We start from the raw sequence: 71,903 nt of genomic DNA, 5'->3' as shown, positions 1-71,903 counted from the left end.
AGCCAGAACCACCCAGCTAAATTACTCCTGGATTCCTAACCCTCTGAAACTGTGTAAGATAACAAATGCCTGTTGTTCTAAACCATTAAGATTTGGGGTAATTTATTATGTAGTGATATATAACTAATACAGGGTTACTCCATATCTTTTCCCTGAGCTTCACATGCCACATTTCATTAGGCTCTGAATCCTATAGACTCTACTCCCTAGTGATCACTCCAGCTGTGCCCATGCCTATTGCAATGGTCTTCTAGCTACTTCAGGACCATTGCACCTACTGCCCGCATTGCTGAGAACAGTCCCATTGGATCTTTCCATATCTCTCCTCTTCTCATCCTTTCTATCATCTAGAGGGTCATTCTCTGACCATCGCATTTCATATTTCCATTGCAGACTTCTGACCCCAAGAACTGTAAGATAATAAACTTGTATTGTTTTAAGCCACAAGTTTCCATTAATTTGTTGCAGCAGCAATAAGAAACCCATACCATGTAGGCACTCAATAAATACCTTTGGAATCGAATGAATGAAAGGTCTCCCTGCTCCAATCCACTCCTTGCTTTATTTCAGTGTATTTTTCTAATGAAGATTTGATCGCATCATCCCTAGGCCCATGTGCCTTTAACTGTCTCTCTTTGGCTATAGGATGAATCAAAGGCTCCTCAAGACTTTCACAACCTTCAGCTTGCTGTCTCCAGCCCCATCTGCAACCCCCACTCGTGTAAGAACCCATTTGGATGTCTTGCTTCACCCCAACTTGGCCATGCCCTTCTGCGCTTTAAATTGCTGTTCCCTCTTCCTGGACTCTCACCCCCCACACCTAGTGAATGCCTCCTCACCCTTCAAGATTTGACTCAAATGTCACCTCTAGAAGACCTTCTCTAGAGACTCAGGTCAGTATTAGCACCTGCCATAATGTTCTGTGCTCCCCTGCATCCTGACACTGATCACCCTGTGCTGTATTTAGCTTCCTGTCCTTCTGCCTCCAATACCACCTAGAGTAGACAGTGAGCCAGGTAGGTCAGTCATCCTTCATCACTTGGAGTAAGGAAGTAGGGGAGGGAATGTCACTGTCAAAGATTAAGGATTAGCCCAAACATCCTGATTTTATCCTTCCTTGATCTCTCCTCCAGATATTTATTTAAATTTCTTAGTAACCTCTTTAAAAAAAAAAAAGATATTTTAAATAACACTTTCTTTATTATAACACTAAGATCTGATCATTGTATAATATTGGGAAAACGCAGAAATTTATACAGAAGGAAATCAACTCCCACCAGACCACCACCACCATCCACAAACCTTTCACCCATCGTAATCAATGGCTAACACTTCTTTAGCTCTTACCACCTGCCAGGCACCAGGCTAAGCACTCTAAAGGGATGGTTCCACCATTAGCCTCATTTATAGATGGAGAGAGGAATCCCTGGGTGGTGCAAATGGTTAAGCGCCCAACTACAAGCCAAAAGGTTGGGGATTCATACCTACCCGGAGGCGCCTTAGAAGATAAGCCTGGTGATCTGCTTCCGAAAGGTCACAGCCTTGAAAAGCCTAGGCAGTAGTTTACCTCTGTACACATGGGGTCGCCATGAGTCAGAATCAACTTGATGGCAATTGAACAACAACAACAACAAATGGAGAAATTGAGGCCTAGTGGGAGAGCCCCAGTTTATGCACTTAATCCTTCTGAGTCCAAAGCTTGATGTCATTAACAGTCAGCGGAGGTATTTCTCTTTGACATCTATATGCTATGTCTGGAGTTTTTCATCCTTAATTGTCATGAACTCTCCTCTCTCTCCTATTAAAAGCCTGAGTAGCAAAGATAAGGACTTGAAAGGAAGATATATACCATAGGATACAAACTCAGAAGCCTCCAGGGGCCAGACAGTTCAGTAATTAGGTGAAGGGGCCACCGGAGTTCTGTGACGAATATTTTTTCCCATTTTACAACTTATCTTTTAATTGCTTGTTTATGATATCTTTTACCATACATTAGGTTGAATTTTTATCTCATTAAATCTAGCACTTTTTATCCTTTCTAATGTCTGGGTTTCCTGCCAGGCTTTGCAAGGCTTTCTCCCCCATTACCACCCCACCCCACCCCACCCCACCCCCACATCATAAGAATTTTCTCCTCCATTTTTTTCTAGCTCTTCCATGTTTGTATTTTTTTATTTATTTTTTTTTTTTTTTAATATTTTATTGTACTTCAGGTGAAGGCTTACAGAACAGATAGTTTCTCATGTAACAGTAACACACATGCTGTTTTATGACATTGGTTAACAACCCCACAACATTTTAACCCTCTGAATACTCAACTTTTTTTTTTTTTTTTTTTTTTGGTGAAAATACACATAGCCAAAGATACGCCATTTCATGTATTTATTTATTTTTAAGGAAAAAAAACAGTCTAACCTAACAAGTCTTTTAAAATATGTGAGGATATGATCTTTTTTTTTCCGAAACAAAAAGTCAAATGCCTCTAAACTTTTTTTAGCATTTCACTGATTTGAAAAGCCATTTTATATTCTGATACACTTATCGATATAGACAGGTCTGGTTCCATTCATCTATTTGTTTAATACTAGACTACCACTACCCTGCTTTGTTTATTTTTAAATTATCATACAGGAAAATTGACTTCTTTTGCTATACAGCTGTATGAATTTTAACGCATGTATATATTTGTGTAACCACTCTCACAACCAGGATATAGAACAATTCCATTGCCTCAAAAACTTCCTGCTGCCCCTTCATAGTCACACCTCCTCTCATCCATAACCCTACAATCACTGCTCTGTTCTCTATCAACATAGTTCTGTCTTTTCCAGAATATTATGTAAGTGGAATCATACGGTATGTAACCTTTGAGACTGACTCTTTCTTCTTTCATAATGTCTTTGCAATTCAACCAAATTGTTGCATGGATCAATAATTCCCTTTTATTGCTGAGTAGTGTTCTATCATATGGATGCACTACTAAGTGAATGAATATAGGACACTGAACAAATAATTGTAGATTTATAGTATATTTTGATATTTGGTATGCTAAGTTCCTTGCCCACCAACATTGCTCCCATTATATTTGTTTTCCAAAATCGTCTTGGCTATTCTAGTGCACGCATCCCTAAGTATTTTGTAGCTTTGGTTGCTATTGTGAGTGATTCCTTCATCCACTCAATGATCCAGGCTAGAAAATCCAAAGCTATCCCAAGAACCAGCTTAACAAAAACTGTGCAAGATCCTTCTGAAGGACTATACGGAAGGACCTAAAGAAAAACTTTAGCACATGATAAGACACGTTCCTAGAAGGGAAGACTCAGTATTGTAAAGATAACTGTTCTCTCTAAATTCGTTGCGACATTTTGTGGATTTAATTGATTTTAATTTTTTTTCATCTATATTTTCCAATTAATGGCATACAATGATAAGTGCTCTTTAAAAATGGTGCTAAGCTCTTCTACGTCACCACTCATCATATCTCTTCTCTTTTCTAAGAGCTGTGTTTGTATTTCCTTCTCTTTAGCTTGCCTCAACTGTAATGTAAATGTACTTGGAGGCCAATAAGGCTGGTCCTGGAGCAGCTTCACATTCACATTTCAGAGGCACAGCATGGCAGTGAAAAGGAATTGGAAAAGACTATGCCACTCTTTCTTCCCATCTTGTGTAATAATCTGAGGAGGCAAGACAGGGATTTTAATCATGCTGCTAAGGCCTCTTTACTTGGCTTCGCCACCACCTGACTGGCTCCTATGTCTCTCCCTTCAAAAGCCCCTCCAAACTCCACCTTTGGTCCGATTCTACAGAGCTTGTTACCCACATCATCTTTTCTCTCAGCATTTCATTATTAGATTGATTATAATAGTTAACTATCATATTAGTATAATAACATATTATTATATTAATTTTTTCTTCAGTAAGAAAGACTTCTTTAAAATGGGGGAGGGAAGAAATTAGATGGAAAATACATAAACACAGGGTTTTTTCAAGTGGGTTAGAAAGAAAGGGGGAGTTTATGAACACATACATATGACAGACTAGGAAGAAAGGCCTGACGATCTACTTCTGAAAATTAGCAAATGAAAACCTTACGGATCACAATAGAACATTGTCCGACTCACTTGCTTTGGAGACATCATTGGAAGGGATCAATTGCTGGAAGAGAACTTCATGTTTAGTGAAGTAAAGGGTCAATGAGGGCGAGGGAGACCTTTGGTGAGATGGATTGGCACAGTAGCCACAACAATGGACTTGAACATGCTGGTGATCAGAAGGACGATGCGGGACTGGGCAACGTTTCGTTTTGTTGTACAGGTAGTCCTGACTCACAATGGGGTTCCGTTCTAACAACTCTGCCATAAGTTGATTCTGACATAAGTCGAATACTTTGGTTTTTTTTTTTAGTTTTCATTACTATTGCCTTTTATTATCAGTATCTTTATAAATCTGATCTTTATTTGTCTTTGGGGGTTGGAAACATTACATATAAATTTACAGATTTTTTTAGCATGTAAAAAATACACAAATCATAAAAATTTACTCCGACTATGAAGAAGAGTTGGACAACATCGGCATTTTGTCAGTTGTGGTAATAACTCTACTTGTGGAAGGTTCTGGATCATCTGGGTTATCCCTGGGAATGGGGATGGTGTTTCTAGTCAGAAAATTAGGGAGAGTTGTCTGTAGGAGCCTTTTCTTTTTTCTTCATATATTATGCAGTAACATCTCACTGCTTCCCAAATCTGCTTATCAATTTTAGCAAAGCGATCAGCGTTTGGGTACGTATTTTCAAGCAACTGAAGCCCCTGATTTAGTTTAGAAAAAACGCCAGCTAATTCTTTCACTGTAAAATTTTTTTGACAACTTCTCTCCTTCCTCTCTCTCATTATTTCATTCTTCTTCAGCATTTCTTCCCTTTTCAAAATCCATCAAGTCCTGATCTGCCAGTTCCCCTTCTTCATGATCTATTATGAGCTGTTCTGCATCGGTGATATCAAGTTCTAAATTCAGTGTTTTACTATATGGACTATTTTCCCGAAATCTCTTCCATCATATTATCCTGATCAAATGCTTGGAAAGTGTTCACATAACTCAGCAATTTTTTTCCATATGCCCTGCACGTATTTTGCCATAACTTCCTCCCAGGAAGATACAATAAATATTCCAGATGCACTGGCAGGTCATAAGTGCTGTTTGTCATAACTCAAATATGTTGTAAATCTTGGTCACCAAGAGTTAGAGTCAACTTGACCATCACCTGTCTATCTAAATACAGTTTTATTGGCTAGCCCTTTCCAATAAACAGCTCTTGGTTTTATTTATCAATTCTGCCCTTTTTTTAACCTTTCTTATCCATCCATTTGTAATTTTATACATTTTCTCCTGCTTTCTTTTGATTTATTTCATTAATTTATTTCTTGAGTTGAATGCCTAGTTCATTTATTTTAGTATTTCTTGTTTATTAATAAAAAGCATTTAAGGCTAGGCATTTTCCTCTGAATACCACCTTGGCAGCATTCTCCAAAGCAGTTGGTGGCTTTATGGGTGCTTGGATGGCCAAGTCCCCTTTACAGGTAGCCCCCAACTTGCGACGTATTTGAGTTACAATGAACGACACTTAGAACCGACTGTCCTTTTTTGTTTTTATGATTTGTGTATTTTTTATGTATGTACGTATGTATGTATGAGGAGCCCTGGTGGTGCAGTGGTCAAGAGTTCAGCTCCTAACCAAAAGGTTGGCGGTTCAAATCCACCAGCTGCTCCTCGGAAACTCTTTGGGGCAGTTTTACTCTGTCCTATGGGGTCGCTATGAGTCAGAATCGCCTCGATGGCAACAGATTTGTTTTTTGTTTATATGTATGTATTAAAATATATGTGTAAGTTTATATGTAATGTTTCCAACCCCTAAAGACAAATAAAGGTTGGATTTATAAAGATACTGATAATAAAGGGCAATAATAATGAAAACGAAAAAACACACACAAAACAGATGACGTATTCAACTTACGTCAAACCGACTTATGATGGAGTCGTTGGGATGGAGCCCCCTGTACTTAGAAAACCACCTGCTGCACGTGCATTCTGGGAGCAATTAGGGTCCTGTAGGCTGAGTTATGCCCTCGAAGCTCCTAGGGTGTGCTCTGCCCCTCCTCAGGTGAGATACGGTAGAGGGGACATGTCCCACTTTGTCGGGGCTTTCTCTTCTAACCCAAATACCACTGGTAAATTTCAGTAGGGAGCAGGTATTGAATGGCACATTTCCTGTTCTTCCAACACCTGTCTGTGCTTCCAGCCCTCTCCCCAGCCAGCGTAGGGACACTATCAGGTCTCTTCATGATTAATTTCTTTTATTTGGAGCTCAGGGACTGGACATGTGTGTTGTACTGGACATTCTCTTTCAACTTGGTCCATATTGTCTGGTATTTTTCAGAGTTTTGTAGCATGATGTTGAGGGCTTTTTCAAGTTCAACATAGATGTGGTTTTCTTCTCTATTATGAAGTTCTTTTTGTTGCTTATCTGGGAGAGTTTTTTGCTTGTTCACAGTTTAGTTTTGATAAATACGTTCTATATTAGTGGAGACTTTTCATGTAAGGTGACAAAAACCCGACTCAAATAGGCTTAAACCAGAAAAAGGAAATTTCCTGATATTCCTAACCCACACATCTGGCTGCATCCAGATGTCCTCAGAAACCCTTGTCTATGTCTCCATCTCCTGGCTCTTTGTGCCAGCCTGGGGCAGCTCCAGGAGTGTATTCCACTCTGCATGCAGCCCTAGCAAACCTCTTCCCCATCAGCTTAGCCCCAGACCACAGTCTCATTGGTCCAAGTTGGCCACGTGCCAGTACCTGCACCAATCATTGTGGCTAAAGTCTCTATAAGTTGGAATTGACTCGACAGCAACCGGGTTTAAAGCAGCAGAATGCTCTGCTGGGGGTCCTGGACGCTGGGCTGGCAAAACACCAGGCTTCCAGGTCAGGCTTTATATGGCCATCTTCCTCCTAAAATATCTCGCCAACCATGGCCAAAACCCCACTGCCCTCAAGTGGACTCAGATCATAGTGACCCTAAAGGACAGAGTAGAACTGCCCCAGAGAGTTTCCAAGGCTGTAAATCTTTACCAGAGCAGATTGCCACATCTTTCTCCCCCAGAGCGGCTGGTGGGTTTGAACGGGATCTTTGGGTTAGTAGCCGAGCGCTTTAACCATTGCAAAACCAGGAATCCTCTTAACACTGGCCAGACACATCTTAAAATTTTACTGTCTCCTCTGCAGGGCATAAAAGACTCTTCCCCATCGCACCCTAGTCTCCCTTTACAACCTCAGCTCCCAGCTCTTGTCCTTTCCCGACACCCTGTGTTCCAGCCACAGCAAACTACTCCCCATTTCTAAACAAATGTGTACTTCTGTTCCTCTGCCTTTGTACATGCTGTTCCTTTTGCTAGGAATATCCCTTCCCCTTACTCATTCTTTAAGATCCTACGTCATGTCCCAGAATCACTTGAGCAGAGTTTGTCCATTTCCTTTCTGGGCTCCTGCCTACTGGGTTATTGTACTTTTCATCCTGGACAGTATTTAATCATGTCTGATTGTGGTCATCACCCCTACAAGACACCACGACTGGACCCTGGAAGGCAAAGCTATGCCTCAGAATTTCCATGTAGTATCAGTGATGCAATAGGTACTCAATAAATGTCTGTTGATGTTGAAAGAATGTGTAGATGCTGTCAGCTCTCTCATATCCTTTTGGTTATCTCCCCGTTTTTCGTGTATGCAGACTCCAGGGGGTTTTCAGTTCCAGCCCCAGCACCTTCATGTCTTTGTTAAAGGGCTGCCCTCGGGCTGCCAGAACCTGCTTTTCTGCAGCCCCAAGAGAGCCAAAAAAGGGTAAAAGTTTTCATGCCTCAGGGACAGACCTTAAGCAATGGTTGAGGTGTACAGGTATAAACACTTTAGCCCCTTTGCCCTAATGGGACAACTCTGAGGGGTAATGCACTCTGTCCCCAAAGCTCCCCTGGGGGGCTTGAGCCACAGTTACCCTCTGTGTGACTTTACTTGATAACACAGACTTGCTTGACTGCATTCCCTTCCCCGCCCTAATTTTCCACTTTCCTACCTGTTTTCCCTGGGAACACATCCTAAGAAATCACTTTCACACTTATCCTGTCTCAGATCTGCAGATTTGCTTCCGGGGAGCCCAGCCTAAGACGGAATGGATGATTAGATGAACTCAGGAATAGAATAGTGAATTCAGCAATCGATAGATATTTATTTATCACCAATTGTATGGAAGACTTCACAGTGGAGGTGAGACTTGATCTGGGGCAGGAAGGAAGGATAAGATAGAGCAGGCAAAAGCCCAGTGAACAGAGCAGCGTGCATAGAGTGAAATGAGGAGTTTAAGGCCAGGACATGAAGACTTGGAATCCATTCAAATGAGGTTAGACTTTATCTCATAAGGTGATGGGCTGGGGTGGGGGTGGGGGGTCAACATTGATTTATTCCTTCAACAAACATTTATTGAGTGCTTGTAACCTGTGGCACACCCAGACAGGAACGAGCTGTACTCTAGAAGGCGTGTTCCTTAATGGAACGGCCTGTTCCGACCAACAGAATTTTGACTATATTTGTTAGCTGGATTCACCTTTAATTCCGGAAAGATTTTTTTTTTAATATATGGTTTTATCGCGTGTGTGTTTCTGATGATAAAACAAAACATTATCATTATAAAAATTTAAACATTTAGAGAACTGTGCGCAGTAGGAAAAGAAAATGTCTTCTATTGAAGAGAGAGGACTGGAGACCCTCTTGAATGTGGTAGAACTGGCCCTCACCCAGTAGAAACCCGTGGGGAAGTAGGAAGTCCCTCGGGTTGGGTTCGGGCTTGTGGTCCCAAGAACAATTACTTGGAGGAGAAGTGTTAGTCAACTTTTGTGCTGTATCTCTGTTTTCCCCCAACCATTCAGATAAGTTTGGTTAAACACCACAGCCCAGCATTCATTACGCTCTGAAAGTGAGTTAAGGGAAAGCTTTTGTCTGCGATTGGAACGGTGTGGGGACTGCAAATTGGATAGCTTGAGATGAACTCCAAAGTCCTGAACAGCAGTAATTCAGAACAAGTTGGATTGGTGGAAGTGATAAGTGATGTGGGGATTATTATGGATTGAATTGTGTCTCTCCAAAAATATGTGTTGTAAATTCTAACCCCTATATCCTAACCGGAGCCCTGGTGGCAGAGTGTTAACAGCTACAGCTGCTAACCAAAAGGTCAGCAGTTCAAATCCACCAGCCACTCCTTGGAAACCCTATGGGGCAGTTCTACTCTGTCCTATAGGGTCGCTATGCATTGGAATTGACTCAATGGCAATAAGTTTGATTATTTTTGGTTTTCATATCCTATCCACTGTGCTGTCTCCTGCTGGTCTCCTGGTTATGCTGCTGCTGGTTCCCTGCTGCACTTGCCACTACTTCTTGCTATCTTATGCTGTCTCCGAGGTCTAGGAGGTTCTCAGCACAGGAACCCCAGGTCCAAAGGATGCACTCTGCTCCCATCTTTTCTTCTTGGTGGTAGTGAGATCCCCTCTTTCCACCTCTGGGATGGCTCATTTTAAGCCTAATGGGATGGCAAAATTGACCAATCCCCTTGTTAGGGTTCCGTACACCTTATTTGCATGATCTCAACCCCACAAAGATGCTATGCACTTCATTTGTATAGTCCAACCCAATCTTTTGGTGGGAGTTACAAAACTATGGCTAAAAAGGCCATATAAAAGTGATCCATTGCACTGAAGCATGCCTGCACCTCTACCTTCTTGTGAACACTGGGTATTATGAAATTTTATTCTTTACCAATCCTATAGGTGAAAATTAGGGAGCCCTGGTGGTGCAGTGGTTAAAGCAATCAACTGCTAACCAAAAGGTCGGCAGTTCAAAACCACTAGTGGCTCCATGGGAGAAAGATGTGGCACTCTGCTGCTGTAGAGATTTACAGCCTTAAAAACCCTATGGGGTGGCTATGAGTTGGAATCAACTCAACAACAGTGGGTTGGTGGGTTATAGGTGAAAATTAACATAAAACATTGTTTATTTTAACTTGAATATTTAATCATGAGTAAGTTTGAGCATCTTTTGTTGCATTTTTTAGTTTGTTTCTGCTTCTGGAATTGGCTGGTCATGTCTTTGACAGTCTTTGTCCTCATTAGCTTCTACTTTTCTCACTGACTTGTAAGCTCTTTATGTATAAACAATATTATGTATTTTGTTTGACATATCCTGCAAGAGATGTTCTGAGTTGAGTGTAATTAAACAATTATCATGAATTTATTTCTTTCAATATTTATAGCAATTACAGCACATTCTTTTTTGTATCTATAGTTATTAAGTCCTTATCTTAATTCTATTTAGACCTAGTTCTCTGTTTATTGAGGTATAGTTTTTTTCACACCAGACATTCTCCATGCATCCAGTTTTCATTTTGGTTCATCTTTCAGTTGGCTGCATTATGTCTTCAAGTAAATTTATTTCAGAACAAGTCATAGTGTTCCAATATCTAAGTTCTTCTACATTTGAGAATGTCTTTCAGTTCTCTTTATACATGAACAATATTCCAACTGGATGTAGAATTCAACACTCTGTTTGCTATTGCTCTTGCATTCCCAGTGGGAAAAGAAGTGAGATTGAGTGAGGAGAATAAGGAATAGATGCAGTGAATTGTGTGAATCAGAAATGAATGAAAAACAGAGTTGGAGACAGAGGCTGTGGTCAACTTTTGGAGGCCCTTGAAGGCCAGGATAGGGGGAGGTGAAGATATCTGGCCAGAGGGAGGACATACACGCAGCCAGATTTTAGGAAGATTAGTCTGGAAAAGGTAATGGGAAGGATTGGAGGGGGAAAACAGGGGGCTTTGTTATCAGTTAGGAATGAATTTGGCTAAAAGTAACAGCAAACAGATTAATTTATATCACACAACAAAAAGTCCAGAAAAAACAGATACTGGCCTTGGTTTAGCTGCTCATTGATGTTGGAGCTGATGACATTGTGGTTTTCTTGGCCTTTCCCTCTTGTATGCAAGATGGCTGCTGCAGCTTCACACGTCCCATCTGGCAGAAGATGGAGGGAAGGGGAGAAATAGCCATAGCTGTTTCATTTTATTAGGAAAGCAAAAAATTTCCTAGAACCCTTCAGCAGGCTTCTATTTATATCTCATTAGCCAGAGCTCTGTCATATGGCTGTCCCATCTGCAAGGGAAGCTGGGAAGGCAAGTTATTTAGTTAAGCACATTACCTCTTCAGAGGAAAAATGGGAAATGGATATTTACAGGCAACTGAAAGTGTTTGCCAGAACACAAAAAGCACCACCACCAAAGGAACAAAAAGATATATTGGACTATATTAAAACTAAGAATTTTTGTTAATCAAATACTACCATAAGTAGAGTGAAAAGACAAATCACATTGGAGAAAAATATGCTAACAAAGGAATTGCATTTGGAATATACACAGATCTGCAGACCAATGAGAAAAAGGCAGACAGCCCAATAGAAAACAAACAAACATAGCCCTACAAACAACCAAATCGAATAAAACAAACAAAACCCATGAACAGTTAATTCACAAATGAGAGTATCCAAATGGTCTATAAACATTAGTCATCATTAGTCATCAGAGAAATAGCCATTAAAAGCACAACGAGTTATCATTATATACCCACCAGAATGGCTAAAATGAAAGGTGAAAATTTCAGTGTGTTGATGAGTCTATGGAGCAACTGGAGCTCTCAAACTCTGCTGGTGGGAGTGAATATTGGTGCAATCACTGCAGAAAACCAATAGCATCCACTAAAGCTGGACTTATGCATACCCTATGACCCAGGAAATTGTGGTATATCCATACAAGGGAATATTATGCAACAAGGAGAATGAACACTCTACAACCACATACAATGACATGAATGAATCTTAAACGTAATGTTGAGAAAAAGAAGACAGATCCAAGAGTATACAGTGTATGATTATGCTTCTACAAAAATTAGAAACGGAAGATATATGTTGTTATAATATTTGCTATTCCACCTAATACATGCCGTTAGAAGTCAGGATGGTGGTTGCCCTTGGTGGTGGTGGAGATGTTGGTGACTGAAAAGAAACATAAGGAGGAACTTCTGGAGGGGGCACTGGTGGTGTTCTCTTTCTTGATCTGAGTGTTGGTTATACAGTTGTATTCAATTTGTGACAATTTATTATGCTGAACATTTACGATATGTACACTTTTCTGTATGTATGCGACATTTCAATTTAAAAAAATTTAAAAATAATGACTGTCACACCAAATGTGAGATTAGGAAAACAAGTCCTCCTCCTCATCTCCTCTAATCAGGCTCTGCCCACCGTACCTGTGTTCTTCAGGTGTATCTTCCTGATGTAGGTATCCAGCAGTACCACCCCGTCCCTACTTCAGCTCACCAAATTGACTCCTAGTTCAATCATCAGTTACTCAATAATTATTATTTATTGCAGAGGTCCTACAGTCAAATGCCTACCGGGGCCAGACAGGTGACATAAAGGAATGAGACAGTCAGCTATCACAATAAGGAGTAATGGGGATTGTGGTAAACTGGCTTCTATAGGGGACAGTTGTATGTTGTTACAGCTGATTAGTGCCACACTGGAATGCAAGCCCAGTGAAGGCAGATTTTCCTATTTTTTAAAAAGGAGCAGAAATCCAGATTGCTCTATGAAGCCTTCCAGTTTTCAAATTCGGCAACTCATTCAAATGCAGGGAGCCAATCAAAACATGCCCCTGGGACAGATTTGGCCAGCAGGCTTCCTGTTTGCAACCTCTACCTCTGGATTGATAGTGGAGTGAATGACTCCCACAGACCGGTGGGAACATCATCTATTGGAGCTGTAATAATAAAAAATAATCGCTACTCCTCGTTGGGCACTTACTGCGACATTTCCCTACCATATTATCTCAGTTCTAAGATGCCATCCACACCATTTATATAATGATAGCTGTCCAGGAAAGAAAGGAAAAGAAACTACTATAATAAACATAGTCATCTGTGAAGAAACACCTGGATTTGAGGAACATTAAAACCAAACCAAACCAAACCAAACCAAACCCATTGCCGTCGAGTTGATTCTGACTCATAATAACCCTATAGAACAGAGTAGAACTGCCCCATAAGGTTTCCAAGGAGCATCTGGTGGATTCGAACTGCCAACCTTTTGGTTAGCAGCCGAGCTCTTAACCACTGCACCACCAAGGCTCCTCAGGAACATTAAACTGTAAAAATAAAAGAAGTATACCTTAGAAATGAAGTGAATAGGGGACACTTCTTATTAATTCTTACAAAAACCCTAAGAGGTAGGTAGGGTTGCTAGGCCCATTTTACAGGGTGAGCTTCAGTGAGGTTAACCAACTGTCCCAGGTGTGTTGTTGTGGTTGTTAGCTACCCTTGAGTCAGCCACCGACCTCATGCACAATGAGATTGGACTGTTGTGATCCATAGGTTTTCATGGTCTGATTTTTCAGAGGCGGATCACCAGGACTTTCTTCCTAATCTGTCTTAATCTGGAAGCTCTGCTGAAACCTCTTCAGCGTGATAGCAACACGCAAGTGGCTTACAGACAAGTAGTGGCTGTACTCTAGGTGTAGTGGCTGGGGATGGAACCCAGGTCTCTTGCATGGAAATGAGAATTCTACCACTGAATCATCACTGCCCTTGTCCCTAGTTTACGTGTCTAGTAAGTGGCAGGGCCAGGACGTAAACCCATATCCACTCCACACCCAAGCCCATGCTCTTAATCATTGCAATACAGTGTTCCCTAAGGTGTGCAATAAATGTCATTGAGAGCAAAGGATGTAGGTTTTGGTGAGTATTAGGGTAGGTTAACCTGCTGTGACAAATAGACCCAGATGTGTAATGATGCAAATAGAATAAAAATGTATTTCTGGCTCATATAATAGTCCTTGGTAGGTGTTCAGGGATAGGAGGGAGCTCTCTTCCATGTAGTCCTTCAGGGTGGTGACTCTGCCATCATTAACACGTGGAAGGAGGAGAAAGCGTGAAGAAGGCACCTACTGTTTTGGAAGCCTTAGTTTGGAAGTGGCATACACCACTTCCCCTCACATCCTACTCAGGAGAACCCAGACTACACTAAACCACAAGGGGGACTAAGAAATGAGGTCCCTGCTAGGTCAGCCACTACTCTATTACCATGGCAGGTGAGGAAGAATTTTGGTGAAAAGTTAGTGGTCTCTTTCACATAGTGACTTACAGGCATCGAATAATACGAGAAAGTATCAACTTGATGCTAGGAGGTCTTTAACACATGCCTACTTTTGCCCTGGTGGCGCAGTGGTTAAGAGCTCGGCTGCTAACCAAAATGTTGGTGATTCGATTCTACCAGCTGCTCCTTGGAAAACCTCTGGGGCAGTTCTACTCTGTCTTATAGGCTCTGTATGAGTCAGAATTGACTCCTGGTAATGGGTTTACTTTTGTTAGGCTTTTTTTTTTTTTTTAACAAAGAGCATGTCTCTAATAGAGTTTACTAACATTGTTTATTTATTTATTTTGATGGTAAAAATATGTATATAACAAAATATGTACCAGTTCATCATTTTTTATGTGTACAGTTCAGTGACATTAAATATGTTCATCATTTTGTGCAACCATCACCACTATCCGTTTGCAACTTTTTCCATCACCCTTAACAGAAAGTCTGTGCCCCCTAAGTAGTGTGTTTATTCTTATTATATTCTACAGTTGCCTTTTATTTTTGGTGACTGATACTGGGTAGAGTTATAAGGTTTTCTTTTACAATTGTTGTTGATTGCCTTTGAGTTGATTCTGCCTCATGGCGACTCAATGTGTGTCAGGGTAGAATTGCTCCATAGGGCTTTCAAGGCTGTGACGTTTCAGAAGCAGATCACCAGGCTTGTCTTCAGAGTCGTCTCTGGGTGTGTTTGAACTACCAACCTTTGGGCTAGTAGTTGAGCGCTTAACCGTTTGCGCCACCTGGAGACTCCTGTTTTACAATTAATGTAACTAAATTGAAAAGATCAGTGCTGTTGTGTGTCGATGAGTCGATTTCGACTCATAGCGGTAGATGTTTTAAAATGTTAAATAATTGTCCCATGGTATGCAGCTATGACAAAAATTACGAAGGTACTTTGCAGATAACTGAATTTTGATAAAGAGTTCATCATACTGCATGACTAGATGCCAGGTATGTCCCTGAAGCGGGGGCAGCAACCAGGATGGCGGGGGGCCAGCTTGTCAGCTAGTGTTGTGTGATTCAGGTTGAGAGCAGACAGGCCTGCTTGAGGCCTGGCTAGTCCTCGGAGTCTGTGAGTACAGCCCAGCTCAGAGGGAAATTCGAAGCCATGCTTTGTTCCTGTGTCCCACTGGCCTGTCTCAGGGCACGGCAGGGCCATGTGGGCCCAGTCTAGTGCCTGAAGCTCAAACTGGGAAGTTTGCTGAGGTCTTCTCCATTCCCATTCCCCTTTGCCCCATTGGGCCACCCTCCAGAGGGCAGAATTCTTGGGTGCTTTTTCCGGAATATTCTGTACTCTGGCCCAGCACCTGGCTGGCTGTTGCCCCTTGCCTCCAGCTGCCACATTTCCTGAGAGGGAGGAAGGGAATGGAGCCAGCCCCCAGACCTTGAACATGATGAGTCCAGACTGCAGTCAGAAGTCTGCATACTTCCTAGAAAGAGCTGGCCAGCGCGGCATTTCCAGGTATTCCATCATGCAGTTGACCGAGAACAGTTTTCCCTAGGGGCTGTTTCCATAGAGGGTCATGGGAAACCTCTTGAGAGATAAGGGTCCCCAGCAGTGACCTAATAGCTTTATGTCCAGTATGTGAGGGCTTGACCCCAAGTGTGCTTCCTGAGTCCCGGGAGAGGATGGCCAGGTGGTGTGAGTCTCTGAGTAAGGATGTTCACTAGTTATCAGGGTAATGCAAATTAAAGCAATGAGATTCTTCTAATCTTTCCAAGTTGCAAAAACTTTGCAATTCTGACAACATCAGTACTATCAGGGATGTGGGGGAAATGATACTCTGAAAACAATCCTGATGGGAGACTGTCTTGTGATACTTACCTTGCAGAGTAAGTTGGCACTATCCAGTTGGCAACCTCTAGAAAACCTAGTGTGTGTTGGCTAAGATGCAGCCATGTGTATCCCTCACACGTGCGAAGCTTTTGCACATGTGCACAAGGAAGCACACACAAGTTTGTTTGTTGCAGCATGGTTTGTAATAGAATAGCAATAAGGGGGTGGATTAATAAAATGTGGTTTGTAGCAGTTAAAATAAATAAACCAGATCTATATATATATCAGTGAAGGCAGTGGTGGTTGAGTGGTAGAATTTTTGCCTTCCATGTGGGAGACCTGAGTTCAATACCTGGCCAATGCACTTCATTCATAGCCACCACTCATCTGTCATTGGAGGCTTGCATGTTGCTATGATGCTGAACAGGTTTCATCGGAGCTTCTAGACTAAGACAGACTAGGAAGAAAGGTCTGGCAATCTACTTCCAAAAATCAGGCAGTGAAACCGTATGGATCACAATGGTCCGAACCGCAACTGATCATGGGAATGGCACTGGACTGGGCAGCTTTTCGTTCCATTGTGTGTGGAGCCACCATGAGTCAGGGGCCACCATGAGTTGGAAGCTGATTTGATGGCAGCTAGAGCTAAAAACACAACAATGAATGAAAAAGCATGTGTACTAGTTATCTATAGGCATGTAAGAAATACCCCAAAACTTAGTGGCTTTAAGCAACAATAAACATTTATTATCTTCATATTTCTGTAAGTCCTGAACTTGGGAATAGCTTAGCTGGAGGGTCTCTCATAAAGTTACAGTCAAGATGTTGGCTGGGGCCCCAATCATCTGAAGACTTGACCGGGGCTAGAGGCGCCATTTCTAAGATGACTCACTCATATGGCTGCTGAGTTGGTGCTGATTGTTTGTGGGAGGCCTGTGTCCCTCACCATGTGGGCCTCTTTATGGGGCTGCTTGAGTATCCTCCTGACATGGCAGCTGGCTACCTCTAGAGCAAACAATCCAAGAGAGAGTGAGGCAGAAGTGGCAATATCTTTTATGATCTAACACCATCACTTCCACCACATTCTATTTATTAGGAACGAGTCACTAAGTTTGGTCCACATTTAAAGGAAGACGAATTAGGGTCTACGTTTCGAAGGAAGAAGTGTCAAAGAATTTGTGGACATATTTTAAAACCAGCATACGTATAGTTTCATATCACTTATATAGTGGAAAATGATACATTTTACACAGAGACCAGGCAAATGATAGTGTCCTACCACCCTGGCTATGGTGATTGCCTTCAGAATGGACATTTGAAACAACTTAGGCCAATCAGACTTCTCCCCAGCACTTGGGTGCTAGAGAGTCTCTCTTTTTTTCTGGGATTACTGAGCTGTTAGGATATGAGTCTTGGGCTGCTGGAGGCCACCTTGCCCACCAGAATTGAGAGAAGCCTTTCTGAAGGACTGAGAGAGACAGATGCAGCCCTAATGAGATCATCTGAGCCCCTGGATCAAGACATGCCTGAAGCCTGCATGATCTAGCTCTGGACTTTTCAGTTACATAAAACAATATATTCTGTTTTAAGTTTAAGCTGATTTGAATTGGGTTTCTGTCCCTTGCCACCACAACACTCTTGGTGAATACAATAGGTATGGTGGTGGTGTTTGAGTTTGGGTTAAGGTTAGGGTTAGGTTTGAGGTACGGAAGAGGCTTCAGATGAGAATTAACACTCAGTTTTTGCTTTGGTTTCTGTTTGACTCTCCCTTAGAAATGTCTCTTGAAGGTATCACTGCCTCTTGACTCCTACTGTCACTGACTAGTTCAGACACTTATCAACTCTTGCTTGGATCATTGCACCCATCTCCTAACTGATCGCCTGCTGCCCCTCTCTTCCTTCATCAGCTAATGTGTCACACTGTGTCTTAGTTATCTAGTGCCACTGTAACACAAATACTGGAAGTGGATGGCATTAACAAACAGAAATTGATTCTCTCACAGTCTAGAAGGCTATAAGACCAAATTCAGTGTGCCAACTCCAGGGGAAGGCTTTCTATCTCTGGCTGATGGTCCTTGTCATCAATCTTCCCCTGGTCTAGGAGCTTCTCAGCACAGGGACCCTGAGTCCAAAGGACACACTCTGCTCCTGGCTCTTCTTTCTTGGTGGTATGAGGTCCCACTCCTCTCTACTCGCTTCTCTCTTTTATGTCTCAAAAGAGATTGACTCAGGATACAACCTAATCCTGTACACTGGGTCCTGCCTCATTAGCATAACTGCCTCTACTCCTGCCTCATTAACATCATAGAGGTTAGGATTTATAACACATAGAATAATCACATCAGATGACAAACTGGTAGACAAACACACAATACTGGGAATCACGGCCTAGCTAAGTTGACACACATTTTTGGAAGACACAATTCAATTCATAACACACTGTCACTAGATTATGGGTTTAAAACAGATATGATCATATTGCTCCCAAGCTAGAAACCTTCAATGATCCTGATTGTCTGGAGAATCAAGTCCAAATGCCTGAGTCTGGCATTCCAAGGTATCCACTCTTTGGCCTCAACCTTCTTGTCCAGTGCCATGTTCCAATGCACCTCACCCACTTTATGCCGTCCTCCCCACACTTCCTACTTAGCTTTAGGTTTGAGGGATTAGGCTTGGCATGGGAGTTAGGGTTAAGGCTAAGTTTGGGTTTGTGGTGGTCAGCCTCCAAGATGGTCTCCAATGATTCTTGCCTTCTAGTATTCATGCCCTTGTGTAGTCCTCTCTCAGATAAATAGGGCTGATGTATATAACAATCGGATATGTGGAAATGACGAAGTGTGACTTTCAAGGTTTAGTCATTAAAAAAAAAAAAAAAAAAAGACTCTGTCTTGTATCACTAGCTTGAGGGAAGCCAGCTACCATGTCCTCAGGTCACTCAGGCAGCAGTTCCATCTGGCAAGAAACTAAGGCCTCCTGACAACACACATAGGAGCGAGCCATTTGGGAGCTGCTCCTCCAGCCACAACCAAGCTTTCAGATGACTGCAGCCCTTGAATGACATCTTGACAGCAACATTATAAGAGAACAGCTCCTGAATTCTTGACCCACAAAATCTACTTTCGGTAATAAATGTTTATTGTTGCTTTAAATCACTAAGTTTGGGGGTAATTTGTTATATGACAACAGATAATAAAGATTTAAGGTGATGACTGATATTATTAAAATAATCTGATATTTTAGATCTGGATTAATATAGTTTATATTTCCTTTCAAGATTTATTTTTAACATTATTTTTTTTATGTTTCAACAATTATGCTTATCTGTCATTTGCTGATGTTTTTGTTCATTGTCATTCTTGCCAATTGTCATTGGGATCTGTATTTGGAATTGTTTCTTAGGCTAATTATTTATGAAATTTGTTTTGGAAAGGTACGTAGCAGTTATCTTTTCTGAACTCTTGCATGCCAGGGGATGTTCGAAAATCTATTTCACTTGCATGTAAATGGATCACATCTTTCCCACTAAAAACCCTGCAAATGTATCTCTAGTATTATGTCTAAATCTGAAAAGTTTGCTGAAAATCAATTCTTTGTCTTTTGTATGCAACCTGGTTTTTCTATTTGTATTCTTGTAGGAATTGATCTGAATTTTTGAAATTCAGAAATTTTCACTAGGCAATATACAGATGGTGGAGTTTTTAAAACTAATTTCGGCCAGACAACCGAGGAATTATTTTACTGCATGGATTCAAGGATTTTTTTCCTCTCAGTGGCAATTTCTTCTGTTATTTATTTGAACCTTTCTTCTCTGCTCTGTTCTGTTCTTTTGATCCAATTATATGCACATTGTATCCTTTGAATTTCTAATCTCTTCCTCAAGAGAATATGTTTCCCCCCCGCCCTCATTATTTCTCTCTAAATTTCAGGAGACCATTTTAATCTTATCTTCAGATTCACTGATTCCATTTTATGCAACATCCAATCCTCTGTTCGCTACCTCTAGTCCCTTTTTAAACTCAGTAGATACATTGTTCACCTCCAGAAGTTTTTTTACATTCTGAGATTTTTTTTTTATTTTGAAAAATTTTTATTGTGATGAAATCTATGTAACAATCCATTTCAATCACTTTGACGTGTACCATTCAGTGACATTAACTACATTTACCAAGTTGAGCAGCAAGCACCACTGTTTCCAAACTTTTTCATCACAAAACTGTACTGCTTAAGCAATATCACCCCCCTCCACACACACACTTCCCCTCCCACCCATCCCAGATAACCACTAACGAACTTTGGTCTCTATGCATTTGCATATTCTGGATGTTTTGTGTGAGTGGGATCATGCGTTTTTTAAATTAATAATTGCTAGGTTCAATAACTTCTAATTTTGTTAAGATCACAAATGAGCATTTTTCCCCCTTATGTTAAGTCCTCTGAGCAGTAAGAGTGATTTATCTGGGGACATTTGTTCTAATTCCTCATATCAGTATCCTTTTGACCTGGTAGATCTTTGTATACGTCCAGTCATTATTCTGTATTTGCTCATTCCTACAGAAGGAGGCCTATGTTTGTTCAGCACTGGGTGTTAAGATGGGTTAAACAATCTGTTTAAATATTTTTGGCCCAGACAAAGTGAGGAGGGAAAAGTTTATATTTACTGTACTTTTACTTTACCCTATTAAAGAGTCAGCAACCTGTGGAGATAGGGCGCGAGCTTCAGCCCAGGGCAGATTCAGTGGGAACTTCACCTTTGTGCTAAATGGCCTCTTTTTTTCTTCGTGTTTGTTGTAGAAGTCAGATTTAACTGGAGCAGTGATCCCTTCTTTGGCTAGCCTAGCTGGCTTTGTTGGGAGCCAGGCTTGGGGGCGACCTCGTTTAACTGAGCACATCTCGTTTGAAGAGGCATTGGTGGACACTTCAGCAGGATCAAGGTTTGACCCCACAGACTGCACCCATGGCACACTCTTGCCTCCAGCTGGTTTACTCTGAGCCTGCAGGGAATCAATGGGGCTCTTCTGATCCTTCCCACTTCCTTGCCTGGAGTAAATCATGATTTGGCAGCTGAGTTGGAGTTGACTCGATGGCAGCAACAGGTTTGGTTTGGTTTTTACCCTCTGGCACAGTGGTTAAGAGCTCGACTGCTAACCAGAAAGGTCAGCAGTTCGAATCCATCAGCCGCTCCTTGGAAACCCTATGGGGCAATTCTACTCCGTCCTGTAGGGTCACTATGAGTCGACCTCAATTTGACAGCGATAGGTTAGGTTTTGATTTGGTACCCTCAGTCTAAGGAACCCTGGTTGCACAGTGGTTAAGCACTCAGCTGCTAACTGACAGGTTGGTGGTTTGAACCCACCTGGGGCAGCGTGGAAGAAAGGCCTGGAGATCTGCTTTTGCAAAGATTACAGCCAAGAAAACCCTACAGAGCAGTTCTACTGTGTAACACATGGGGTCACCGTGAGTTAAAATTGACTCAGCAGCAACAGGTTTGATTTTTGGTTTACCTTCAATTTGGAGATCCCTGGGTGGTGCCAACGGTTTGAGCTTGGTTACTAACCAAAAGGTTGGAGATTCTAATTCATCCAGCAGTGCTGCTGAAGAAATGCCTGGCAATATACTTCTGTTGACTACCCCCCCCCCCCACCAAGTCTGGTTTAAATTCAATGTATCTTTGAGAAATTCCTTAATGTTTCTGGCATGTGAGTGGCACTCTTCCTTATTTTCCATCTGTGGGGTGAAGCTTTTCCTGTTATGATAAACCTCATTCTCCTCTTCCCTCATTCTCCGTCACTTGGTGAACCAAGCATGCCTCAGACCTCAGCTTAAACTCATTTCCTCCAGGAAGTACTCCGAGAAGTCCCCCCCAAGTAGATATGCTGCTCTTCGAAGCTCCTGTGTTCCGCCTCTTAGGGAACTCTGTTGTTGTGTGATGTCAAGTTGATTCTGACTCATAATGACCCCGTGTGACAGATTAGAACCGCCCCCTAGGGTTTCCTAGGCTGTAATCTTTATGGAAGCAACTGTCGCATCTTTCTCCCGCACAGCTGCTGGTGGGTTCCAACTGCTGACCTATCAGTTAGCAACCGAGCACTTAGCCTCTGCGACACCAGGGATCCATCTCAGAGAACTTACCACCTGGAATTCTAACTCTTTGTCTACCCATCTTTCTTCCCCTGTAGACTGCAGTCTACAGAGCAGGGGCAGTGCCTACTGATTCTTTCAAAAAATATTTACGGAAAGCCAAATATGTGCGAGGCACAGTGCTGGCTGCTATTTTCATCTCTTGCCCAGTGGTTATCACAGACTATTTAATAAATATTCATTGAAAGAATCAATAGCCAGTTTCAGGGAACAAGGTGTGAGGCACCAGCCTGTGACCAGAAAAAAAATGTTGGAATACTGGCATTGCCCCAGGGCTGGGAGAAAGGTAAGTCGTAGGATAGAGGGATAGCAGCTCTCCTCACCTGGGCTGGTGCTCAGGTCGGCCCTCAGTGGGAACAGCCTGACAAAAAACAGAAACCAAAACCAAACTAGTTGCTGTGGAGTTGATTCCGACTTATGGCTGCCCCATGTGTTGCAGGGTTGAACTGTGCTCCATAGAGTTTTCAAGGCTGTGAACTTTTGGTAGCAGATTGCCAGGCCTTTCTTCCGAGGCACCTCTGTGTGGACTCAAACCACCAACCTTTCAGCTGGTACTGGAATGCTTAACGATTTGTGCCACCCAGGGACTCCTTAGCAGTAAGCTAGAACTGGGAATTGGGCAGACCGTCTGATGTTATGCTAAGACATCCCACAGGACCCAAGGAAAGCAGTGTGTCTGTTGCTGGTTTTTCCATGGCTACAGTTTGCATCTACGAGCCATTATGCTGAAGTACCACGGACTGCCAGAAGAACGAGCAAATCAGCCTTGGAAGAAATACTACCAGAATGTTCCTTAGACGTGAGGATGGTGAGACTCTGGCTTGCTTACTTTGGACATGTTATCGGGAAAGACCAATCACGAGAGCAGGACATCATAGTTGGTAAAGTAGAGGGTCCGTGAAAACAGGGAAACCCTCAATGGGATGGACTGCCACAACAGCCACAAGGATGAATTCAAACACACCAACTCTTGTGGAGATGGTGTGGGACCAGGCCACATTTCATTCTGTTCCATGTAAGGTCACCATGAGATGGAGCCGACTGGAGGGCAACTAAAACAACAACAGTAACAGTGAAGTACTGTGAAGAAATGAGTTCCTTTATGTGGATTTTTGCCTTGGTTCTTTGGAAAACCAGCTTGAGAGATTTTTCCCCTAAGCTTTGAGGAGTTACCTTTGTCCTAGTTTTCTACCCCAGAGGGTTTGTTACTTTTGTCCAGGTTGATTGACATTTCCTGGAGAAGCTGTAAACAACTTGATGGTTTGATACTTTTTGTCTGGCCCTGGACTGCAGCCTGCCCTGTGATTAGTCCATTTCATGAAACTTGCAGGGATCGGTCAATACACTTATGCAAATAAAGTGACTATAGCCTACTATGCAAATGAGGTGACTGTGGCCTACCGAGAGGGGATTGGTCAGTTTGTGACTTTGGTGGGCGGGCCAAACCTTGAAATTGATGAGGAGTTTGTGTATTTAAGCTGCCAGCCTCACAGAGGTTAACAAATAGAAATAGGAAGAAAAGTAGCAGAAGGAAGAAAGAAGAGAAGAAGCACAGAGAGAGGAGGCAAGGACTCTCTGAAAAGAGCTGTAACACTGAAGACAGTGAGAGGCCTAGAAGGGGCCCAGCAGCAGAGCCATTAGAAAACAGATGGCAAGGCCGAGAGGAGCTTGTCCTGAGGGGGCTGAAAGGAAACCTGCACGGTGAAGAGGAGCTGAGAGAGCTGTCTTGCATTAAGGAGGGAGACTTTGCCTGCATGCTTCCTGATCCCAAGTTGCAGCCTGTTGATCCTGATCCTAAGATGCACCCTATTTCTTAATAAACCACTTAACTGTAAGTATGGTTTGTGAGTTCTGTGTGGCCATTGCAACAAATTATCAAATCCAGAAGAGAGGTAGAGAGTGCCGTGGGAGTAAGGAAGACTGAAGAAGAATTGATGCCTTTGAATTACGGTGTTGGCAAAGAATATTGACTATACCGTGCATTTACAGAAGAAAAAACCAATCTGTCTTGGAAAAAGTACAGACAGACTGTCCTTAGAAGCAAGGAGGGCAAGCCTTTGTCTCATGGAGAATGACAACGTGCTTGATAAAGCAGAGGGCCATTAAAAAAGGGGAAGCCCGTCAATGAGATGGGCTGACACAGTGGCTGCAACAGTGGAATCAAACATAGCAACGGTTGTGGGGATGGCACAGGACCAGGCAGTGTGTTGTTCTGTTGTATATAGATAGGGTCGCTATGAACTGGAACTGACTCGAGGGCACCCAACAACAACAGCAAGTGATAAAAGGGTTTTCCTGGGGGCCAAGCAGAGAGGAATGTAGCCCAGAGATCTGAAGGAGCCACTGACAAGAGACCTCTTTCCCTTAAATTTGCTGCCTGAAATGACTATTTTCCACTCCATTTGAGCAGCCAATTTTGAAGCCTGCTCAACATTTAGATCATGTTGACCAATTGGATCCAGGGTGGGAGCAGAACGACTTCCAGGTTTTTTGCTTGACCAGCTGAGCAGATACAGGTGCTACCAGCTGATGTTTTGGGAAGATGAACGGATTTGAACGGGGGAGGAAAACAAGTCCAGATTGAACATAGGGCTTTTTGGAGGTTCCTAAAGGGTGTTGAAGAAGAAATGTCCAGAAGGCAATTAAAAATGTGAACCTGGAGCTCCCAAAGAGTTATATAAACAATTTAAATTAGGAATTGTAAATAAAAAGGGAGTAATGGAAACTGTGGGCAAGGCCAAGATGTCGCAGAGGCATAATGTAGCCTGAGAAGATAACCAAGGAGGAAACTTTGGAGAACTGTCATTTGGGGAGGGAAAATGGAGGAAGGAAAGACAGCAAAGGAGAGCGAGAAGGAAAAAGTCAGAGAGGTAAGAGCAAAATCAAGAGTTGGACTGAGAAACCAAACCCGTTGCTGTCGAGTCGATTCCGACTCATAGCGACCCTATAGGACAGAGTAGAACTGCCCCACAGGGTTTCCAGGGGTGGCAGGTGGGTTTGAACTGCTGACCTTTTGATTAGCAACTGAGCTCTTAACCACTTCGACACCAGGGCTCCATTAGGCTGATAGTACCTGGCATTTTAAAAAGGGAGATTTTAATTTACCTGAAAAGCAATACAGTTGCGTGCAATGCATGGAAACATACTCAGCCTCACCCGTATTAGACAAAATGCATAATAAAGCAATGAAGAAGTACTGTTTTTTTCAACCTATCTGGTTGGCAAGGATGAAAAAGTTTAACACTGTTGGAGAGAACATGATGAAACAAGCACTCTCTGAAATAGTAAAAGCACACACCCTTTGGATCAGTAATTTCCATTCTAGGAAACTACTGGATGGATATAGTGAGAAGTGTATGCAGAGAGATTTGTACGAGGATGTTCACTACAGCGTGGTTTGTTGTAGCAAAGGGCTGGAAACAACCTAAATGTCCATCAGTAGGGAACTTGCCAAATAAATGATGGCTCATTCCTTCAGTGGAATATGTGGGATTGTTAAAACGAAGGAGATCAGTAAGTACTGATGTGGAACAATATTTAAGATATCTGCCATGAAAAAAATTAAGAAGCAGAACAGGGTGTATTATCATTTGTGTAAAAAGAGATAAGGGTGTGACTTTGGAGACACATGAAACCCATTGCAGTGGCATCAATTCTGATTCATAGCAACCCTATAGGACAGAATAGAACTGCCCCCTAGGGCTTCCAATGCTGTAATTTTTATGAAAGCAGGTTGCCATATCTTTCTCCCATGGAGCAGCAGCTGGTGGGTTCGAACCGCCGATCTGTTGGTTAGCACCTGAGCTCTTAACCCATTCCACTACCGGGGCTCCTTGGAACCATACTGCCTGCGTTTAAATCCCAGGTCCACCACTTTCTAGCTATGTGACACATGGAAAGTTACTTGTGCCTCAGTTTTCTCAGCTGTAACCCTCATAGTGTTATCAGGGATATGAAAGTGGTTTACTTTTCCCTTTCGTGCTGTTTGCGTTTTTTAAAACTATGGACACCTATTGCCCTAATTTTTTAATTAAAAATTCTAACCACAGAAGATACATGAATAGCAAGTAAGCACAAGGAAAAAATGCTCAACACTATTAGTCATTAGGGAAATGCACATTAAAACCACAACGAGATACCACTTCATATCTGTCAGCATGCTAAAATTATAAAGACTGGGGCAATGCTGGTGAAGATGTGGAGCAGAGGAATGCTCAAACGCTGCTGGTGGGAATGCGAAATGGTACAGCCACTTTGGAAAACAGGTTGTCGGTTTCTTATAAAATTAAACATACAGCTGCGCAATGACCCAGCAATCCCACTCCTGGGAATTTACTCACTAGAAATGAAAACACATCCACAGAAAAGCCTGTACTTGAATGTTCTTAACATCTTTACTCAAAATAGCCAAAAACTAGAAACAACCCAAAAGTTCATCAACTGAGAAAGGGATAAACACAATGGAATTAAAAGGAATGAACTACTAATACCATGACATTGATAAATCTTAAAGGCATTATGATAAGTGAAAGAATCTAGAAACAAAAACCAAATACTGTATGATACTATTTATATAAAATTCTAGAAAAGGCAAAACTATAGTGAGAGTAAGCAGATGAGTGGTTGCCAGGGTCTAGGAGCAGGGAGGGATTGACAGCAAAGAGGCACAAGGAAACTCTTTGGGGTGATGGAAATATTCTGTATTCTGATGGTGAAGGTGGTTGCATGATAATATATTTGTCCAAACTAGAATTGAATATTTAGAATTGTGACTTCTATGAATAAAAACCAAACCTGTGGCTGTCAGGTTGATTCCGACTCATAGCGACAGTATAGGACAGGGGAGAACTGCCCTATAGGGTTTCCAAGGCTGAAATCTTTACAGAAGCAGACTGCCACATCTTTCTTCTGGGGAGCAGCTGGTGGGTTCGAACTGCCACTGAGTGCTTTAACCACAGCACTGCCAAGGCTCCTTATAAACAAAGCTGAATTAAAAAATAAATAGAAACAGACTCAATCTAACAACCAAAATATTTTTTTGAAAAGGAGGACCTGGTCTATAATGTTCAGTGAAAGAGGGAAGTTAAATAAGATGAGGATGGAAAGGCCCATCTGACTGGATGCTTATGAGGCTACATGTTATGTAGGCTCTGGAACACTCCACTCTGCATTCATGAGAAGGTGCAAGTGAAACAGGCGCATAACGTCTCGGTATTATTATGAAAATTGTTTTTGACCTTGTGAATGCACTAAAAGGGTCTGAGGGGCCTCCACATTCCCCCAAACCACACTCTAGCCTGTGCTGGAGCGTCTTAGGGGATGTGGAGGAAGTTGGATTCCAGATGTAAGGGGTTGAAGAGTCAATGGGGAATGAAGAAATGGAGTCAGCAATCTGAGTTCATCTTCCAAGAAATTTGTGGGTACACGGATGCCAAATAAATGTGACCCACCTTCTCTGGTAACAAAAGAAATGCAAATTAAAACACCACCAGTGGCCCATCCAATTGGTATAATCTGATAGCCTGGGTGAGCCTGGGTATGGGGAAGTGATGTATAATCTTTGTAGAAAGCAAGTTGAAAATCAAGATTCCCTGAAGCGTAAACTCTTTCAGGCACCTGGATGATGCAAGCAGTTTGTGATCAGCTGCTAACCCAAAGGTTGTTGCTTCGTACCAACCCAGTGGGGCCTCGGAAGAAAGGCCTGGTCAACTACTGTTGTAAAGCTAACAGCCAAGGAAACCCTACAGAACAGTTCTACTCTGTAACACTTGGGAACCCCATGAGTTGGGGCAAACTTGATGGCAGCTAACAACGATAACAACTCTACTAGGGATTTATCCTAAGGAAATAATTTGACCACTGGCCCAAAGCGGAGTGGATAAGATTGTTAAATCAAAGTCATTTATAATGTTAACAAGTAGAAACAACCTAAGTATCCAGTAATAGGGGACTGACTGGGTGAAATAACGGTTTAGTCGTTCACCCAATAATATGCTTTCATCCATTACCATATTTTGATCTACACAATAATTTGGGAGGGGAGGGGATTGGGTGACTGGGAAATAGGGATGAGAGGGAGGTTTTTGCTGAATACCCTTTTCTACCTTTTGAATTTTGAACTGCTACTTATCAAAAAGTTAAAATAAAATTTTAATACAGTAAATATGATTTGAAGCTGTAATTGTTAACACAGAAGGCCCTTTACAATGTAGTATTTAGAGGGAAAAGCAGATTGCAAGGCATTGTGAAAATATTTTTGTAAAAAATATATATTTATAAGGTAAAAACATTTTTAAAAAACATTTATAAGGGAAAAGTCTCTAGTTCAGTTGATAGTAACGTACCAACGTTAATTTTTTAGTTTTGACGAATCTGCTCTTGACTACTAACCTAAAGGTTGGGGGTTTGTATCCACTCAGCAGCACCATGGAAGAAAGGCCTGGTGATCTTTTTCCATACAGATTATAGCCAAGAAAACCTTATGGAGAAGTTCTACTCTGTGATAATGGGGTCACCATAGTCGGAATCAACTGGATGGCAACAGGTTTGGGTTTTGTTTGTTTGTTTTACCATGGTTCTGATATGAAGGCTATGATAGGGAGGGAAATCTGTACTATTTCTGCAACTCACCTGTAAATCTAAAATTATTTAAAAATTAAAAAAGTTTGAAAATAGGTTTACTGACATAAACATCGCTTTTTAAATGGTAGCATTGTAAGGTATAGGTAGACATGACAAAGAAAAACAACTTGGTGGTGAAGGGGAGGAGGAAGATGGGATATGAGTAGAGAGGGATGATTTATTTATTTATTGTTTTGAGGTTTTAGAAAATTTCTACATTTTTATTTTTTTATTATACTTTAGATGAAGGTTTATAGAACAAACTAGCTTCTTGTTAAACAATTAGTACACGTATTGTTTTGTGACATTGGTTGCCAACCTCCTGACATGTCAGCACTCTGCCCTTCTCAAGCTTGGGTTCCCTGTTACCAACTTTCCTGTCCCCTTCTGCCTTCTAGTCCTTGCCTCTGGCCTCTTGTGCACATTTAGTCTCATTTTGTTTTATGGGCCTGTCTAATCTTTGCTGAATGGTGAACCTCAGGAGTGACTTCATTACTGAGCAATATGGTCCGGGGGCCATACTCTCAGGGTTTCTTCAGTCTCTGTCAGACCAGGAAGTCTGGTCTTTGTGTGTGTGTGTATGTGTTTGTGTGTGAGTTAGATTTTCCTGTATATTTTTCTCCAGCTCTGTCTGGGACCCTCTATTGTGATCCCTATCAGAGCAGTCGTTGATGGTAGCTGGGCACCATCTAGTTGTGCTGGACTCAGTCTGGTGGAGGCTGTAGTACTTGTGGTCCATTAGTCCTTTGGACGGATCTTTCCCTTGTGTCTTTGGTTTTCTTCATCTGGAGAGGGATTTTAAGGGAGAAGGGCCCTGGAGGGTGGGAGAAGTTGAAGACATAGCGGAGATGGGGAACCAGGTGGCTGAGGAAGGGGGATGGGACCAGCTAATGTGGAGGAGGTGCTTTTCCTCCAAGATTAGAGGGAAAAGAACAAGGACAAGATGGGTTGTAACTGAAGTTTATGGATAGAATAATTAATGCCAGCCAACTTGCGTTTTCTCTGTGAGGTAGGGGTCAGCTCACCACTGGAGAGTGAGGGGAATCGGGGCCTGTGGACCTGGAAGCCAAACGTGAGTTGAGCAAACCAAATGAGGATGAGACAGCAGATTTCCCAATCCTCCCAGGGAGGTAAGAGTCACTTGGAATTTGTAAAATGCACTATCTTGGCTTCCAACCCATACCTACTGAATCAGAAATTCAGAGAAGTGGCCTAGTACTCTTCCTATTTAACAAATGCCCCAGGTCAGTCTTATCTTTTTTTTTTTTTTCTTCTAAATTTTATTTTGTTGTTGCAGAGAATATACACAGCAAAACATACACCAATTCAACTGTTTCTACAAGTACAATTCAGTGACATTGATTACATTCTTTGAGTTGTGCAACCATTCTCCCCCTCCTTTTCTGAGTTGTTCCTCCCCCATTAACATTAGCTCACTGCCCCCTAAGGTTCTTATCTAATCTTTCGAGTTGCTATCATCAGTCTGATCCCATATAGTTCCTAAAAGAGCACAATGATCAAGGCAGACCTTTTCTACTAGTTAAGCTAAACTAATATTTGGTTTTAAGACTTCGGGGGATATTTTTGGTTTAAAGTTTAAAGACCATCTCAAGGCAATAGTTTCAGTGGTTCAAGGTCAGTCTTATCTTGGGGAACACAGAGGTAAAGGCTTGCCAAACCCTCGCTGCTCAAAGCGTGCACTGAAGATCAGGAGCTCTGGCCTCACCTGAGAGCTGGTAAGAACGCCACACCTCATTCCAGACCTAACAAGTAGAATCTGCGTTTGCAATATGATTACTCCTTGAATCTATGCACATCAAATCTGAGAAGCATCCTGCTAAATCACCTCCATTAACATCATTGTGTAACGGAGTCATCTGGCACAATTACATGAGGGTCCCAAGCCTGGCTGGAGAGGCCACTAACATAAGAGAAGATCCTATCTGTGCTGATCCATGGTTGTGAGAGTGGAAAGGTAAGGATGAGATGGTGAGAGTGTGGGGTCTGGGGTCTAGGATGAAAAAGAGAAAAAGAAGAGGGCTGATGAGAGTCTAGGGAAAGTTGAGGGGGTCTGGAGATTTGGATTGGGTCAAAAAGCAGGGGTGGACGGAGTACAAGTGTAGAAGGGATGGAGGGATGGGAGGTATGCTCACATCCAAGGTGTGGCCTTGGGACTGGTGGCTACAGAGAAATGGAGATGAAAGTTATTGCAGTTGAGGAAGTCAAGGAGGTGTGAGTTCTCCCGATTTGAATGGGACATTCACAGTTCAAATTCAATTAGCTCACGATGAGCTATCGCTCAGCCGCCATTCTTTGGGGATCCATGTGATTTGAGTGGAACTCACCCCTATCAGGGAGGGGGATGTGACACAGACATGGCCAATTAGAATAACAGTGATTGGTTCAGAGCTGCATGTGTGAGCCAAGCAGAACCAATCATAATCCCTAGATGAGTTTGACATCCATGAGTTTGGTATCAGCTGGAAGACAACTAACAACAACAGGCTGGGGGAGAGGGGAAGGGGTGGTTCAATGGTAGAATTCTTGTCTTCCAAGTGGGAGGCCCATTCCATTGATTACAGCCCTTTGCCTTTGATCCTCTTGGCACCTGACATTCCATCTACCTTCATCCTTGTCCACAGCACCCACTGTCATCCAGGTCCCTTCTTCACATCCACTGAGGACTTTGGTCCCTGCTATTCTGTTTTCATCTACATTAATGCTTCATCAGTTGTGGTAGATACCCCAGCTCACACTGGTTTAGGCAGAGGGGAGCTGAGGGTATTTTGACTCCCTTAAATGAAAGGTGTAGCTGCATTTAGCTTTAGGCATGGATCGACCCAGGCATTCAGTCAGTCATCTGGACTTCATCCCTCTCACCATTTCCCTGATCTGCTTGCCTTTCATCTCAGACCACTTCTTTCCATATGGAGGGAAGATGGCCTCTGGCACCCACTACCACCATCGCACCCTATGTGGCTTTTACAGATCACTCATATCAAAGACAATGAGACCCTTCTTCCCCCAAAATGTTATTGTTAGCTGCCATCGAGTCAGCCCCCAATTCATGGGGAACCCATGTACGATCTTTGTGATCCATAGGGTTTTCAGTGGCTGACTTTCAGAAGTAGATCGCCAAGCCTTTCTTTCTTGCTCATCTTAGTCTGGAAGCTCTGCTGAAACCTGTTTAGCATCATAGCAACATGCAAGCCTCCACTAACAGTGGCTGGGCGTAAGGTGCATTGGCTGGGAATAGAACCCAGGCCTCCCACACTGAAGGCGAGAATTCTACCACTGAACCAACAATGCTTCATCAGGGCAACCATAAGCTCTACTTATTTCATAAACTGCATCTATCACCAGCCTGGGTCTGGAACACTGTTCCAAGATCTTGAGCCATGACCTGCAAATCCATATCTAATTTTCCACATGGATAACCATCTAGTGACCTCCCAAAACCTCTTATCTTTCCCAACATCTCCAGCCCAGTGGAAAGAAGTATTGAGGTCACTACCTTGGCTCCCAAGGATTCTGTAAGCCAATCAGCTTCCATAAACTGTTGAAGATATGACAGGTGGTGACATTTTTCTGCCCCACTCCTCAGATGTGTGTTAAAATGAGGGCTCCCCAGTGGTCCAGTTTGCTGATGTCCCAGGTGCCCAAGCCTCAAGCCAGGAAGTTAAAGTCAATAGCAGCCAATGCCAGTACAGATAACAGCTGCCTTGAAGATCTTAGGAGTTATAAAGACTTAGTTGTCATTATTATTATTATTACTGATACAGCAGCTTTTTTATCAGTAAGTTCAAGAGGACATTTCCTTGTGGTCTCAAAAGTCCTTTTAAGCCAGAACCTGGCCCTAGTGCAGCAAAGAGAGAAAATTTGTAGTTGTCAGTGCTTGCCCAACCTTAGTCTATTCAGCTACCTGTAGGTGGCCTGGCTAATGTCTGATACATCATGAATACCTAATGTTATAAAAACAACAATAAAAGCCCAATGCAGGAAAACTATTCAGTATGTTCTATGACCCAGGCCTTCAGTCAAGCACTCTACCTTATCTCATTTATCCTCCAAATAATCTTTGCAGGAGATACCGCTATTAAGCCGACCTTTACAGATGAGGAAACTGAGACACAGCTTAGTTAAGTAATTCACCCAAGGACACAGAGCTAATAAATGTTGGGACCTGGATTTGAACCAAGTAATCTGACTTCAGGGCTTAGAAGGTATTTATTGGATGAGTGGGTAGGAGGATGAAGGGATGGATGGATGGATAGATGGATATGGGAATGGATGGATGGATGGATGGATATGGGAATGGGAGGATGGATGGATGGATGGATATTGGAATGGATAGATGGATGAACAAAGGGATGATTGTCAGATGGGGGGTGGTATTCAAGGAGACAGAAATTTGTTCTAAGGTTGGTGGGGACCTGGGGTTTGGCCCGGGGACCTGGGGGCTGTAGGAGGTTGGTGGTTAACCATGAATAGCCAGCCTCATTCTTGCCAAAACTCCCTTCTCATGTCCTTACTTGAATGATTTTTATGTTGTTCAGTTGAGAAATTCTCTGAGCTTGATTGAATTCCTCTGTATATGAAATGATAACCCAGATGACATATCAAGGAAGTGTGTCATGGTGGAATAGTGACTGGTCTTTATTTTCTTCTTTGTGTTTTTCTGAAATTTTAAAATTTTCTATAATGGGTAGCAAGTATCTTATTTTTGCTAAACCAGCATACATTCTTCCTTCTAGAGATAGCAACACCCTGGTGGTCCTTGGGAAACCACTCCTCTCAATTTCTTTTAATGTGACTTTTGGGGGAAGACTGCTCCCCCAACTGAGGAATAAGCACATGTTCAGGCCTGGCCAATCACGGTGTCTCATCCCTTTGGCCATAGTAATTGGTCCAGGAAAAGGCACGTGACCCAAGTATGTCCAGTACAAACACATTAGATAATTTGGTTTTCTGACGCAGTTGTAAGAGAGAAGCCCTCTTTCTTTTGGGGGTGCTGAGAGATAAGACACATAACTAGCATTTCTAGCATCCATCTTGATACCATGTAGGGAGAGTATGCCCGAGGCTGGAGCCAATGCAGAGGAAAGATGAGAGATGAGAAATGGGAGTTCTGATCTCATCATTTGAGTCCCTGGATCCAGCTATACCTGAAGCTAGATATTCATGGACTTTCCAGTTCTGTGAGCCAATATATTTCTCTTCTTTTTCTTTTTTAATCCAATTTGAGTTAGGTTTCTGTCACTTGAAAGTAAAATTCCTAACACAATATTTATTACTGTTGAATTCAGGAATAATATTATTAAAAAAGCACAAAAGACAACTGTCAGATTCCTGAGTACATGCAGTCTTTCAACAAACAGAGCTGTGCACCTGCAGGCCTGCCCAAAGATATGAGTAGATGCGGCCGGCTGGGAAGCTGTCTCCAGGAGCATTCTTGGAGGAGGGTGAAGGAGCATTTTAACAATTACTTGTTTCACCTCCTCCTGAGACTCCTCCCGACTTCCAGCTGGGCACAATGAGGCTCCTTCAGTCTTCGGCTGCAATTAGAGCAGGAATCCTGCTGATCCAGGCCCCTCCTCCACCCTGGGCTGGCTCTGCCTGGGAAGATAAGAATCTGGAATGGTTCCTTAGCTTGCTGGAAAGTGGCAGTGTGGACCAGAGTATGACCTGTTGGGGGTGTTCCCAGTGCGCCCACCCCCGGGGAATGCCTGGGGGCCGTTTCTCGGGGCTGTCTAGTGGAAGAGGGGACAGAGGCAGACAGATGTCTGCACCTGGAGGGCTTCCCTTGAACACAATGTCCTTTTAGGGTATTAACATCTATGCAACAGCTATGTTACCTCTCACTTGTTTTTTCTTTCTTTTCTGAGTTTTAGGAGCCCTGGTGGCACAGTGGTTACGCACATGGCTGCCAACCGAAAGGTCAGCAGTTTGAACCCACCAGCCGCTCCGTGGGAGAAAGATGTGGCAGTCTGCTTCCGTAAAGATTACAGCCTTGGAAACCCTATGGAGCAGTTCTACTCTGTCCTGTAGGGTCGCTATGAGTCCGAATCGACTCGACGGCAGTGGAGTTCTGAGTTTTAAAAAATTGTGCAAAATCATTCACTGCAGAGAGTGGATAAAACACGTACGTGTAGTTTTTTTTTGTTTTTGTTTTTTAAAAAAGTAAAGTAAACACCCATGCCTGCACCCCTGCTAAAGATAAGAAATACAGAAATACATCATCCCCGGTCAGCTCTTTAAGTGCTCCGTGAGCCCAGATCACGCACGCCACGCCCTCCCTCAGAAGTTGCTGTTATCCTGACTTCTACGATAAGTGCATTGTGGCTTTCATTATAGTTTCACTTATTATGTTTCTTAATTCACTTTTTATATTTAAATACAATCACTTTTAAAATTGAGGTAAAATTCATATAAAATTAGCCATTTTAAAGTCTGCTGTCCATTAGCGAATTCCCAATGTTGTGCAACCCTCACCTCTATCTGATTCCAAAACCTTTTCGGCACTCCAAGGAAATCATTAAGCACTCACTCTCCATTTCTCCCTCACTCTCCCACCACCACCAGCCCCTGGCAGCCACCAGTCTGTCTTACCCATTGTCCTCGTGTCGATTCTGACTCATGGTGACCTCGTGTTACAGAGCAGAACTGAGCTCCATAGGGTTTTCTTGGCTGTAATCTTTATGGAAAGGAGCCCTGGTGGCATAATGGTTAAGCCTTTGGCTGCTAACCAAAAGGTCGGCAGTTTGAACACAGCCACTCTGGGAGAAAGATGTGGCAGTCTGCTTCTGTGAAGATTACAGCCTTGGAAACCCTATGGGGCAGTTCTACTCTGTCACCGGGGTTGCTGTGAGCCGAAAATCAACTCGATGGCACCTAATAACAACAGTCTTATATTACTTTTACTTCTAAAAAATAAAGACTCTTTCAAAGTCCTAGGGAGAGTCAGAAGAGCCCTGTGGTGCAGTGGTTAAGCGCTTGGCTGCTAACCGAAAGGTTGGTGGTTTGAACCCACCAATGGAAGAAAGATGTGGCAGTCTGCTTCTGTAAAGATTATAGCCTTGGAAACCCTATGGGGTAGTTCTACTTTGTCCTATAGGATTGCTTTGAGTAGGGATTGACTCAGGGCATCTGGTTTTGGTATCACCTTCTGACATGCTAGGTAATTTACTTATTTCTTATAGTGATTGTTTTTTGTTCGTTTTTTCCCCTCAGCAGCATGTAACTCCCTCCCATAAGGGCAGAGAGTTTTGTCTGCTTGTCTGCTTGACCCACAGATGTATCCCCAGCCCCTAGAACAGTGCCTGGCACATAGTAGGTGCGTGTGGGAGGCTGAATAATGGTCCCCGAAACGTCCACGTACTAATCCCTGGAGCTGTCACATCATATGGCACGAAAAGCGACTGAAGATGTGAAGAGTGTGCTAAGGATCTTGAGGTGGGAGATTATCTTGGATTCTCTGCATAGGCCCAAAATGTAATTACAAGCGTCGTTATAAGAAGGAGACAGAGGCAGAAGAAGAAGGCAGTGTGATGACTAAAGCAAGATGGTATGCTGCTGGCTTTGAAGGTGGAGGAAATGGTCACAAGCCAAGAATACAAGCGATCCAGCTCTGGAAACTGGAAAAGTCAAGGATTTTCCCCTAGAAACTCCGGAGGAAGTGTGTCTTGCGGACACCTTGATTTTAGCCCTGTAAGACTCATTTCAGATGTCTGTCTTCCAGAACCGTAAGAGAATAAATTTCTATTGTTGTAAGCCACAAAGTTTATGGTAATTTGTTATAGCAGCCATAGGAAGCTAATACCCGTTGCCTTCGAGTCGATTCTGCCTCATGGCGACCTTGTGTCTTACAGAGTAGAACTGAGCTCACTGGGTTTTCTTGGCTGTGATCTTTACAGAAGCAGATCTCCATTCCTTACTTCTAAGGAATCGCTGGGTGGATTCAAACCTCCAGCCTTTCAGTTAGCAGACAAGCTCAAACAATTTGTGCCAATAAACATTGGCTGAATGAGTAAATATTTGTTGGAAAAGTGACGAAAGGAGACATCTGTATCGTTTACAGTAAACAGAAGTTAACTGAGAAAACAAATACATTGTAAACAAAATGATGCTGTTAAATTCCGGCTAGAGAGCGAGTGAGCTACCAGCTCAGAGACAGCTTTCTCTTTGTTAGAAAGGAGATTAATAAGTGTGAAGAGTGTTAAAGACCTATGAGCACTGAACTGTGACTTTCTCTTTGTACAAGGAAAATGGAATCCTTTTCTCACTCTGTGAGTCAGTGCTGTTTTCCTGTAAAATATCTTTATTTTACTGATTTTTATAGAATTGTTATTGTAATAATTTTTATATTGATTACATGTTGAAACAATAATATTTTGGACATTGGGTTAAATTAAAAAAACCAAACTAAACCTCTTGCTGTCTAGTCAACTGTGACCCACAGCAAACCTAGAGGACAGGGTAGAACTGCCCCATAGGGTTTCCAAGGAGTGGCTGGTGGATTTGAACTGCCGACCTTTTGGTTAACAGCTGTATCACTTAACCGCTGTGTCACCAGGGCTCCCTTGGGCTAAATAGAAAACACTAAAATTAATTTCACGTATTTCTTTAAAAAAAAATTTATTATTTTTGTTGTTGCTGAAAATATACACAGCAGAACATACAGCAATTCGACAGTTTCTACATGTACAATTCAGTGACAGTGATTACATTCTTCGAGCCGTGCAACCATTCTCACCCTCCTTTTCCAAATTGTTCTTTTCTTATGAACATAAACTTATGCCCCCCTAAGCTTCTTATGTAACCTTTTGAGTTGCTGTTGTTAATTTGATCCCATATAGACAGTTCTTTAAAATAGCACAATACTCAAGACGCAGTCAATGTTATTTAATGCTCCAACTTTCTGGGGCAAAGGAAGGGGTCTGGCTGTTTGCCAAAGGAGTCTCGGAGGAAAATTATTCTCTCCACCTTGGCTCTGCAGGTTCTGTTCCCTGCCCAACAGCTTCTGTTGATGTTGTCGTCATTGTTAGCTGCCATAGAGTCAGCCCTCTGACTCATGGCGACCCCAGGCACTACGGAATGAAACGCTGCCCCGTCCTACGTCATCTCCATGATCAGTTGCAGATCGGATCACTGTGATCCATAGAGTTCATTAGCTGGTTTTTGGAAGTGGATCTCCAGGCCTTTCTTCCTAGTCCATCCTATTCTGTACTCTTCCTGTCACCTGACCTAAGGATCTTGGGACACAAGCCTGCAGAAGTCTCCAGCCTGCCGTCTGACCTGCAGATTCTGGACTTGCCAGCACCACACAATCCTGTGAGCCAGCAAAACTCTCCAGCCTGTTGCCTGATGTATGGATTTTGGACTTTCCAGCCCCACAGCTGTATGAGCCAATCCCTTGAAGCAAGCCTCTCTCTTTCTCTATATAATCTCACTGGTTCTGTTTGTCTAGAGAACATCTTAGTCTGGAAGCTCTGCTGAAACCTGTTCAGTATCATAGCAACATGTAAGCCTCCACTGAGAAATGGGTGGTGGATGTGCAGGAGGCACATTGGCTGGGAATCAAGCCTGGGTCTACCGCACGGAAGGTGAGAATTCTGAACCACTGAACCACCACTGCCCCCATTAACAACTCCTAGGAGGGTGACTTCCTGGCCCCTCGCCTCTGTCTTGGTGCAAAAAGGCCCTCTGGCTGAGTAAGCTGGGCCTGAAGGCAAGGAGGACCTTTCCTCCCTTAGGGGCAGATAGGCTTGGCATCTGGGGAAAAGGCTCCTTCAGCTGTGCTTCCATATGAAAAGCAGTTTGCACAGCGGTTAAGCACCCAAGCTCTGGCGGCTCCAACCGTGCCTCAGTTTCCTTAACTGCAAGAGGATCTGAGCTGTTAGGTATACACCCAGAAGAAATGGAGGCAAGAACACAAACCTGTATACCAAAGTTCGTTGCAGCACAATAGCCAAAAGTTGGAAACAATGGAAACGTCCATCAACAGATGAATTGATCAACAAAATGTGGCAGATACATACAATGGAATATTACAAAGACATAAAGAGAAATGAAGCTCTGATGAACCTTCAAGACGTTACACTGAGGAAAATAAGTCAGTCGCAAAAGGACAAATACACTATGATCTCACTTATACGAGATAAACAAATATATAGAAATCAAAGATTATTAATGGTTACCAGGAGTGGGAAGGAGCGGGGAAAGGGGAGTTTTTGTCTGGGGGGCATTGAGTTTATGTTAATAGTAGTAGACTATTTTGGAAAAGGATAGCAATAATGGCGGCCCAACATGAAAAATGTAATCAATGTCATGGAATTGTAAATGTGGAAGTTGTATTGGTGAATGTTTTGGTGTATATATTTTCAGCACAATAATAATGATAATAATAATAATAAAATGTACCTGAGCTGTGAGGATTAAATGGGCTGGTATGTGTCAAGAGCTTAGCAGAATCCCTGGCAAAAGAATAAGTGCCTAATAAATATTAGCCATTATTATTGTTGTTGCTGCTGCTGCAAGCTCAACAAACTTTTCCTAAATGCCAACATTGTACTCGATGCTGTCCCAATGTGGAGACAAAGAAATAAGACACAATTCCTGCCTTCAGAAAGCACACAGTCTAGTGACAGAGACAGATAGACAAATGGATAAAAAATTACATCAGGGTTAAATAATTCTACAATGAGGGAACTCCAGCTTTCTGGAGGCAAGGGAAGGGGTCGGAGAAGACTTTACGAGACAGTGACATTTATATCTGGTCTGGAAGGATGTGGAGTAAGAGAGAGGGCAGAGTTTGGCATGTAGCAGGAGCGCAGCCCTGAGGTTGAGGGCCAGGCAGAATGGAAACGGCTGGAGACATGGGGTACATGCATGGGCACACATGTTGCCTTCTGCTCCAAATGCTTTTGGCCTCACCTTTGACAAGCCTAGCAGCAACTCAGCCCCTGCCGGAAGTGTTCCTGCCTATGAAGGACGTCATGCTAAAGCTGAGCAATTCCATGAATCTGTGGGCACAGTCCCCACCCTGCTGCCGTGGGGAGGAGGAGGAAGCTCCTCTCTGGGCAATGGTCCCAGGCAGACATCCACTACAAGTTCCCTGTCGGCACCAGCTGCGGCCACTCAAGCCCAGCATGGACAGGAGTCAGGCTCATGCCTTCCATAACCTGATGCTCCATTAACCCTGCTTCTGAACCCACTCCTCAGCCTGGGGTCGTGGTGTTCTCCTCCCTGCGGGCTGGCAGGCCTGCTGACAGTGCCTTGCCCCAGGAGGTCCAGTGGAGCTTCTGGCCACAGGCCTGGGGTCTGGGTGAACCAGAAGCCCCCTGGGTCCAGACAAGGTCCCCACAGCCCCTGCTCTTTTGCCAAGACTCCTGCCTCCACTAGCAGCCATCTCTCTTCAGGGAGAAGTCCTGATATGCAGGCCTTTCCCCCACTCATGAATGAAGGACTTCCTTCTCCCCAAGGGACTGGGTGTTGTGCCTCCCCCTCTTTCCACCCAAACAGACATCAGCCTTACCTTTAAAAGGCACAGATACTGATTGGATACAAAATGATGGAGTGATAAAGTACATAGGCTCTTGAGTCAGACTGCCTGGGTTCAAATCCCAGCTCTGCAACTTCCTGGCTGTGTCACCTTGGGCAAGAAACTTAACCTTTCTGTGCCTCAGTTTCTTCATCCATAAAATGGGATAATCATACATTCTTAATGTGCCAGTCTAGGTCAGCGAACTTTTTCTGTAAAGGTCCAGATAACCAGTCTTGGCTCACAGGCCATACAATCACAAGATTTGGCCCAAGGGTGGCAGTTTGCCAACTCCTATGCCAATCTGCCCTGGTGGTGGAGTGGTTAAGCACTTGGCTGCTAACCAAAAGGTCAGCAGTTTGAATCCACCAGCCACTCCTTGGAAACCCTATGAGGGCATTTCTACTCTGTCTCATAAGGTCGTTATGAGTTGGAATCAACTCCACAGCAAAGGGTTTGGTTTGGGTTTTATGCTAATCTACATAAGCGCCCAGCACACTGTTCTTGTACTAACAGTGAGCACCTACTATGTGCTTTCTTCTAAGGCGCCTCTGGATGAGCTCAACCAATCTATCGGTTACCAGTGGGTGCGTTAACGGCTTGTCCACCCAGGAAATCTATTATCATGTCAAAGGTGTGAATATGATATGAAGCAGACTGTGGGAGTGGTTGGCTTGTTGGTGTGGGGCAGGCCACTGATGTGGGAGGTGGTCTGCCTTGGAATGATGGGACACTTGGTCGCCATTGAGGCTGGTTGCTAGGAAGAACAGCTGAGGGTGGGTTACAGGAGACAATCCCTTATGCCTTGGACTCTCACTGGACAGGAGTGTCTAGCTCTGCTCTTTAACTGCTCCCTGCCCTTTCCTGCTTGGGTAAGGGACCCAGGACAGTGCCTTAGCTGCCCAGAACTTCTCCCTCTCCCCTCCCCCCCAGAGTGAGGCCATCATGCCACACCCCCAAACCTCCCTGCACTGCACCCCTCCCCCAAACATTCTCCAAGGGCCCTGGGCCAGATCCTGGCCAGAGGGCACAGAGGAGACCTTGCCTCAGTGTCAACAACTAAGAACAGTTTATTCACAAACAGCCCACTCCAGGGCTGGCGCTTCCTCTGTCTCAGGCTGTCCAGCCTGGTTGCCTAAGATCACGCACTTGGGCCCCAGTCCGTGCTGGAGGGCTTCAGAGGCGTCCTTTTCTGTCAAGATCCAGCAAAGAGCTCTGTTAGGCCTCACTTTTGCCCAGGCCGGCTCCATTTCCTCTGCTGTAGTCTCTCTCCAGGCGGATGGGCAAAGAGTTTGGGCCCAGGACGAAACTCACAGTGGATGATTGTGAGCGTTGCTAGGCAGGGTCCAACGGATCCCCTGCACACGCCCGGGCCCAGTCTTGTTCAAAGGAGGCTTTCAGTCTGTGTCTCTGAAAAGTCGAGGGGGTGGCGCACAGGGTCCCCCTCTGTGTCTGGAGACAGGACTTAACACTCAGACTGTGGCTGGTAGCTCCGACTAGCTCTTTCTGCCCAACCCTGCCTCAGCACTCATCTGGCACCTGGGTGTCTGTGAGCTGGTTGGAGAAGGCCTTCTCTAAGCGCAGGGTGTTGTACCTGGGGGGTGGTGTGCCAGGCACCTGGGTCCTTGGGGCCGGAGGCAGGCTCAAAGCGGACATGAAAGTGGGTGGGTCTTCATCTATATTGAGGGCCGGATTGTCCTGGCCCTGGGGGATGGGGGGAGCCTCAGGGCAGGAAGGTGGCTGCCTCCGGGCCCACCACTCCTTGGCCTTCTGCCACTGGCGGCGGGTAATGATAGAGAGGGAGTCTATGAAGAAGACCTCAAAGATCTCGATGACGCAGACGACGGAGCAGCTCAACCACAGGCCCAGCTGGCCACCGAAGTTGGACAGAAGGTTCGGGATCTGCAAGGGAGGCCAAGCCACAACCATCAAGAGGGACCCCAATTCCCAACGGAGCCACAGCATCTTTGGAGGAAGAAGAGGCAGACTCCCTGACCCCTCTTACTCCATCTGCCCGACCCGAGAGCTACCTACAGCAGCCCTACTGGGCCAGTCTGGGTCCCACGGCCTGATTCTATTCCCCAATGCCAGGCTGATGGGTACAATCCCAGACTCAGAAAGAAGCTACTCACTGTGTTGTCTGGGTTCTCCATGACGGATCTGTGGTTCAGGTCTTTGTAGAATATCAGGAGTTTGGCCAAGTCTGTCCTGTAGAAATTCCAACAGGCAGGGCTCAGGTGAGTCAGGAGCCTTGGCGTTCACCCAGGTGACTGGCCCCTTTGCCAGGCTGACTCCCTCCTGCCCAGCCCCTAGCATTGCCCAGGCTCTGAGTTCCCCAGGGGGTCTCAGAACCTGGCCCATAAGGCTCCTTCTGCACCCTAGAGCACAGAGCACATCTCCAGCCTGGGCCTGGTTTCTCAGGTCATTCATTCATTTAAAAATATTTTCCCAAACTCTGATCAGTCAGTCTACCTAGTTATACTCTCTTAGCACTCTGCTCTTCATTAGACTTGGGCATCTGTTATTGTTTCATTCAGGGATTGCAGTCTCAAATCCCTACAGGAGACAGGCACACAGTGTAAATGAGCAAGGTAGGCTGGGTGTGAGAGAATGAAAATCACAACAACAATAATAGCAGCTGGCCTTTATCGGGCACTTCCTGTGTTGCCAAGCACCATTCTAAGAACTTTATGTGAATTAATTCACTCAATTCTCACCACAAGTCTAAGAGGTAGGTATGTCGTTGTTGTCGTTGTTTTATAATTTATTTTTACTGTTGTTGAGAACATACACAGTGAAAACATACACCAATTCAAGTTGCCACAAGAACAGTTCAGGGACACTGATTACATTCTTTGAGTTGTGCAGCCATTCTCACCCTCCTTTTCTGAGTTGTTCCTTCTCTATTAACATAAACTCACTGCCCCCTAAGGTTCCTAGCTAATCTTTCGAGTCAGGTATAGATAGTCCTTAAAAGAGCACAATGCTCAAGGCAGACATTCTTTACTAGTTAAGCTCAACTGGTGTTTGGTTTGAAGAAGACTGCAGGGGATATTTTTAGCTTAAGGTTTAAAGATTATTTCAGGGCAATAATTTCTGGGGTTCATCCAGCCTCCATGGCTCCAGAAAATCTGGATTTCATCAAATTTTGAACTGTTCTGCATTTTCCCCTTTTTGATCAGGATTCTTCTATAGAATCTTTGATCAAAATGTTCGGTGTTGGTAGCCAGGCACCATCCAGTTCTGGTCTCATGGCAGAGGAGGCAGTTACTCTTGAAGGCAATTAGCCACATGTTCCATTTCTCCTCCTATTCCTAACTCTCTTTCTCGCTTGCTCCACGTGAATAGATACCAGTTATTGTGCCCTGGAAGGCAGGTATATTTTAATCATCCCCATTTTACAGCTGTGGAAACTTCAGGCACAGATTGGTTAAGTCACTTGTCCAAGGACACACAGCTAATCAGCAGCACCAGGATTCAAATCCAGATAGTCTGGCCTCAGAGTCCATGCTCTTAACTGCTGCACTAAACTGTGTCCTAACAGGACTATAAAACCAGTTGCCCTTGATTTGATTCTGACTCATGATGACCCCGTATGTGTCAGAGAACTGTGCTCTATAGGGTTTTCAGTGGCTGATTCCAGGCTTTTCTTTTAAGGTGCCTCTGGGTGGACTTGAACTACGAATCTTTTGGTTAGCAGCTTTTGATCTTTCCAGAAAAACTGGAAATAATAGGTTGCTTTTGGGGGACTACTAGGGGGTCAGCAATTGCTGGTCAAGTTCTGTCTATCACTAGAGTGACTAGACTGTGAGCACCGTGGGGGCAGGGACTATGTCTGATGTCATCACTGTACCCCCAGCACCTCACTCAGCATCTGAAACCTAGAGAGTGTTCAGAAAACACTGGCAGCTGAACCGGTTCTCACTGGATCCAGGCCTAGTGCTGGGCACTGCAGATATGGTGATGACCCAAAAAGACTAAGTTCACCCGATGGATTCCCCCACCCTCGCCCACCTTTGTCTCAAACTGCTGAGGTTATCCAAACTCTGGCCTGGCTGATTTTTGCTAAAGATCCCGTCGGAAGGAATTTCTAGGTGGAATGCAAGCGGGATCAGAAACTGCAAAGCTCAGAGAAGTATTTTTCAAACTGGGTCAAGATACTTCTGTGGGCCATGAAATAAATGTACTAGGCCATGATCAGTGTCTTTTACAAAATGAAATAGAATAGAAAATGTCATATTACATCCACCATGATTTTCAGAATACTTATCCACCGGTATGGTGTGGGTACTAACGAATCAGAATGAATGCTGTGACCAATCAGAACAGATGCTGCGGTCAATCAGAATGGACTTCATGACCTTCCGGAACAGACACTGTGGCCAAGCAGAAGGATATAGGAGCCTGGGTGGTGCAAGGAGCCCCAGTGGTGCAGTGGTTAAGAGCTCGGCTGCTAACCAAAAGGTCTGCAGTTGGAATCCACCAGCTACTCCTTGGAAACCCTGTGGGGCAGCTCTACTCTGTCCTGTAGGGTCACTATGAGTTGGAATCAACTCAACGGCAACGGGTTTGGTGTTTTGTTCTTTTGGGGTGGTGCAAGTGGTTAAGTGCTTGACTACTAGCCGAAAGTTTGGCGGTTCAAACCCAACCAGAGATGCCTTGGAAGACAGGCATGGTGATCTTGAAAACCTGCACGCATGGGGTCATCATGAGTCAGAATCAACTAGACGGCAACTAACAGCAACAACAACCAGAATGGATATAAGGCATTGGTTTGGCCAGACCAGAGGGAACCATTCGAAAAGCAGCCCGCGTGTATTGTATATCATAAGAAAGGATTGTTTCATGAGAGTTTTATTTCAGTTATATAGTCAATGGCACAGTATAAAAAAGTATTTCATACCGTGGGTTGTGGGCAAAAAAACTCTGAGAGCCCAGGCCTAGAGCAGGGCCTGATTCATGATACATGTCCAATAAATATTTGTTGAGTAAATGAATGAATGAAAGCAAGGGAGAGGGTTTGGCAACGAGGAAGCAACTGAGGACGCTGGGGCCCATAGTGGGCAGAGGCAGAGGAGACAGGTGGAGGCAAACTTACTTGTTGAGCTTTTTTTTCATTTGCTGGCCTTGGTCCCAACTGAGAACAGACAGCAACCATTTCTGTGATGAAGAAACAAAAGTCGGACCTGGGGATGCTCACAGAGGCCAGGGCCAGCCCGTCTGTCCTTCCCCATCAGCCCCAAACCCCCACCTGGTCTCAGCAAGGTGGCTCCCTCTCCTGTGGGTCACCCTTGAGGCCAGAGGACACAGCCAGCATAGCAGTGAAGAAGGGGCAGAAGAACTTACCTCAGAAACCTCTGATGGCCACTGCGCCAGGCTGGTGGTCAGTGTCCACTCCTTAAAGCTAAGGGGAGGAGGGGACGGTGTGAGCATGGGTGGCCTGCTCCGCCCCGCCCTGCTTGTCTCCACCCTCCAGTCCACTCACCTGCAGGCTTCCCGGCACACTGCCTGGCAGCCCAGCTCCTCTCGGACAAAGGCTTGCTGTAGTTTGTAGTAGCAATACACTGAGGGACAAAGGGGAGGACAGGGTGAGCTTCAGGACCCCTGGGCCCTTCCTGGAGGTCCTCAGGTTTCCAATGGTGCCTCCACAAACTCATTTTCATTATTTCTCCTCCCACTTTCTATAAACAATGGTTCTTTGGAAACAAGTGCTGCTTTGAGTGATAGATTATGGTAGTAGTCAAGGGCACTGAGTTGGGGGTCAGGCAGCCTTTGGTTTGGGTCCACCTCTTTTAATCCTGGGAAGCCCTGGTGGCACAGTGGTTAAAATGCTTGGCTGCTAACCTAAAGGTTGGTGGTTTGAATCCACTAGCTGCTCCAAGGGAGAAAGATATGGCAGTCTGCTTCCGTAAAGATTTACAGCCTTGGCAACCCTATGGGGCAGTTCTACTCTGTTCCCTAGGGTCACTACGAGTCAGAAGCAACTCGATGGCAGTGGGTGTGGTTTTTGGTTTTCTGTTAATCCCTGGCTGTGTGACTTTGGGCAAGTCATTTAACCTCTCTGAGGTTCAGTTAACTGTTCTGTGAAAGGGTGTCATCAATAGTTCCCACCTCCTGGAGCTGACTGAGGGAGTCAAGCTCTTAGCACAGGCTGGGATGTAGCATTTGCTCCTCAACTGGGAGGTATATCCAAGCCAGGCTTTACAATGGAAGTTAAAACTCCAGTTAAAGTCTCTCTACCAATACCTTCCTCAGGCAAAAGGCAAAGGGGCAGGGGCCCAGGAGCACTTAGCACAGGCCCTTGCTGGGGCTGGGCTGACCCCAGCTCCTGGAGTGTGCAAGGCTGGGGGGGAGTCTCACTCACTCCAGTTGGGGTGCTGCTGGTAGTTGCAGTAGTTGGCTCCTTTCGGTAGAGGCTGGCTGTACTGGGCACACCCACATTTCTCCACCATCTTTGTCTGGAAGCATGAGTGAAGGCAGATCTGAAAAAGGAAAGCACGGGACTCCCTTAACCTCTTTGCACTTGGATGCCAGTGAGTACCCTCCTTACACATCCTCCATACAAGAGGGTGGGCGTTGCACAGCCTTGGCTGACCATGTGAACATGCCCTTTGCACCACAGCCAGTTGGGCCAAGGCTGGTCACCTAACTCCAAAGGGATGAAGCCAGAAAGTTTATTGAGCATTTAGACTAATCGAGACCCAGAGACTGGGATGTTCTGGGGATGGGGTGGACATTTTTCATCACATGGATGCCAACCCAGACACAAGTAGGAAAATTAGAACAGATACCCAGAAACAGAGAGAAACAAACACTGTCCCCAACTTTCCAGTTGTCCAGCCCAAGTCCTCCGGGCTGCACCCTTGGGGACCATAACCTACCACAATATCCACAAAGCTTGCAGGGGCTAAAACTTGTTGCCGTCGAGTCGACTTCGACTCCGAGTTGATTCCCACTCCTAGTGACCCTACAGGACAGAGTAGAACTGCCCCATAGGGTTTTCAAGGGACCTCTGGTGGACTTGAACTGCCAACCTTCTGGTTACCAGCCGTAGCTTGCCATAGCTCTTAACCATTGTGCCACCAGGGCTACTTGGGTTAAATTCCAGCTTTGCCACCTACTAGCTGTGTGACCTCAGGCAAGTTACTTAGCCTCTCTAATGCCTTGGTTTCTTCCTCTTTGGAATAAGTATAATGATACCAACTTCATGTGGTTGTCATGAGCATGAAACGAATCAAAATATGTAAAGTGTACCTGGTGGTCTCTCATTAAATATTATCCAGGAGTATCTTTCCAATGAGCTCACTTTTGTGTCTTAGAGTCAGTTTGGTTGCGTTTCTATTTCTTACAAGCCATAAAGAGATCAATGGTCTCTTCTTACTCAGTGTCCCCAGCCCCTCTCAGCTCAGCTCTGATGCAAGCTGGAGGGCTCAGCACTGAGGGGCGCCTGGTCTGTCTATTCTGCTGGAATGATTTCCATTGATTCTCTGGGGGTATCCTGGTAGGAGGCTGTCTTAGTTCCTTAGTGCTGCTGTAACAGAAATACCACAAATGGGTGGCTTTATCAAACTGAAATTTATTGTCTCACAGTTTAGAAGGTCTGAAGTCTGAATTCAGGGCACTGGTTCTAGGGGAGGAGCCCTGGGGCGTAGTGGTTGAGAGCTCAGCTGCTAACCAAAAGATTGTCAGTTCGAATCCACCAGCCGCTCCTTGGAAACCCTATAGAGCAGTTCTACTCTGTCCTATAGGGTCGCTATGAGTCGGAATCAAATTGATGGCAATGGGTTTGTTTCTTCTAGAAGAAGGTTCTCTCTGTTTGCTCTGAGGAAAAATCCTTGTCTCAGTTTCTCTAGTGTTCTTCTCTGCGTTCCTCAATTCCATGGTGACCTCCATGTGACATCTGTCCTTCCCTTTGTGCTTGCTTCTCTGTGCCTAATCTGCTCTTTTTATATCTCAAAAGTGATTAGGTTTAAGACATACCCTACATGGATACAGCCTTATTAACATAACAAAGAAAACCCTATTCCCAAATGGGATTACATTCACAGGTATAGGAATTGGGATTCCAGCATAAATTCTGGGGGGGGGAGGGGGGCGGGACACAGTTCAATCCCTAATAGAGGCAAACTGCAGACTCCCAGAATACGAGACAAAACATTACAGATTATCAAACTCAAGGGTTGAAAACTCAAATGCCCACAGGGGCCAGTGATGGGGACTGTGGGGAACCAGAGAACATATGCCTCCTTTAAAGGGACAGCTCCACCCACTGTTCATTCTGTAGGAATACGGGCCCAAGGTTGCCAAATCTTGTTTTGTTTTTTTCCAAGAGAAATTGGGATTTTCTTGTGAAAGTTCCCAACTTTAAAACACCATCCAGGCCAGAAAAACCAGGTCTGTGGCCTGGAAGTGGCCGGGAAGCTGCCAATTAACAGCCCCTGCTCCAATCCAATCTCCCCGTAGGATGGTGTGAATGACACAACCTGCCCAAGGCCACTGGCAAGTGAGAGCCGCAAACAGGACTGGGCAGCAAGCTCTCAGACCCAGAGCCTCTCCCAGATGCTTGCCTCCCATCCCTCAAGTGCCAAGGCCCATTTAACCAGCCTGTGTCAGCTGTACATTGTGTTCCATGCAAACCTCAGTGAATCGATTAAGCTCTGGTTACAGACAGGCTGCAGAGGACTGGAACCAGCTGGCATCATTTGTTCCCGAGGTGTTTGGATGAACCCCAGTGTTCCTTACCAGAGTTCCTGGTCCCAGCCACACCCCAGCCTACATATATATATGTTTTTCTCCTGGGTCCAGGCCACAACCCAGGCTGGGCACCCCCACCAGCCCGTACCTGGAGGGAGTAGGAAGTATTGTAGATGTTCGTGATTGGGACGTCCTTCCCATCCTCTGTGCACTGGCTGTAGGGTTCACTCAGCTTGGAGGACTCTGTCTGCAATTACACAGTGGACATTCAGTCCTGCCTTCCCCAAAGACACAGACGGGGGCACTGCTAGCAGCCCCTGGGGGCTGAGCGGCCACTTCATCATTCATTTGCTAAACATTCCTGAGCACGAACCTACTAGGTGCCTCATACTGTTCTAAGCACTGTGGGACCAAGGTGATCAAGATAGACAGGTTCTTTGCGCCCCTGGAGTTTACATTCTGGTGGAGTAGAGAGATGGTCAATAAGCAAACAAATAAGATAATTTTGGATAGTGATCAATGCTTTGAAAGAAATGGAGCTGGGTAGGGAGATTGGCAGGGTTGGGAGGGGGCCTCTCATTAAGTATTATCCAGGAGATATCTTTCCAATAGAGTGCTTAGGGACAGTGTGGCAGAGAGAGGGGCTTGTCGGCTCAACATGGAATGGCAAGAAAGAGCTGGCCTCGCCAAGAAATGGAGGAAGAGGATGGGGCTGACGGGGCAGCAAAGGCTGGGGTTGGGGAGGGGGGAGGGGGCGGCAGGCAGTGGGGCCAGAATGTGGCAAAAGAGGAAGAAGTCGCTAGAGATGAAGTCAGAGAGGAGGTCAAGGCCAAATCATACTGGGCCTTGCATGCCAGGCTGAGAAATTTGGGTTTGGTTTTCAGAATGATAGCAAGTTTCTGGAGAGTTCACTAGGAGGTGGCAGGAGGGGTTAGGAGAAAGGAGCAGTGACTGTGACCTGCCTGGGATTCCCTGCCCCAGTGAAGGTTCTGTCCCTACCTTCTTGTCTTCTGGGTCTCATGGTAAAAAGCTGACTTCCTTAGAGAAGGCCAAGGAATACCCAACAGAGGAGAATGACAGCCTTATCAGAGGAGGCAAAACCAGCATGACTCACAGTTCAAAAACCTTACGAAACTATGTTTTTATTGTGGTTTGCTAAGTTTGGCGCTAGCTTAATATTTGTCACTGCAAATAAATAAGCCGGACTGCAAAAAAGGGTGAACAATAATTGACTATAAATCATGACCAGCTTATAGCTCGGTTCCAGGGTGCATGGGTGGAAGTTTTCTTTTTTTTCCCTGGAAATGCGAGTAAATGGAAAAAGGATGGTAGATTTACCAGACAGAAGAAAATTACATTCTCTTTGAAGAAGTGGTCAGGTAGAAGGAACTATCATTGGAAAACAGAGAATCAAAAGGTTTCACGTAGGTGAAAACTGGAGACATCTCAAGTGGCTTATAATCTCTTTCTGTTTTGTTGATACTGTAATTCATCTGCTGACCCATTAGTCTTCCTCAGTTAACTTCAAGTATCTCAAGGGCTGTTCTGAAATATTTAAACAAGAGAAGCAAACAAAGGCAAAAGCAGCTCTCTGACCTCCCTGCCTCCCCAGAGGCTACCAGATCGCGTCCAGCCTCTCAAACAGACAAACAGGGTATAATCACACATTCATTTTGCCCTGTGCTCTGCCCTTCTCACTAACAATAAAAGGTGAGCGTCTTTCCATGTCAGTACAGAATAAATAGACTTCACTTCTTTAACTAAAAAAAAAAAATCATCGAGTTGATTCTGATTCATGGCAACCCCGTGTATGTCAGAGCAGAACTGTGCACCACAGGGTTTTCAATGGCTGATTTTTCAGGAGTAGATACCTCTGAGTGGACTTGAACTTCCAACCTTTCAGTTATCAGCCAAGTGCATTAACCGTTTGCAGCACCTAGGGACATCTCGTTCCTTTAATAGCTGGGAAGGAAACACATTGAGAGCCTCTAATACCCGCCAGGCACTGGATGGGGAACTGGGTTGCAAAGATGCCAAGCAGTGGCTTTCTTCAACGGCACTGCAATTCAATGCCATCCTTTAAGCTTCTCTAAGCAGCAGCCCCCTGGGCAGATGTTCCTCTGAACCCCTGGTGTCTATGAGGTGTCCACAGAGCCTAGATGTCAGCTCTACCTCCCTGGGGCAGGAAAGTACACCACCCTGGCATTTAGGTGAGAGGGTCAGTCCACTCAGGCAGCTATGTGAGGCCACTGAAGGTCAGTGGGGCTCCCCCTACTTTGAGAATAGTCCATGGGCCACTTCCAGGAACCTACTGGGAGAAATCATTTTGATTTCTCTGCTTTCTGACTGCTCACTGGCCCTTTACTCTGCAATGATAGTTATGGAACTCACAGCTCCTGGGTGGTTCAGGTTGCTTCCTGAAGCCACTGGTTATAGGGCAAAGGGGACAGATGGTCTTTTCTGGATGGGATAGAGGTCTTCAGCTTCTCAAAGCCTCAACTGGATGGACTGTGACAGAGCTCTCTCTGTCTTTCTCTCCCACCATCTGCTTTCCAGAACTGCTGATCTGTGGACCGTGGGAAGACATTTTTGGCTGCTGACCTGACCCCTACAGGTACAAAAATGGGTATGTGTGTATGTGAATGTATGCAAGTTATGTGTGTATATGTGTGTGAGTGTGTGTACGTGTATGTGTGAGCATATGTGTACATGCGTATGAGTGTGTGTAAATGTATGTGTGCATACACGTCAGAGTGTGTATGTGTGTGTGCAGGTATATGTGTGGGAAACAAGACCTATTTTCATCAAACCAGGCCTATCTGCTTTCTTCTGAGAATCCTGGGTAGAGGAGTTGTTGAATCCTGGGCTCTCCTTAAGGGCTTCTACTGGAGAAACCATGTCATGGTCAATGGTCAACCACCCCTAAACAAGGAGTGGTGCCAGGAAGGCTAGCTAAGGGACCAAAATACGGACTCTGAAGTCAGAACAAATCTGAATTCAGATTCCCACCACACTGGTAGCTATCTGGCCTTGATCAAGTTATTTGATCTACTTGAACTTCAGTATTTCAATAACAATAACAACTTACCTTGACTGAGCGCTGACAATGTGCCAGGTACTCTAATAAGTGTATTATGTGTATCAACTCATTTAATCCTGACAATAGCCTCACCTTACAAAAGAGGAAAATGAGACCCAGAGAGGTAAAATAACTTGCTCAGAGTAATACGGCTATTTAAAAAGTAGAGCTGGGGTTCAAACCCATGTACCTTCAAGCATTTTTGAGAGGATTAATTGAGCCTAATGTTTATAAAGTGCTTAGGACAGTCCACGAGTGAGTCCTGGTTGAGATCATCTGAGACTGGTCTAGACCAGAAGGACTTCCCAGACGAGCCCAGCCCAAATTGCCAACCCACAGATGGTGAGCTAATAAGTGGTTGTTACCTTAATCCAGTGAGTTTTGGGGTGGTTTGTATGCAGCAAACGCTAACTGACATGATGTCTAAAACAGAACTCAGCATCTCCTCCTCCACCTAAAACTTGCCCAATCTCCTGTATTTCTTATATCAGCTAATGACACCCCATCTATCCAGTTACAAAAGCAAGAAACCTGGGCATCATTCTAGATACTTCTCTCCCTCAACATATTCAGATGCTTTAGAAGCATCTCTTGTATCACCTACTTCCTTACCATTCCTGCTCTTGCTGTCTTAGCTTCACCCTTATCTTCTCTCACCTGGACTATTGAAAGTCTCCTGTTGGTCTGCAACCTCCACACTTTCCCTCCCTTGATTTCTCGTCCACCTCCCACCACTTACGCATCTGAATCACAGATCTGATTATATCATCATTGCTCTCTATTGCCTGGTGAGTCAAGTCCAGATGCCTCAGCCCAGCTTTCAAACTGTTCCTTAACTGGCTTCAGTTTACTTCCCAAGTTCCACTTCCTACTCAATTCATTTCAAATCAACAGATATTGACCGTGGGCCTAAAATGTACCAGACCCTGCATAACAGGGAAAGCAGACATTGAACATGTAGTTCGAAGTATACACTATAAGAATTTAGTTTATGATGGTAAACTATATTCATCAAACAAAATAGTATATTGCCATTAAATTTGGAACTGTGGAAGACTATTTAATGCCATGGAAAAATGCTAATGATATAGTTTGAGTGAGGAGGCAAAAAACGCAGATTACAGAAGAGTATGCTCAATAGGGTTCAAACAAGCAAAACAAAACATAGAAAAGAGAGTGGGAGGATTTTGCCCCAGATGGGATTATGGGTAGTTTAATGCTTTTTTCTTTTGCTTTGTTTTTAGTTCATAATAAGAAATCATAAAACTTATTTGTGGATAACTTTGCACATCTAATCAGTGGAGAAAACTAAAAAGAATTACTCAATACATGAAGTTAGGACAATTGTTAGCTATTTGGGGGGAAGAATTAAATTCTATCCCTACTTCACATTCCACAGAAACAAATTCTAATGAGTTAAAGCATTAAGTGAAATAATGAAATCACTGGAAGAAAATTGTACTCAGTATCTGATCTGGAGGAGAAATCTTCAATAAACATAAGGACCTAAGAAAAAAACAAAGGCTTTGACTATGTAAACATTTGATGTTTTTGCAACAAAAGTACTATAAAGAAAACTAAAAGGGAAGCATAAACTGTAAAAGGATATTTCAACACATATGGCAGATAGTTAGTACTCTTTATATATAAAGTACTCTTATAAATCAATAAGGAAGAGATCAATGCCTTATAAAGGGGGAGTGTGTGTCAAAATGGACAAGAAAACCTTCCCTAACCCCTCTTTTTGCTTTAAACTTAGTTTTCCTTCCCTTCATATCTCTTTTATCAAAAAATGGACAGTAATAGCCAATATTTTTTGAGCACTTACTATGTGCCAGTGGGAGAAAGATATGGCAGTCTGCTTGCATAAGGATTTACAGCCTTGGAAATCCTATGGGGCAGTTCTACTCTGTCTTACAGGGTTGCTATGAGTCGGAGTAGACTTGACAGTAGCGGGTCTTGGTACTATGTGCCAAGCACTGTTCTAAGCTCTTCACATGCATTGACTCACTGCCTTCTCACCAGTCTATGAAGTATCGTTTTTATTATCACCACCATTTTACAGATGAGGTAACTGAGGCACAAAGATACCAGAGTCAAAATGTAAAGCTGGGGTCTGAACTTCAGCTATCTGGCTCCAGAGTCTGAACTCTTAATCACTGTGCTATACATATTTTTTATATGCAGTTGAAGATAAAAATGTGCAATAGAGTTTGCAATGTTAGTGGAGCCTCCCTGCTCTTCAGAGCCTTGACTCACCCTTGTGTGAGTTGTCCACCCTTGTCTACTCCCTCATCTCCCATTTGCCATTCAACCCACTGTACTTTGCTTTCTGTTCTGTTCCTTCCACAGGAAACTGCCCTGGCAAAGAACACCAGTGACTTCTTGGTTGCCAAACCCAGAGAACACCTTTTGCCCTTTATCTCACTTGCCCTCTGCATTTGGCACTTTGGATCACATCTTCCTCAAAACTCCCTTTCTTTACGTATTTGATGCCAACTCCTTCTGGCTTCTGCTCCTAGTTCTCTGCCTTTGTTTGACCGTTTTCTTTTTGCTCAGACCTTAAATGTTGGTTATTTTTAGGCCTATGTCCTCATGTCTTGAGTGATGGCATTTACTTTCAAGTCTCATTATCCCCCAGATTTTCTCCTGAGCTCCAGGTTCATAGCATCCACTAGCTGGACATTTTCACCTTGATTTCCCAAAGGCACACAAATTGGGTCTATGTCCCAAACGGAAGTGGTTATTCCTGCCCACGCTCAGCTTATCCCTCCTTGTATCTCCTAATTCTGAGTCTGGTAGTTCCATCCACCCTGTTGACCAAGTCAGAACCTAAACATCAATCTGACTTCCCCTGGCCCTTCCTCGCCAACATCAGTTGCCAAGCCCTGCTGCTTCTATGTTGTAATATCTTTCAACTGCATTCCTTTCTGTCCATCTACAGAGTCATTGTCTCAGCTTAGATCCTCATCATCTCTTTCTGGAATTACTGTAAATGTCCTGCCTCCAATATATACATTATGCTTCAGCCAAAATGATTTCCCAAAAAGTTTCACTACACAACTTAAAATCCTTTCCATGACCCCTGAATGGCTATGCCCTTTGTTGGAATCCCTGTGTGCAAATGGGTGCAAATGGTTAATGTACGCACTTGCTAACTAAAAGGTTGGAGGTTTGAGTCTACCCAGAGGCACCTCAGAAGAAAGGTCTGGTGATCTACTTCCAAAAAATCAGCCACTGAAAACCTTACGGAGCACAGTTCTACTCTGACACACATGGAGTTGCCATGAATCAGAATCAACTCAATGGCAACTGGCTTTTTATGCCCTATGTCTGGACCGGCCATTCCTGAGACTATTTGCCTGACACTTGTCCTTCAAGAATGGAGCCCTGGTGGCACAGTGGTTAAGAGCTTGGCTGCTAACCAAAAGATCGGCAGTTTGAATCCACCAGCTGCTCCTTGGAAACACTATGGAGCAGTTCTACTCTGTCCTATAGAGTTGCTATGAGTCAGAAATGACCCGACAGCAATGGGTTTGGTTTTTTTGTTTGTTTGTTTGGGTGTCCTTCAAGAATCCATTATCTAGAAAGCCTTCTCCAAGAGCATCTGTCCAGGCTTCCAACCAACCATCCATCGATCCATCCACCCACCCAACAATATCTCCTGATGATCCACTATGTTCTAAGAACTGAGCCCAACAGCCAGACAGACAAGATCCCTGCTCTCATGGAGCTGGCATTCTCATTGGGGAAGAGAGACAATAAATATGTGAATAAATGCACAAACTGTAAGTGTTGTAATGGCGATAAAATACAGTTGTAAGATAGTGAATAGTATAGACATAGTGGTCAGTATGTGTTGTCTGGGAGGTGACATTTGAGCTGAGCCTTGAACGAGAAGGAGCCAGCCACACAGACTTCTAGACAGAGAGAACAGCAAGTGCAAAGTCCCTGAGGTAGAAATGAGCTTGACATGTATGAGGAACATAAAGAAGCCCGCTGTGGCTGGATCATGGAGAATGAAGGGGAGTGGTACCAGCTGATGCTGGAGAGGTAGGCAAGGGCACATCAAGTAGAGCCTTGTGGACCATAGTAAGGAGTATTTGGATTGTATACTAAATGAAATCACAGCCTGTGTGCATATCAAAAACAGCATTAATTGTGCTGTATTGCAAAGGTGTGTTGACTTGTCTTCTCCTCTAAAGAGCAAAATATTTGAAAGCAGGAGCTTTGTCATATTCATTTCTGGATATCCAGTGCTACTTTGAATACTTGGTATTTGAGGGAAGGAAGGTTCATTAACCAACTGACCGACTGAGTTGACTAACACACCTATCAAAAAAATAAATAAAAACAAGGAAAGGAGTCTAGTTTGTGTGGATCTATTTTGAGTGTCCTTCTGCTGACCTCTTAGTAATCCTGTTTTTCTGTGGTTCTAAATGTTCATGAATCAGGCTGAGAGCTGACTGACCCTGCTCTGTGGCTTTGCTTTTCCACATCTTAAATTAGGTGTAGCAGAAAACCCACCCATGCCTTTGTTCACCCACCACTGGTAAAGAGAACATTTCCTTAACAATGTGGTGGGTATTTCCAAGCTCAGAGCAGAAAATCAGAGGTGGTATTTATTCCTTAGCTCTTGTACTTTTGAAAGCTACCTAGTTAGTAACTCCTATCACAGTTTGCAGACACTGTGAGAGGCAGAAGGGAGGGATGGGGAGAAAGAAGGTAAGGATGGGCTGCAAACCTTAGGTCCTGTTTTTCAGGGTGCAGATAAAACTGCCTGGGGAATCTCAGATTAACATGCCCACTACTCTGATCTGGAGACTGGTGACCTCTGGGTGGACAGAGGACTCGGTGATCCAGCTCCTTAAGGTACTCTAACTTTTTTCAAGCCACGGTTTGAGCAGGTTGGGGTTCAGGAGTTTTTTTGTCTTTTTGGAGGTGGGGTTGGTGGGGGGAGGCAACCAGCATTCACATAGCCCAAGCTGGTACTTATTACTTCTCTCTCAGCCTAGAACAAAGCCCCTAAACTGCAGGCCCCCCAAGAGCACCCCAGTTGTCATCCTGATGGTCCCCTTTGTTCAGAGCTGTCTCTTTGAGGGGGCACTAAGGAACCATTATAGCCACAGATTTCCTTTGTAATATCACCACGCCAGTTCGTCATCTCTGCTGTCCATACTTAAAGAGCACTTCCTCAGGAAAGCATACCTTGATGGCTCCCCAAACCAAAACCAAACCCGTTGCCATTGAGTTGATTCCGAATCATAGTGACCCCATGTGTTATAGAGTAGAACTGCTGCATAGATTTTTCTTGACTATAATCTTTACAGAAGCAGATTGCCAAGTCTTTCTTCCACGGCACCCTTAGGTGGCTTCAAACCTCCAACCTTTAGGTTAAGAGTTGAGTGCAAGCCATTTGCGCCACCCAGGGACCTTTGGTCCCTAATCCCCATAAAAAAAGAAAAAACCCTAGGTTAGGCATCCCTGTAACATGCTGTCGTACATCCTGCATTTCTCCTTCATAACGCTTATGGCCATTATAATTAATCATTTGTGTAATTGATTTGCTTACTATCGGTCCTCTCTGCTGAGCTCTAAGCTCCATTACTGTTGAATGGATAAGCGATGGATGGATGTACAAGCCCCCAGTACCCATAACCCAATACAGAGCCATCCTTTGTGGCTGTGCTGATCCTTTTGTGTCACTCTAACTTGGGAAGACACGGATTGCTTCTTCCCTAATTCTGATTCTCCCCTAATTGTTTCAAATTTCTAAAGTTGAGGTTACCAGTTGCTGCCCCTTGGACTAACCACTGGATTTTGGCAAAAAGAAAAGAAAAGAAAATTTGGATCCGGGGGCTCATCTCCCAGAGATTCTGATTTAGTAGATCTGAGTCTGATGATCAACCGGGTTTGGGAAGCACTGCTCTGCTTGACAGATTTGTGAGGAATTCAGGCTAAGAAGGTGAGCTTGGAACATTAAAGTTGCTCGTAAATAAAGGCATGAACAGATAGTCCACAAGGATACTGGTTTTTCTTTTGTTTTCATAAATAGGTGAAAAAATGCCACTAAGGAATGCAAATTAAAATTATAATAGATACCATTTTTCTCTTGACAGATTAGCAAAGATCAAGTTGGAAATATACTGTGTTGGTAAGAGTTTGGGGAAATAGCTTCTCTCACATATTGCTGGTGAGGCTGTAAATTGTACAAACTTAGTGGAGAGCAATTTGGCATATACACCTGCTGTTTGATACATTTTCAGAAGTCATTGGACAAATACACATCACATCGCACCATTGCTTTTCGTAGCAAAAGCCTGGAAACGACCTAATGTCCATCAATAACTTATCTACACAGTGAAACATTATGGGGTCTTTAAGAAGAACGAAGCAGATCTACAGATACGGAACCATTTCCAAGCTACACTGTCTAAGTGAAAAATGGAGCCAGACAGTATTAAAAGGAGAAATGCTTGTTCCTGTAGGAATGCATGTGAATAAGACTAAAAAATCTCTGTCAAGACACAGAAGCCACAGTGATGGTCTTCATGGAGAGAAAGGAGGGATCTGGAGGTCAGGGATGGAGAGAAGACGCACTCGGCATTGTACATTCCTTGGTGTGGTGTGGTGGTTTATTTTAACTGTGTAAGTATATTGCCTTTAAATAAGTTCTTAATAGTCATTCTAGTAAAAGAAGAAAGAGAGAGAAAAAGAGAAAGAGAAAGACTGGCTGTAAAAGGGAAAACCATAAAGCAGTGGAGTGGCCAGGAACTGAGAGTGCCGGAAGGCATGCTTCTCATCTGATCCTCCTGTTCCCTTTAGGCGTAGATGACTCAGGAATTGGAGTCTGCAGCCCAGATGTGCTTCTGCTGACAGGTATGAGTGTTCTCAACTCCCAAGGAGGTCAGAGAAGGTCAAAGACTTGAAAGGAGAAGGGATTCTTGGTATATGACTGAAATTGATGGAATATGATAGGCTACATAGACCTTTGATGGCCCAGTGACTTTTTATTAGCCTTTAAATAGTTTTTACATAACCCATAACCAAAAACCAAACCAAACCAAACCAGTTGCCACTGAGCCGACACATGGCAACCCCACCCCCACGTGTTTCAGAGTAGAACTGCACACCGTAGTTTTTCAGTGACTGTGTTCCCATCGCGTACGTAAAACATATAGTTAGTGCCTGATGCCTGGCTTCTAGTGTAGGTTCCATAAGTGCTCGTGTCCTTCTTTGAAACAAGAGAGAGTACTTACATTCTTTCCCCAAATGGCATCCTGTCCTTGTTCCTCCATACAGAAGATACAAAGACAGCTTTTCGTATAATAACTGGAATAACCATTTGGAGAACCATTGGAAAAAACAGCACCATGTTCCCCTTTCAAACCGACACCCTTTTCCATAAGCTGCATCTCATTGGTTATCCTTGAAGAAAATCTGTCCCCCTTGCCAAGCCTGCAAGTCAGAATAGTCTCTTACCAGGTGCATTCCTATGGAGGTGGCCATTGCCGTCTCAATCTCTGTCCCCACGTCCTCGATGAGGGGGTATTCATCCTGCTGATGGACAATCACCTTAGCCCCCGTGGAGGACACCAGGAAGGGGTTATATTCCTCTTCATTTATATACAAGATGACTTGCAGTCCTGGGAGGATAAGGCAGCTTAATGAAGTCAAAGGCAAGGCACCCGGTCCCTTGGGGTAGCCTACCTCTCTCACTTCCTTGGGAACCTCAAACCCAGGACCCAGGCATTTCTAACAAGTGAGAGGTAGATAAGGGCTAGAAGGGAAGCTCCATGAGGGTAAGAGTTGTGCTTGACTTGCTTACTGCTGTATCCCTGGGGTGTAGCACAAAAAACAGGGGCTCAGAAACAGTATTGCTACCCACAGTCCTTGCTAAGCATAAGTCAGGGAACCACTACCCTGCCTGAGACCTGCATTGCCTTGTGTTCCTTTGAGTTGCAAAGTTCTGCTGAGCATCCAAAGGGAAGTTGCAGTACTATGGCTGCTCAAACCCTCAGAGAGAGTGCCCAGGGAAGAGATGAATCACTAATGGTGTATCTCATCACTGGCCTGACTTCTCTCCCTGCTCCTACGTTTGTCCCCTGCAGTCTATTCTGCACCCAGAAGCCAGAGTCATCTTTTAAAAATGGACATCAGATCAGGTCATTCCCTTCCTTAAAACCCTTCAAAGGCATCCCATTAAACACATGGGAAAGTCCATGCACATGTCTGCTGCTGTCCAGGCTATGATGATGCAGCCCGTGCCCACTTCTCCCTCATCTCCTCCTCCCTCAATATGCTCCAAGCACACTGATCTTCTGTTTCTAGAATACACCAAACTCATTTACTTCTCAGGGACTTTGCACCTGCTAGTCCCAGGAGAAGGAAGCCAGTTACCACCAGGGAAGTCAAAAGGAAAGCAGACACAGATGAGGAAGGAAGGAACCAACATGGATACTGATGGAAACACTGCAGAAAGAAAAGTGGTGTCCCCGGTTCTGTCTAAGTGGTGAGACCTTGCATTTCTAGAAAGTTCAAGTCTCCCCAGTTGTCCTGCTGCTACCATGCTCACTGTTAGAGACTAGGACTTTAGAAACGTCTTGGTGCAAATTGCCTTACCATATTCACTGCCCCCCAGGGAGGTGCTGAGGACAGTGTCATTGACTCGACTGTTGAATGTGTAGCAATTCCCATGCATCGGATGGTGGAAAAGTGTGAAGTTCCTATGGAGGAAGAACAGGGGTCAGAAGAGGCTGTGCTGAGAACTCCCCAGTTGTCTGAGCTGAAGTCTGGATGGACAGTGCTAAGGGGGTCAACTCTCTTCTGTTGACTATGGATGATAGACAGATCCCCATCTTCCCTCTGATGACGTGACACACAAACAAGGCCCCTCATCAGGGCTGACACACAGTGATATGGAATTAGACTCTGCTTTCTGTTCTCTCTCTTAATCTCTCAACTCCATCTCCATACTGACTTCCCATTCCTTGGCCATGTGTCTGTCCCCGATCTTTCTACTCTTGAATTTCTCAGCCAACACTTGATATTTTTCCATTTGAATTCCCAGTCCTAGGAAATGACCACCCGTGAAGGAATCACATCATATATGCTCTTATACTAACTTGAGAACCTATTCCTCAGGGAGACATGATTCCAATTGCTCAATCCTTGCAAGGACCAATGTATCTATTAACATATAGAAAGGTTAGAAAGACCTAGCTTGAAAAAGAATTAAGTAAGACTTTCAGACAAGCAGGGACACTTTGGAATATTCTACACATCACTCAGTCACCAGTAGGGATCTGAGTGTTATTATAAAGGTAGAAATGTCTGAATGCTCACACATCTATACATAGGCCTCTCTTCCTCCCTCCTTCCTACCCTCTCTTTCTTCTTTCCTTCCTCCCTTTCTTTTTCTGTACTAGATTGCTGGTTCTTAATCATTGGTATGCATGATTGTAATATATGAGGTTGTATGTACACATTCAGCTACTCTATGTGTTCATGAGTAATTTAATGAGTTCAAGGATATTTTGACAATATTCTATGTACACCTTACTCACTGACTTTAGAGCTTAGCTCCTGTGTAAGCTGTTTTCCAAAGGGCAGGGTCAGCAACAAGAGCACTTTTTGCTCTGAGACCTATAGCTGAGCTATAGGTGTGTACAAGAGACCTGACAGTCAGAGCTGGCAGTCCTTGGAGGCTGAGATGACCCTCCTTCTCCTGACCTGGTATCACAGGACACCCCGTCAAAGAAGCAGGTAACCAGCAGCTCCTCGGCAGAATAGCTCATGTTGATTTTCTTCTCTAGAGGCACCTGTGCCATGATATTCATGTAGTGCAGCTTGTACCACTCCTGAATGGCATTGACCCCTGAGCTGAAGGTATAGGTGGCACAGTCGGATGTATCATTTGAACACTGTGAATAAGAGGAGACACCAGATTGAAGCCATCATCCCTTCCACTGGCCTTCAGAAGGACTGGAAGGGTGAGTAACTGAGACTCATGGGAGTAGGAGGGATAACTGGGGGCAAGATGGGTTTTCTCTCACTTCTGAGGACTGGAAGAGATCATCCTTAGGCCCCAAGGACCAAGAAGGGGCTGAGCAAGGAAAGATACAGAGTCTAACTCTCATGACTCCCTACTATCACCCACAAGGCAAGAAGCAAAACCAGCTTCTTCAAGGTCCCCAGACATCCAGGATTTGGCTAATTGTTGCTACCAAGTTCCTACACTCACCTCCCCATTTCTTATTGGGTCAGCAGTTAAAAAATCTGGATTCTAGCCCAGACTCTGACACTACGTCTCTGTGGAACTTTGAGGAAGGCATGATGTATCCCTTATTTCCTCCATAAAATGCTGACTAAAATATCATCTTTCCCAACTTCACATGGTAGTTGGGAGGACCAGCATTTAGAAGATATAATGAGAGCTTTCCAGGGAAATTGTGGTTCATTCCAGGTGTTCTCATCATCCAGAGCTTGGAAACTCTCCTAAAAAGGCAGACATCATGGAATCAAAAGTTTGATATCTAGGAGAACCTCGTAGATGTCTTATGAAAGGACCCAGGAAGACTTTGACAAGTCTCAGTGATTTAGAGGAGGGGCCATTTTCAGGATTTTTGAATGGAGCCATGGGGCCTCCCAATCTACAATCAAGGTTATAAGGGAGATAGAAGTAGCTCTCTTCCTCCAGAGGTGTGTCCCCAAGGAGAGGTTGGGCAATGATTAAGTTTGTACAGGAAGGTAATAGAATTGGTTTTTGGGGAATGGCTAATTCCTGAGAGCCCCTCAAATGGGACCAAGAAGGAGAAATAAAAAGTCAGGCCACAGCTCCTCATGAAGGCAAGTAATCCAGGGAATATTTGGTGTTTCTGCTGTTCGTTATCTATTTTCTTCCTTCTGTTGTCTGCAGGCCAATTTTGCTTTGGGATAATTTTCTTCCCACCTTTAGATACAATCTGGTGAGACTGTCCACCAAGGTGCCTCACCCTCCCTCAGCCAAGGGGTGATCAGGTGACCCAAGCTAGACAAATTAGATGGTCCCAAGATGGAATTTGAGTCTTAAGCATGAATGAAAAGACTGAAAAGAATGGAAGCTTAATTTAACCCAGCAGCAGTATCTGAAATGACTTTCCATCATTTCTTATCACCTAGATCCCTGAATCTGCCCTGATTTCTGCCCTCTGAGAGGTCTTCATGAGCTGCTATTATTAACCTTCTAAGAAACTCTTGTCTGCTTAACAAAAGAAACCTGAGTTGGTTTCAGTTGCTTGCATCTGAATCACCCAAACTGAGTGTATTTCAGTTCAGTCAGAAGAACTATAAGGGGTAATGGCAAAGGAGAAGGCTCCATGGATCCACTCTCTCCAGCTAACCTGTGCCCCCAAACTGTGAGGAATGAATCTTACCAGTTTGAATCCCACCACCTGCTTGGACTGTTGAAAGTGCATGATGTCGGAAGCCTTGTGAATGATGGTCCCACTGACTCTCCGCTTCCTCCCCGTGAAGAAGTCCCTGGCCACCTTGCCTGTCTCATCCTCACTGAAGAACAGCAGTGGGACCGAGTTGATGAATTTGGGACGCATGCCCTCCCAGGATGAATGCCAGGACTCTGCGTCTCGTCGCTTTCGAGATGTAATCTCGGAAAAGCCAAAAAGGGTCTTCAAGGCCCCTCTGGTCTCCTGTTCCAAGTCGGATAGAAGATCCTTCACTGCACTGTACCTGCCAAGGTAGGAAGAAAGAGTTAGGGAGGTGGAGCTTCTCTGGCATCCCTCAGTGCCCATCACAGAATGTGGACACTTCCCCATGCTGCTTTCCATCAACATGTGTCAGTCTTGTGTCTGTCTTCCCTGCCTCCTTGATCGAGGAGACAAGTCTCTTTACAACTTGCTCATCTAAAATGACTATCACGTGTGACCTTTGTGTGACTTCCTGTGGCTTTACCTTTGCCACTACTGCCTGCTTGCTCTCAGGGTGTGTTGATGAGTTTGCCCCAACCAGTGTTTCTGGAGTGGTGACTGTCAGGCACCTCCCATAAACCAGCCACAGTGAGGACAGGCAAATAACTGGTAATTGGGAGTCTACTGGGGGTAGCTCCATCGCCGTCCCATACACTTTGCCCCTGCCCACTGAGTCTCCTTGAATCAGTGCTGGGAGGGAAGAAGATATAACTGTTACTTTGGCAATCCTGAAGAACACAGAAGAATGACACAGGAGTTGGCTGCATGAAGCACAACGACACCATCTTTTAATTTTTGCAATACCAAATGGTTCCTGCCTCCCTCTTAACTCTTCACTCTCTCCTGTATCCTTCTTGTACTATGTGTAGGCAGAATAGCCTAGTGATCAAGAATATGAACTCCAGAGCCAAATTACCTGGGTTCAAGTTCCCCATTCTGTTACTGGTTGTGTGACCTTGGGCAAGTCATTTCACCTTTCTATGCCTCAGTTTCCTCATCTGTAGAATACATATATAATTGGTATCTATTATCAGCAGCCCTGGTGGCATAGTGGTTAAGAGCTTGGCTGCTAACCAAAAAGTCAGCAGTTCAAATCCACCAGCCACTCCTTGGAAACCCTATGGGGCAGTTCTGCTCTGTCCTATAGGGACAATATGAGCTGGAACTGACCTGATGGCACCTAACAACAACAACTACAATGTAAGCTCCAGAAGGGCAAAGACTGTGTTTGGGTTCTTTCAGTTCGCTGCCCCAGAACCTAGAACAGAGCATGGCAATTCAGATGCTGGATAAATGATTATGGAACAAATAATGAGAGGAAAGAAGGAGGAAGAGGGGGAGGAGGAGAGGGAAGGAGGGAGGAAGGAAGGAGGGGAAGGAGGGAGGAGTGAAGGAAGGAGTGAGAAAAGAAAAACCATTTGGAGGTGGAGGATGAGTCTTAGACCTGGTTGTGATTTGAGCTTGGGCGTCAACTCATTGATGACTCTGACAAGTTAGTTTCCTTTGATAATCTTCCTCCTCCAGCTCTTCCCTTCTCCCACTCCCACACCTGCTCTGACAAATTCTTCCAAGTTCAGGTGCCTTACAGATGAGTTTTCAATAATCCTGAGGACTCCAGTGACCCATTTAGAACAGGTCCTGCAGCTGACAAGAGGGTATTACCAAGGGCTGATCCTGCCCAGAGCCCAAAGATTTCAATTAGTCAGGGTTTGGGGCAGCCAAGATACTTCTGAAGTCACCTAGGTGTCACTTCTGAGTCAGCCTGGAGCTCACGTTCTGGCGAGAGTGAGGGTGTGAGCTTGGAAAGCTCAGGCGGAAATAGCTCAACTGGGCTTAGTCTGGGGGTATGTGAGTGCGGGAGGCTAGCTCCTTCCAGGCTTAACCCCAAGCAGAGGCTTATTGGTGGAGAGGCAGAGGGGGGCACTTGTCCCTGGCAGGAGGAGGCAGGGAACGATATTCTGAGGCGCCGAAGTATGAAAAGCGCCTGAATGAGGTAACCCTACAGGAGGGAGGAAGGCGTTTCTGCTGACGCATCGCTGCTGTCAACGTTTATTCAGCTTGATGGGCGTGGGGGGCGGCATGATTTAGAGATTGCCCTTGGGCGCTGGAATTGAGTGGGGGTGCAGGTTAAGAGATTGCATTTGGGCGCTAGTTACCCTCGATACGCCCCTGCCCCCAAGCGTAAATGATCCTTGCAGGGTCCCCTTCCCATCCTCCCTGAACCGGCCCATCAGCGGAAGCAACGAATGGATTGAAAACTTGGTGCAGATTTAGAACCTGGGAGCGCGCAGTTTATAAATGTTGGCAACTAATTCAAATGTCTAAAAAGCCCGTCTGCAGGCTGGAGTCGGCCCACAGGCTGCCAGTGTGTGACCTTGGAGAGAGGCGTTAGCATCTGGAGGGCACACGGCTTGCCCCATCTCTGCTCCTGCCTCTTACTTGTAAGGGTTGATGTTGCAGATAGTGACAGCGGGAAAATACAGCTTCTGGAAGTGGACTTTGATGGAGACAGAGACAGTGTAGAAGGAGAGGACGAGGAGGGCACACTGCCAGAAAATGAGGGCCACGGCGGTCAGCGTGAACAGAATCCACAGCAGGCGGCGGAGGCGGCCGCGCGATACCACGATGCGCCGGCAGCCGTGGGTGTTGGTGTTGAGGCAGTACCATCGCATCAGCTCTTTAATGGTAGGCGCCTGGGGCCCCGTCACGGGCAGATTCTTCTTGATTTGGGCTTTGATCTTCTCTCCGGGAGCCATGGCAAGCTGGAGGGGAGAGAAGAAAAGCAGGTGAAGCGCGCGCGCACACCAGCCGGGCCTGGGAAACACCAGTCCACGCACCCTCTGAGGCCTCCTCCTACACTTTGTCCTCTGTGGGCTGGACAGTCTGCATTCTGAGGCCTTGGCCCTGTCTCCAGGATATTTGTTTTTGGCCACGGCAGCTGCCAGTGGCTGCCTCCTCCTCTTTCAGCCCCTCGGTCTAGCCATGTGGGGGCTGGGCGAGGTTTAACCTGTGAAGGACTGTGGAAGGCCCTTTTGCCTGGGTCCCTGGGGCAAAAGCCCTCAGAGCAACCCCAAGTGGCCCTCTGTGCCTCTCTTACGCCCCTCCACTGTGATTAGGGAATTGCAACCTGAGCCTTATGACCTCTATTAGCAAACCCTCCTTGAGGGCGGCATTCCTATCTCATTATGTCCCCCCCCCCCACCCCTCGCCCCGTGCCTAGCACAGTACCTGGCAAGAGCAAGGGCTGGGAAAAGCATGATCAACGGACGAGATCTGCCAAGACAATTTCCCTTAGATCATTTTCAGTCCCTTCCTGGTTGTATCTTTCCCAGCCCTTTTCTCTGCTACCTTATTGTAAATGAAATGATTTCTGTTTCATTTCTCCTCTTTACACTTAAGCTGTTGTGTTTATAGAGCACCAAATATAACAATAGCCTACAATGATTGGCCACCTATTTTCCAGGTGCTGTGCCATGTTTCCTTGATTCTAAGATACCACTAATATTAGGAATGCATCTTGATTTAATACCAGCTTTTGGGAGAGGTGAGGGTTGTTGGAAAGCAAATAACCACATTCATCAATGTACAAGATGCATTTCAATTACAGAAAGTTTACAATGTGAAATAACATTGTTTATATATATATATGTCATATTTATAATATATAGAGTTCAATAGTCATATATATTTCCTCTCTCTCTGTATATATGTATACAGTATATGTCTATATAGTTCACATACGTAGTCTATATATAGTTCATGTTTCACCGACCCTCAGGTAGGCATACTATTCTTCTCTCCATGCTACAGAGGAGCTGTAATCAGCTCAGAGAGGTGGAGTAACTTGTGCCAGATCACACAGCTAGTAAATGAAGAAGCTGGATTGGAACCTTGCAGCCTTAACCACCATGGCATATGCCTTTGAGGGTCTGGTATTATGGTGGGTGCTGCTCATCCTTCCCCAGGCAGTTAATTAGCAGCACTTGGGACTAAAGGTAGGAAGCAAGAGAAGGGATGCTGAGTGATTTAATTTTCAAATTTTAAACAGTAAATGTGACCACTTCCCAAGACTGTGGTATTGGAGGTGAACATATGAAAACTCTGTCCCTTATGATCTCCACAGGTGATAGAGGCAAATTAGGACATACTTTAATATGGAGTAGGGTGTGGGAGGGAAGTCCTGTGTTGCCAGAGGCCTTGTGTCTCGGCAAAGGACTTTGGTTTAGCTCATTCAGTTCTTCAGGCAGAGTTCTGGACTTGAGTTTTAGCCACCCTGAACCCCAGGGATGTGGGAGGCTTTGGGACGCTTTCAGGTTTATGATGCTAGTGGATTTCCGGTTTATGATGGAAAGGAGCTGAGATGTTCTAGAGGCAGCCATATGTAACAGGCCTACCACAGACTTAAGGTTCCCTTTGCCCCAGGAACTAGTCTTGTGATTTTGTTGGCATGAAGAAAACCATCTCTGACCCTCAAAATTATATTATTAGCCTCTTGGCAAGAAGAATGTAATTTATTTCATTTTATTGTTTTAAATAGTGCTCATCCCCACCTCCTTCCTCACTACAATCCCCAAACAAAATAATTAACAAGTTTGTTTGTTTGTTTGTTTTTAAAACCTAGGTCCAGTTTCAATTTCCTGTCAAATAAAACTGCAGCCCAGGGACGGTTTCCTCTAAACTGTGGTTCTGGAAGCTTCTGTCCCCAACCCTCAATCTTCTCACTGAAGAGAACCCCCAGGGGTCTCTCTGCCCCCACCACCCCCTTCCCCAGGACTGACATCCCCTGCTCCTGCAATGGATCAGCCCTATGATCAGAGGTACCCATTGGTGAAAGAAAGAAACCTATTTTGCTCATCACAAAACAGGTAACTGTTGACAAATAATATTTCAACTTCAGAACAAAATAAGGTTGTACTTACTCCTAGGTTGTACTGCTTAATTAAACGTGATGCCTTTGTGGAGTGCCGACACGAAGCACTCGCTCTTCGGAGTACTTTACAGGTATTAACTCATTTAATTGTCACAACAATCTTCTGAGGCAAGTACCAGGATTTTCCCCATTTTACAAATGAGAAAACTAAGGCACTGTGAGGTTAAGTAGCCTACCCAGTGTTATACTAGAAAGTGACTGAGCTGGGATTTGAACCCAGGAGTTCATGCTTTTAACTACTAGTTATGCTGCTCCAGTAACAACAACCACAGCAGCAACAGCAATAGAAAGAGCAATAATAGCAGCTACCAGTTATTGATGCCTTACTCTACTTCCAGGAGCCCCATGGCACAGTGCTTAAGAGCTGGGCTGCTGACCAAAAGGTTGGCAGTTTGAATCCACCAGCGGCTCCTTGGAAACCGTATGGGGCAGTTCTACTGTGTCCTATAGGGTCGCTATGAGTCGGAATCAACTCCATGGCAATGAGTTGGTTTTTTGTTTTGTTTTTAACACTATTCCCAGGCATCTTACTAAGCCTCTTTTACACATTATCTTATTTAATCCTCAATACAATTATATAAAATGGAGCCCTGGTGGTGCCCTCGGCTTCTAACTGAGAGGTTGGCAGTTCAACCCACCAAGCTGCTCCGCCTGAGAAAAACCTGGTGATCTGCTTCGGTGAAGATTAAACCAAAAAACAAAACAAAACAAACTCCTTGCCATAAAGTCAATTTGGATTCCTAGCGACCCAGTAAAGATTACAGCCTAAAAAACCCTGTGGGGCAGTTCTACTCTGTCACACGGGGTCACTGTGAGTTGAAATCAACTCCAGGGCATTTAACAACAACACAATTATACCAGGTACTATTACTATCCCCATTTCACAGAGAAGGAAGCTGAGGCGCAGAGAGGTTAGGTAACTTGCCCAAGGCCACAAAGATAGGAAGGAGTCAAATGATTCTTTTGAATTCCGGAGCCCTGGCGGCCCAGTGGTCAAGAGCTCAGGCCGCTAACCAAAAGGTTGGCAGTTTGAATTCACAAGCCGCTCCTTGCAAACCCTATGGGGCAGTTCTGCTCTGTTGTAGAGGGTTGCCATGAGTTGAATCGACTCCACTCGACGGCAGCGGGTTTGGTTTTTTGGTTTGCTTATGACAGGGACGCTCTACTGCACGCCGCCCCCCTCCCCGGCCCCGCCTATACCCCCCAGGCCACTGTGAAGAAACCCGAAGCTTGCGGAGGAGTGAGAGATTTGCCCCAAGTAGAGGACTTAGCTTGCAGTAGAGCGTGGGCGGGAGAGTCCAGGACCAGCTGATCCCACAGTGTGCGGAAACAGTCTTGGGCTCCGGGCGCTGGACCCGGAGCTCCTCCCGGGTCCTAGCTCCTCCCGGGCGGGCGACTCTGCAGTCCCTGCCCACCCCGCGGGCAGCGACACGACCGGGAGCGTCCTGTGGCCCAAGCCGCCAGGGAAAAGCCAACCAACCGGCTTCGAGTGTGTTTGCTTCTTTCTGCGACAACAATCACCCAAAGGAAACATTCCAAAGGTAGAATGAACAACCGCGGTCAAGTCCAAGCGTCTCGGCGGAGCCTGGACCGGGGGCTAGACAGACGCTGGGCAGGCGTCCTGAACCCTCGCGAACATCTCAGAAAGGACCCTCGCCCCGGCTCTGCGCCCCGGGGCCACGGCATGGGTAGACGCCGGAAAGCTGGACCCCGATCGCATCGGTAAGGTGTCCTAGCATCCCGATCACCGCAAGGCGACCGGAGACTGATGCCTGAGTGGCCACCGACCGACCGCGCGGTCGGCGTCCAAGAAGCCCCGGAGCCCAGCGGCCTCTTCGGTGCCAGCATCCCCGAACTGTCCGACGGGACTCAGCTAAGCTCACCTCACTCGGTTCGGAAGGGTCCGGTCTCGCGTATGCGTGGTCTGAGTGAGCTCTGTTCTGCTCCACTTACAACACGAGCATCCCCAGGCTGCTGCGGCCGCTGCTCTTGAGGTTCAGACTTGGGCCCGCCCCCTCAGGCCCCGCCCCTCAGGCCCCGCCCCCACCTGCCCAGGTAGATTCCCCAGGCTGCTGAGGATGTGCGGCTGTCCAGAGCCGGCCACAGCTCGGCAGCGCCCCCTGCCGCTGGAGGCCGCTCTTCGCCCCAGCCAGATGTGCGCCGTGCCTTCCTCTGGCCTTGCGCAGTGTTTGCTGCCGCCCTGAGGTCACCTTGCACCATGCATTCCAGATGGGTCTCTGCGGTGTCTTCCCCCAAGGCGTCTCGCAGAGTCCCCTTCCTGCGCCGTCTACTGTCATCCAGATGACAGGGACCCTCCCTGATCCATCACCTGGAGGAATCCCAAGCATCCTCCTTCTGCAGGCAGCGCCCACCATCTTGCCCTCCAGCTTCCTCCTGACCTGGAGCGTGGGGCTGCTTCAGTGTCCACCTGCGTCCAACTGTGGGCTGCAGGGGCTGTTTAGCCAGGCCTCTCATCCTTTGGTCTCTTCAGCTGCCTTTTTGCAGGGACTCATGCAGGTAACTAAACGAAATGAGGTTAGAAAATTGCAACTGGAGGGAACCATAGACACCTTGGCCACAGCCCCTTTGAATGGGGAAGAAACTGAGGCCCAGAGCCCAAAAGGATGTGTTCTAGCCCAGAGCTTCTCGGACTTTAAGGTGCTTATGAATCACCTGCAGATCTAGTTAAAATGCAGATTCCGATTCAGTAGGTATGAGACGGGGCTTTTTTTTTTTTTTTTTAAATTGTTGTAGTTTACAATTCAAGTCAGTCTGTCATACAAAAATTCACACATATACTGCTATATGACCCTAACTGCCCTCCCTACACTGTGACAGCACACTCCTGCCTTCCACCCCCAACCTCCTGCATCCACTCAACCAGCTCCTGACCCTCTCGGCCCTCTTATCTCACCTTCGGACAGAAGCCGCCCATTTAGTCTCATGCATCTACTTGAGCTAAGAAGCACGCTCTTCACGAGTATTGCTTTATGTCCCATGGTCCAGTCCAATCTTTGTCTGAAGATTTGGCCCTGGGAATGGTTTCAGTTCTGGGTTGACAGAGAGTCCAGGGGCCATGCTCTCTGGGGTTCCTCCAGTCTCAGTCAGACCATCAAGTCTGGTCTTTCTACCAGAACCTGAGTTCTGCACCCCACCCCTCTTCCGCTCTATCAGGGACTCTCTGCTGTGTTCCCTGTCAAGGTGGTCACTGGTGGTAGCTGGGCACCATCTAGTTCTTCTGGTCTCAGGATGATGCAGTCTCTGGTTTATGTGGCCCTTTCTGTCTCTTGGGCAGATCTGCAGGTGATTCATAAGCACCTTAAAGTCTCTTCCTTGTGTCTTTGGTGTTCTTCAGAGAATCTGCATTTTTAACAGCTGGGCTG

General features: G+C 44.8%; 1 protein-coding gene and 1 non-coding gene across 2 annotated transcripts; both read right to left on the bottom strand.

The window, feature by feature from the left end:
* Positions 1-32,051: 32,051 nt before the first annotated feature.
* On the bottom strand, positions 32,052-32,122 carry TRNASTOP-UCA (transfer RNA opal suppressor (anticodon UCA)). Its single transcript has one exon. It is a non-coding gene; the product is annotated as a tRNA-Sec (tRNA).
* Positions 32,123-41,873: 9,751 nt separating this feature from the next.
* On the bottom strand, positions 41,874-66,346 carry SCNN1G (sodium channel epithelial 1 subunit gamma). Its single transcript, XM_004373457.1, has 12 exons — positions 66,030-66,346; positions 63,540-63,852; positions 61,858-62,048; positions 60,748-60,851; positions 59,608-59,771; positions 49,195-49,293; positions 46,717-46,834; positions 45,838-45,916; positions 45,699-45,756; positions 45,451-45,512; positions 42,485-42,560; positions 41,874-42,254 (listed from the first exon to the last, which is right to left on the bottom strand). The coding sequence occupies exons 1-12, from the start codon at positions 66,344-66,346 to the stop codon at positions 41,874-41,876; spliced, it is 1,962 nt and encodes a 653-aa protein (XP_004373514.1).
* Positions 66,347-71,903: the final 5,557 nt, after the last annotated feature.

Source organism: Trichechus manatus, unplaced genomic scaffold (assembly GCF_000243295.1).
Source record: "Trichechus manatus latirostris isolate Lorelei unplaced genomic scaffold, TriManLat1.0 scaffold00024, whole genome shotgun sequence".
Taxonomy (NCBI): domain Eukaryota; kingdom Metazoa; phylum Chordata; class Mammalia; order Sirenia; family Trichechidae; genus Trichechus; species Trichechus manatus.
This window is presented reverse-complemented; position numbering and strand designations above follow the sequence as displayed.

What these genes read in the sequence shown, in the direction of transcription:
- SCNN1G (XM_004373457.1), bottom strand. Translation starts at nt 66,346, where the DNA reads ATGGCTCCCGGAGAGAAGATCAAAGCCCAAATCAAGAAGAATCTGCCC. An exon ending in CCAGCAGCACCCCAACTGGA is followed by an intron (nt 45,917 to 46,716) that starts GTGAGTGAGACT and finishes TTTGTCCCTCAG; the next exon opens with TGTATTGCTACTACAAACTA. An exon ending in GTGTGCCGGGAAGCCTGCAG is followed by an intron (nt 45,757 to 45,837) that starts GTGAGTGGACTG and finishes TCCTCCCCTTAG; the next exon opens with CTTTAAGGAGTGGACACTGA.